The sequence below is a fragment of the Leuresthes tenuis genome, unplaced genomic scaffold (assembly GCF_036924035.1).
Source record: "Leuresthes tenuis unplaced genomic scaffold, fLeuTen1.0.hap1 SCAF_23, whole genome shotgun sequence".
Taxonomy (NCBI): Eukaryota; Metazoa; Chordata; class Actinopteri; order Atheriniformes; family Atherinopsidae; genus Leuresthes; species Leuresthes tenuis.
In genome coordinates this window covers 3,291,870-3,348,642 of record NW_027325377.1, presented here as the reverse complement: position 1 = coordinate 3,348,642, position 56,773 = coordinate 3,291,870, and the positions used below count along the sequence as shown (strand labels likewise).

The 56,773-nt window shown below is 44.8% G+C and overlaps 1 protein-coding gene across 1 annotated transcript; it reads left to right on the top strand.

Moving 5' to 3' along the window:
- The first annotated feature begins 6,587 nt into the window (after positions 1-6,587).
- On the top strand, positions 6,588-48,052 carry ptprb (protein tyrosine phosphatase receptor type b). The gene is made up of 40 exons (XM_072377027.1): positions 6,588-6,975; positions 13,056-13,425; positions 18,194-18,331; positions 18,470-18,610; positions 19,313-19,570; positions 19,647-19,913; positions 20,589-20,705; positions 20,789-20,935; positions 21,810-21,927; positions 23,272-23,417; positions 24,878-25,144; positions 25,309-25,367; positions 26,266-26,470; positions 26,544-26,641; positions 28,497-28,662; positions 28,754-28,884; positions 28,971-29,118; positions 30,247-30,519; positions 30,597-30,763; positions 31,744-31,870; positions 31,969-32,069; positions 32,404-32,569; positions 32,644-32,925; positions 33,877-34,155; positions 35,028-35,177; positions 35,311-35,450; positions 35,576-35,712; positions 35,838-35,944; positions 36,051-36,156; positions 38,055-38,135; positions 40,418-40,435; positions 40,527-40,608; positions 40,848-40,938; positions 42,254-42,330; positions 42,412-42,546; positions 43,163-43,285; positions 43,792-43,955; positions 44,053-44,188; positions 44,268-44,388; positions 47,962-48,052. The coding sequence occupies exons 1-40, from the start codon at positions 6,904-6,906 to the stop codon at positions 47,982-47,984; spliced, it is 5,934 nt and encodes a 1,977-aa protein (XP_072233128.1). The 5' UTR covers positions 6,588-6,903; the 3' UTR covers positions 47,985-48,052.
- Positions 48,053-56,773: the final 8,721 nt, after the last annotated feature.

Genomic DNA, 56,773 nt, shown 5'->3' with positions numbered 1-56,773 from the left:
GCTCCAACAGGTACGTCTGGATCTGATTCTGGGTCCAACAGGTACGTCTGGATCTGATTCTGGTCTGGATCTGATTCTGGCTCCGACAGGTACGTCTGGATCTGATTCTGGCTCCGACAGGTACGTCTGGATCTGATTCTGGTCTGGATCTGATTCTGGCTCCGACAGGTACGTCTGGATCTGATTCTGGTCTGGATCTGATTCTGGCTCCGACAGGTACGTCTGGTTCTGATTCTGGCTCCAACAGGTACGTCTGGATCTGATTCTGGCTCCAACAGGTACGTCTGGATCTGATTCTGGCTCCAACAGGTACATTTGGATCTGATTCTGGCTCCGACAGGTACGTCTGGATCTGATTCTGGCTCCGACAGGTACGTCTGGATCTGATTCTGGTTCCAACCGGTACGTCTGGATCTGATTCTGGCTCCAACAGGTACATCTGGATCTGATTCTGACTCCAACAGGTACATCTGGATCTGATTCTGGCTCCGACAGGTACGTCTGGATCTGATTCTGGTTCCAACCGGTACGTCTGGATCTGATTCTGGCTCCAACAGGTACGTCTGGATCTGATTCTGGGTCCGACAGGTACGTCTGGATCTGATTCTGGTTCCAACCGGTACGTCTGGATCTGATTCTGGCTCCAACAGGTACGTCTGGATCTGATTCTGGTTCCAACCGGTACGTCTGGATCTGATTCTGGCTCCAACAGGTACGTCTGGATCTGATTCTGGTTCCAACCGGTACGTCTGGATCTGATTCTGGCTCCGACAGGTACATCTGGATCTGATTCTGGCTCCGACAGGTACATCTGGATCTGATTCTGGGTCCAACAGGTACGTCTGGATCTGATTCTGGCTCCGACAGGTACGTCTGGATCTGATTCTGGCTCCTACACATAAATCTGGATCTGATTCTGGCTCCGACAGGTACGTCTGGATCTGATTCTGGTTCCAACAGGTACGTCTGGATCTGATTCTGGGTCCGACAGGTACATCTGGATCTGATTCTGGGTCCAACAGGTACATCTGGATCTGATTCTGGGTCCGACAGGTACATCTGGATCGGATTCTGGTTCTGACAGGTACGTCTGGATCTGATTCTGGCTCCAACAGGTACATCTGGATCTGATTCTGGTTCTGACAGGTACGTCTGGATCTGATTCTGGCTCCAACAGGTACGTCTGGATCTGATTCTGGCTCCAACAGGTACGTCTGGATCTGATTCTGGCTCCAACAGGTACATCTGGATCTGATTCTGGCTCCGACAGGTACATCTGGATCTGATTCTGGTTCCGAAAGGTACGTCTGGATCTGATTCTGGTTCCGACAGGTACGTCTGGATCTGATTCTGGCTCCAACAGGTACATCTGGATCTGATTCTGGTTCCGACAGGTACGTCTGGATCTGATTCTGGCTCCGACAGGTACGTCTGGATCTGATTCTGGCTCCGACACGTACATCTGGATCTGATTCTGGCTCCGACAGGTACGTCTGGATCTGATTCTGGGTCCAACAGGTACGTCTGGATCTGATTCTGGCTCCAACAGGTACGTCTGGATCTGATTCTGGCTCCAACAGGTACGTCTGGATCTGATTCTGGCTCCAACAGGTACGTCTGGATCTGATTCTGGTTCCGACAGGTCCGTCTGGATCTGATTCTGGTTCCGACACGTACGTCTGGATCCGATTCTGGTTCCGACAGGTACATCTGGATCTGATTCTGGCTCCGACAGGTACGTCTGGATCTGATTCTGGCTCCGACAGGTACATCTGGATCTGATTCTGGTTCCAACAGGTACATCTGGATCTGATTCTGGTTCCGACAGGTACATCTGGATCTGATTCTGGTTCTGACAGGTACGTCTGGATCTGATTCTGGCTCCGACAGGTACATCTGGATCTGATTCTGGTTCCAACAGGTACATCTGGATCTGATTCTGGTTCCAACAGGTACATCTGGATCTGATTCTGGTTCCGACAGGTACGTCTGGATCTGATTCTGGCTCCGACAGGTACATCTGGATCTGATTCTGGTTCTGACAGGTACGTCTGGATCTGATTCTGGCTCCGACAGGTACGTCTGGATCTGATTCTGGTTCCGACAGGTCCGTCTGGATCTGATTCTGGTTCCGACACGTACGTCTGGATCCGATTCTGGTTCCGACAGGTACATCTGGATCTGATTCTGGCTCCGACAGGTACGTCTGGATCTGATTCTGGCTCCGACAGGTACATCTGGATCTGATTCTGGTTCCAACAGGTACATCTGGATCTGATTCTGGCTCCGACAGGTACGTCTGGATCTGATTCTGGCTCCAACACGTACATCTGGATCTGATTCTGGTTCCGACACGTACGTCTGGATCTGATTCTGGCTCCAACAGGTACATCTGGATCTGATTCTGGCTCCAACAGGTACATCTGGATCTGATTCTGGTTCCGACACGTACGTCTGGATCTGATTCTGGCTCCAACAGGTACATCTGGATCTGATTCTGGCTCCGACAGGTACATCTGGATCTGATTCTGGCTCCGACAGGTACATCTGGATCTGATTCTGGCTCCAACAGGTACATCTGGATCTGATTCTGGTTCCGACAGGTACATCTGGATCTGATTCTGGTTCCAACAGGTACATCTGGATCTGATTCTGGCTCCAACAGGTACATCTGGATCTGATTCTGGTTCCGACACGTACGTCTGGATCTGATTCTGGCTCCAACAGGTACATCTGGATCTGATTCTGGCTCCAACAGGTACATCTGGATCTGATTCTGGCTCCGACAGGTACATCTGGATCTGATTCTGGCTCCAACGGGTACGTCTGGATCTGATTCTGGCTCCGACAGGTACGTCTGGATCTGATTCTGGTCTGGATCTGATTCTGGCTCCAACAGGTACGTCTGGATCTGATTCTGGCTCCGACAGGTACGTCTGGATCTGATTCTGGTTCCGACAGGTACGTCTGGATCTGATTCTGGCTCCAACACGTACATCTGGATCTGATTCTGGCTCCAACAGGTACATCTGGATCTGATTCTGGTTCCGACACGTACATCTGGATCTGATTCTGACTCCGACAGGTACGTCTGGATCTGATTCTGGCTCCAACACGTACATCTGGATCTGATTCTGACTCCGACAGGTACATCTGGATCTGATTCTGGCTCCGACAGGTACGTCTGGATCTGATTCTGGCTCCAACACGTACATCTGGATCTGATTCTGGTTCCGACACGTACGTCTGGATCTGATTCTGGCTCCAACAGGTACATCTGGATCTGATTCTGGCTCCAACAGGTACATCTGGATCTGATTCTGGTTCCGACACGTACGTCTGGATCTGATTCTGGCTCCAACAGGTACATCTGGATCTGATTCTGGCTCCGACAGGTATGTCTGGATCTGATTCTGGTTCCGACAGGTACATCTGGATCTGATTCTGGTTCCAACAGGTACATCTGGATCTGATTCTGGCTCCAACAGGTACATCTGGATCTGATTCTGGTTCCGACAGGTACATCTGGATCTGATTCTGGTTCCAACAGGTACATCTGGATCTGATTCTGGCTCCGACAGGTACATCTGGATCTGATTCTGGCTCCAACAGGTACATCTGGATCTGATTCTGGCTCCGACAGGTACATCTGGATCTGATTCTGGCTCCAACAGGTACGTCTGGATCTGATTCTGGCTCCGACAGGTACGTCTGGATCTGATTCTGGTTCCGACAGGTACGTCTGGATCTGATTCTTGCTCCAACAGGTACGTCTGGATCTGATTCTGGTTCCGACAGGTACGTCTGGATCTGATTCTGGCTCCAACAGGTACGTCTGGATCTGATTCTGGCTCCAACAGGTATATCTGGATCTGATTCTGGCTCCAACAGGTACATCTGGATCTGATTCTGGCTCCAACAGGTCCGTCTGGATCTGATTCTGGCTCCTACACTTACTTTTGGATCTGATTCTGGTTCCGACAGGTACGTCTGGATCTGATTCTGGTTCCGACAGGTACATATGGATCTGATTCTGGTTCCGACAGGTACGTCTGGATCTGATTCTGGTTCCGACAGGTACGTCTGGATCTGATTCTGGCTCCAACAGGTCCGTCTGGATCTGATTCTGGCTCCTACAGGTACGTCTGGATCTGATTCTGGCTCCTACACTTACTTTTGGATCTGATTCTGGCTCCGACAGGTACTTTTGGATCTGATTCTGGCTCCGACAGGTACATTTGGATCTGATTCTGGCTCCAACAGGTCCGTCTGGATCTGATTCTGGCTCCTACACTTACTTTTGGATCTGATTCTGGTTCCGACAGGTACGTCTGGATCTGATTCTGGTTCCGACAGGTACATATGGATCTGATTCTGGCTCCGACACGTACGTCTGGATCTGATTCTGGTTCCGACAGGTACATCTGGATCTGATTCTGGCTCCAACAGGTCCGTCTGGATCTGATTCTGGTTCCGACAGGTACGTCTGGATCTGATTCTGGTTCCGACAGGTACATATGGATCTGATTCTGGCTCCGACACGTACATCTGGATCTGATTCTGGCTCCAACAGGTCCGTCTGGATCTGATTCTGGCTCCTACACTTACTTTTGGATCTGATTCTGGTTCCGACAGGTACGTCTGGATCTGATTCTGGTTCCGACAGGTACATATGGATCTGATTCTGGCTCCGACACGTACGTCTGGATCTGATTCTGGTTCCGACAGGTACATCTGGATCTGATTCTGGCTCCAACAGGTCCGTCTGGATCTGATTCTGGCTCCAACAGGTACATCTGGATCTGATTCTGGCTCCAACAGGTCCGTCTGGATCTGATTCTGGTTCCGACAGGTACGTCTGGATCTGATTCTGGCTCCGACAGGTACGTCTGGATCTGATTCTGGTCTGGATCTGATTCTGGCTCCAACAGGTACGTCTGGATCTGATTCTGGTTCCGACAGGTACGTCTGGATCTGATTCTGGCTCCAACAGGTACGTCTGGATCTGATTCTGGCTCCGACAGGTACGTCTGGATCTGATTCTGGCTCCGACAGGTACGTCTGGATCTGATTCTGGTCTGGATCTGATTCTGGCTCCAACAGGTACGTCTGGATCTGATTCTGGCTCCGACAGGTACGTCTGGATCTGATTCTGGCTCCGACAGGTACATCTGGATCTGATTCTGGCTCCGACAGGTACGTCTGGATCTGATTCTGGCTCCAACAGGTACATCTGGATCTGATTCTGGCTCCGACAGGTACGTCTGGATCTGATTCTGGCTCCGACAGGTACGTCTGGATCTGATTCTGGCTCCAACAGGTACATCTGGATCTGATTCTGGTTCTGACAGGTACGTCTGGATCTGATTCTGGCTCCAACAGGTCCGTCTGGATCTGATTCTGGCTCTGACAGGTACGTCTGGATCTGATTCTGGTTCCGACAGGTACATCTGGATCTGATTCTGGTTCCGACAGGTACATCTGGATCTGATTCTGGCTCCAACAGGTACATCTGGATCTGATTCTGGCTCCAACAGGTACATCTGGATCTGATTCTGGCTCCGACAGGTACATCTGGATCTGATTCTGGTTCCGACAGGTACATCTGGATCTGATTCTGGCTCCAACAGGTACATCTGGATCTGATTCTGGTTCCAACAGGTACATCTGGATCTGATTCTGGGTCCAACAGGTACGTCTGGATCTGATTCTGGCTCCAACAGGTCCGTCTGGATCTGATTCTGGCTCCAACAGGTACGTCTGGATCTGATTCTGGCTCCGACAGGTACATCTGGATCTGATTCTGGGTCCAACGGGTCTGTCTGGTTCTGGATCTGATTCTGGTTCTGATTCTGATCTGATTCCTGACAGGTGTGGGTTCACAGCACCAGCATCTTCTCCCCCTCCCACCTCCTGCAGAATCCGACCAATCAGAAGACACTTCTCCCACATCCTCTGCTGCTCAGTGAGACTCTTCCCTGAAATTCTCCCTCTTAATGAAATAATTACAGACTAGTTTGAGTTATTAAGTGTGCAAAACTAATCTCAAAGAAGCCAAAATTAAGAATTAAATGACTGGAAATGATTTCATGTCCACTTTATTTAAAAAGCAGCTAAAGACCCATTTATTTAAAATGCTTTTCTTTAACCGTGTCTCATTAATGTTATTTAATTGTCTTTTATTTCTTTTTTTCTCACCATTTTGAGTACATTTGACTTAATTCTATCATCAGTTTTGCTGCTCTTGCTTAAGTCCTCCTAACTTTGACCATCAGCCGCTCCAGAAACCAACAGAGTGATGAATATCGACTCATAAAAAGTGAAATTCTCCGTGGAAACATCACGAGAAAAAACGAGCGAGACGATGCAAGCTCTGAAACGATCTCATGTCAGATGAATTCATCAAAACAGTCTCTATTTTTACCATCCTGCTGCTGCTACAGCTAGTTGTTCTGCTTTTGCGGCCTATTTATAGCCTCCATGGGTTTGTAGTCGTGCTTTTGCAGTGACTCACAGAGCTGTTGGGCTGATTGAGGAAGTCCGTTAGTGAGTCCCAACTTCGACACCATCGAGCGTCAGCGACAGACGGGCAGGAAGAGAGACGGGCAGCTGGTGAGACAGGGTAAAAACAGGGGAAAGGCTCAGTCTGAGGTCGCAGAGGTGGAGGATGGACATGAGTCGGAGGAGACGCAACGGACAAAAGAAACAGAGTTCTGTGGAACAAAATCCAGCTATTTAAAAAACTAAATAAGGAATATTTAGTTTGGAGCAAGATAGATCGTTTTCCTACGCAGACTTCAGCAAAAGAAGGGATACTTTCTTTAAAGAGGGAACCTAAACCCGCGTCCTCCACCTCAGGCTCAGGATTATGGTGGAGCCTAAAGGATCTAAAGGACGATCAAAATGCTGAGATGTAAAGTTTGCAGTTTTTTCTGCTGCCTGCGGTTCGCGTCGCTGCTGCTGCTGCTGCTCCAGGTCGGTCTGAAGAGCCGTAGAAACCATAATAATCAACATTAAGCTTATTATTTTTGTGCAATATGTCGTTTATAGCGTTTAGATGATAAATTACCACTAGTTGTGCTACTGTGGCTGATTCTAAAAGTTTAAATTTAAAAGTAAATAACCTTTATATTTCTGTTATCTGACAGTAAATTATAACCTTCACTGATTATTTTTAAACTTTGCAGTAAATCACTTTCATCACTTTCCTGATTTCCAATTCTCATTTGACTCGTCCAGTTTCCTCAAATGTTTTAAGGACACACTGCACACCATGCTGAGATATGCCAAGTTTTCAGCTAATAGCTCTTTGGGAATCACCGTGTTGCTGCAGAAATCCTATTTTCTGTCTGTCAAACTGTGTTTTCTTTGCTGTTTTTCATAGATGCAGCTAAAGAAATGGGAACAAATGATGTGTCTTTGTGACAAAGTGCCTAAAGATCCAGTTTAAAATGGCTTCTTTGCTAAGTTGTCTGTTCTGTGTCGACACAACACTGGTTCATCCCTTGAGTTAGGAGCCTTTTTTCTGCCTGAATGGGTCAAAGGTCAGAGTTAAGTGGCTGAACAAAGAAAAAACACTGAAAATGCTCAGGAACAAGGACTGAAGATGAGGGAAAAAGTAGAAAATGTCCAAAGAAAAACCCTGAAAGAGCTTCAGAAAGCTGCAGAACTATTGATCAGGACACTTTAAAGGTTACAGAAAGCTGCAGAACTATTGATCAGGACACTTTAAAGGTTTCAGAAAGCTGCAGAACTGTTGATCAGGACACTTTAAAGGTTTCAGAAAGCTGCAGAACTGTTGATCAGGACACTTTAAAGGTTTCAGAAAGCTGCAGAACTGTTGATCAGGACACTTTAAAGGTTTCAGAAAGCTGCAGAACTGTTGATCAGGACACTTTAAAGGTTTCAGAAAGCTGCAGAACTGTTGATCAGGACACTTTAAAGGTTTCAGAAAGCTGCAGAACTATTGATCAGGACACTTTAAAGGTTACAGAAAGCTGCAGAACTGTTGATCAGGACACTTTAAAGGTTTCAGAAAGCTGCAGAACTATTGATCAGGACACTTTAAAGGTTACAGAAAGCTGCAGAACTGTTGATCAGGACACTTTAAAGGTTTCAGAAAGCTGCAGAACTATTGATCAGGACACTTTAAAGGTTACAGAAAGCTGCAGAACTGTTGATCAGGACACTTTAAAGGTTTCAGAAAGCTGCAGAACTATTGATCAGGACACTTTAAAGGTTACAGAAAGCTGCAGAACTATTGATCAGGACACTTTAAAGGTTACAGAAAGCTGCAGAACTGTTGATCAGGACACTTTAAAGGTTACAGAAAGCTGCAGAACTGTTGATCAGGACACTTTAAAGGTTTCAGAAAGCTGCAGAACTGTTGATCAGGACACTTTAAAGGTTTCAGAAAGCTGCAGAACTGTTGATCAGGACACTTTAAAGGTTACAGAAAGCTGCAGAACTGTTGATCAGGACACTTTAAAGGTTTCAGAAAGCTGCAGAACTATTGATCAGGACACTTTAAAGGTTACAGAAAGCTGCAGAACTGTTGATCAGGACACTTTAAAGGTTTCAGAAAGCTGCAGAACTGTTGATCAGGACACTTTAAAGGTTTCAGAAAGCTGCAGAACTATTGATCAGGACACTTTAAAGGTTACAGAAAGCTGCAGAACTGTTGATCAGGACACTTTAAAGGTTTCAGAAAGCTGCAGAACTATTGATCAGGACACTTTAAAGGTTACAGAAAGCTGCAGAACTGTTGATCAGGACACTTTAAAGGTTTCAGAAAGCTGCAGAACTGTTGATCAGGACACTTTAAAGGTTTCAGAAAGCTGCAGAACTATTGATCAGGACACTTTAAAGGTTACAGAAAGCTGCAGAACTGTTGATCAGGACACTTTAAAGGTTTCAGAAAGCTGCAGAACTATTGATCAGGACACTTTAAAGGTTTCAGAAAGCTGCAGAACTGTTGATCAGGACACTTTAAAGGTTTCAGAAAGCTGCAGAACTGTTGATCAGGACACTTTAAAGGTTACAGAAAGCTGCAGAACTGTTGATCAGGACACTTTAAAGGTTTCAGAAAGCTGCAGAACTATTGATCAGGACACTTTAAAGGTTACAGAAAGCTGCAGAACTGTTGATCAGGACACTTTAAAGGTTTCAGAAAGCTGCAGAACTGTTGATCAGGACACTTTAAAGGTTTCAGAAAGCTGCAGAACTATTGATCAGGACACTTTAAAGGTTTCAGAAAGCTGCAGAACTATTGATCAGGACACTTTAAAGGTTTCAGAAAGCTGCAGAACTGTTGATCAGGACACTTTAAAGGTTACAGAAAGCTGCAGAACTGTTGATCAGGACACTTTAAAGGTTTCAGAAAGCTGCAGAACTGTTGATCAGGACACTTTAAAGGTTTCAGAAAGCTGCAGAACTATTGATCAGGACACTTTAAAGGTTTCAGAAAGCTGCAGAACTGTTGATCAGGACACTTTAAAGGTTACAGAAAGCTGCAGAACTGTTGATCAGGACACTTTAAAGGTTTCAGAAAGCTGCAGAACTGTTGATCAGGACACTTTAAAGGTTTCAGAAAGCTGCAGAACTGTTGATCAGGACACTTTAAAGGTTTCAGAAAGCTGCAGAACTGTTGATCAGGACACTTTAAAGGTTTCAGAAAGCTGCAGAACTATTGATCAGGACACTTTAAAGGTTTCAGAAAGCTGCAGAACTATTGATCAGGACACTTTAAAGGTTTCAGAAAGCTGCAGAACTGTTGATCAGGACACTTTAAAGGTTTCAGAAAGCTGCAGAACTATTGATCAGGACACTTTAAAGGTTACAGAAAGCTGCAGAACTATTGATCAGGACACTTTAAAGGTTACAGAAAGCTGCAGAACTGTTGATCAGGACACTTTAAAGGTTTCAGAAAGCTGCAGAACTGTTGATCAGGACACTTTAAAGGTTTCAGAAAGCTGCAGAACTATTGATCAGGACACTTTAAAGGTTTCAGAAAGCTGCAGAACTGTTGATCAGGACACTTTAAAGGTTACAGAAAGCTGCAGAACTGTTGATCAGGACACTTTAAAGGTTTCAGAAAGCTGCAGAACTGTTGATCAGGACACTTTAAAGGTTTCAGAAAGCTGCAGAACTGTTGATCAGGACACTTTAAAGGTTTCAGAAAGCTGCAGAACTGTTGATCAGAGGTAATACTTCACTGCTCAGTTTGCTGTAGCTGTAGATGAGCACGATCGCTGAGTCTTTTCCCAGTTTTACGATTAAACCAAAACACGTTTTATGTGTTTAAGGAACATTTGAGTCGTGTTGATCCTCAGCTGAATAAAACTAGATATCATGAAGTCACAGCAACTATTTTCTGGTTCTCAGATCGGCATAAGATTAGCCTCTGAGCTAAAAACTATCAAATGAGAAATACTTTTGGTAATAATGAACGTTTGGAGTTGGTTTAGGGAAAAAACAAGCTAAACTTCGTGATTGAACAGCCAGTGTCGTCATGTGTGGTTTTAACTTGTTTCTTTAGACATCAACATCCATCATAAAGGAATTTATACGTGTGTTAGACTGCAACATCTGAACCGAACAATGCAAAAATACAGAGAAGAAATGTGTAAAAGAGCTTTATCAGCGGTGCCTAATTCAAATGTTTTCTGCAGGTTGGACAGCAGCAGCTGTGGAAATGAGCTTTGCACAAATTGCTTTATATTATCAACTGAAATAGAGTTGATGAGACAGAAAAGTCTTTGCTTTCTGCTGTCTGCAGTCAAATAAAGGTCAAAGTAAATCTAACAATCCCTGGTTGTGGAGAAAAACACATTTCAGGACCGTTCACACAGTTTCATCCAGAACCGTTTGAGCTCATTTCTTTAAAAGCTTCCGTCCTTTTTACAGAATGAAACCAGGTACCTTGAGTTTACTGATGCAGTAACGACTGAAAACTAGAGAAAATAAGAGAATAAAGAAGCTGTTTCTTGTGTTTTTTTTGCTGTTGACACGCACCAGGGATCGTTTCCTTGGGACAGGTTTAGTTTTAACAGTTAAATGTAGGTTGTCACGGCAGCAGAATACACATGAAGCTCGTTTACAGACAGCTTCCACATTAATAACTCTGCCCTCGGCTGATTGTAGCTGGACTCGGATCTGTGTGTCGCGCTCCCCGCTTTAACAAAGCTGAATTTTCCTCCGTGTCACTTCCTGCTGCACTCCCTGAACTTCATTATCAGAAACACATTGTTTTATTTTCTCCTCTGCTTCCCAGCTTTCAGTACATAGAGCGCCACACGACACGTGCGCTTCGAGGTCGGAGGTCAGCTGACCCAAAAAGTGATAAAATGCTCCAACAATCCAGCTGTGGGTTCAGGTCTGTAAATAGCTGCCTCTGATTAAGAGTCCCAGCAGCCTGTTTGATGCCCCTGCTGCACCTTAAATGAGCAAATGAGCCTCTTTGTGCTCATTTGGGCTCTTTAACCTGAGTTCTGTTGTGTTTATAGAGGAAATATTAACAGCTGACACCTTAAACCTGAGCCCACAGATCCGTTTGATGATCTGCGTTTAAGAGAAATCAGATCCACAGACACAGTGATGTATATCGAAAGGTTTGCAGCCGTGATTGTGGATTCGTTGTGGCTGTGCACAGTGAGTTGGACATTTAATGGGCCAGTGACCTGCAGGATGAATGGACCAAATGTTCTTGGCTGAGATCAGAGCCGTCCTGACTCGTTCAGACTTGGACTTGGACATTTGGTGCCTTTTAATTCCTGGAAGTTAAATGTTGGGACCTTCGTGGATCTGATTGGTTTGTCCACAGGTGCTCGATTAGATTGAGATCTGGAGAATTTGGAGGCCAAGTCGAGACTCGGACCCCATTCTGTACCTCCAACCATGTCTTTTTCTCTGTTATTAGCTTGACTTGATACATGTCCTGAAAACATTTTAGCAAAATAAGCCAAAGTTATTTGCTAAATTTATATGAAAAGTGGACTAAACCAGCCAGCAAAACCATCTAAAGAGGACAACAAGTAGCCTGTTGATCTCTTAAAAGCCTGAACAGAAGGAAACTGGACTTCTGTTCTGGTTCTTAAAGACATTTAGTCTCATCTTGAAGGCCTCCTCAGTGAGTCTCAGGCCTCTAAGCTGTTGACTGACCCGTTTTGAAACTCAACGCTGTTAATAAAAACCCTTCAGATGAGAGGAGGAACATCTTCAAGAACCAGAACAGAGGTCCAGTCTCCTTTCATTATAACACATCGGGTGACCATGAGATAAACCCTTCAGAACTGTTCAAACTGGATTTTTGCATCCTGGTGCCGGCTCCTCCTCAGATGAGTGATTTACATCGGGTTCAGGCGTCTGTTGTAGGCGCTTTCTGTGTGCAGCCTTCAGCTGAGCAGCCACATCATGTTCTGACACCTTTCTGTCAGAACCAGCACCTACAGTGACTCGGTTTGGTCCTGATGCCAGTGTTGATCCAGCTTAGATCGTGTTAAAAAATACACATGATGCTGATTTTAATGGAGTGAATTAGCATGTTCTGTGATAAAAGTGTCAGGGAAAGCAAATTATTTAAAGTTAGAGGGTTTCTTGGGGGTTATTTGTCTCCGCTGAAGACTTTCTTGTTGTTTCTAAATGTATTCGGAGCAATAAGATGAAAGCCATCTGTTTCCCCCTTCATAGAAAACATTAAGGGTTCACAAACATCTGGAGACACGCATAAATTGGTCCCATCAATTTCCAGCAACCGTCTGGGCTGGAGAGATATCGTCTTCTGCATCATGAGCTGTAAAATACAAGATTTTAACACGTTTTTGCTGTTCCGACCCATTTCTGTTCAGACAAATGAAATTAAATGAACATGTTGTGATGTTTTACTGAAGCAGGACAGTTATTTTATTAAGAAAAAAAGAAAAGGTGAACAAACTGAGTGGTTAAAAGATCTTTTTATGACAACAAAACCGCAGCAAACTAATAATAATGCTGAGGTCTGCTTTATTTAAGCAAACATCTCTCTGACGTGTTCCTGCTGGTCTTTATCTTCCCGTTAGGATGTGAGCAGAGCAGCTCCCACTGAGGACCCCGGGGTCCCTTGTAGCATCTCTGTATCTGAACCAGTATCCAGTCTGGACTCGGTGTCCCTGACAGTGAGCACAGCTGGACAGAACTGCTCCTTCTCTGTGACGTCTCTGGACTCCGGAGAGGACGCCACCGAGTGCAGAAGGGGAAAGACGGAGGAGATAAGAGGTGCAAACTACCTGGAAACCAACCAGCCAGATGTAGGAGGCGAGGCTGGAGGAGACAATGTCACAGCAGAGGTTTTCACCTGTGTGCTGGATCAGCTGGAGCCTGGAACCGCCTACCAGCTGCAGGTTCTGTCGCAGGGAGACCAGGAGTCTGCAAACGTCACCGTGCACACCAGTAAGTCCTCGTTGAGCAGCTCAACATGAGCCAGACGGGCGGCGCTCCTTTCACTATTAGATATTTAAATCGATTAGATTGAGATCTGGAGAATTTGGAGGCCAAGTCGAGACTCGGACCCCATTCTGTACCTCCAACCATGTCTTTTTCTCTGTTATTAGCTTGACTTGATACATGTCCTGAAAACATTTTAGCAAAATAAGCCAAAGTTGTTTGCTAAATTTATATGAAAAGTGGACAAAACCAGCCAGCAAAACCATCTAAAGAGGACAACAAGTAGCTTGTTGATCTCTTAAAAGCCTGAACAGAAGGAAACTGGACTTCTGTTCTGGTTCTTAAAGACATTTAGTCTCATCTTGAAGGCCTCCTCAGTGAGTCTCAGGCCTCTAAGCTGTTGACTGACACGTTTTGAAACTCAACGCTGTTAATAAAAACCCTTCAGATGAGAGGAGGAACATCTTCAAGAACCAGAACAGAGGTCCAGTCTCCTTTCATTATAACACATCGGGTGACCATGAGATAAACCCTTCAGAACTGTTCAAACTAGGTTTTTGCAAACTAGATATTTAAATCTCTGCAGTCGATATTGTTTTTTTTATCTTTTACATTAATCTGGGCCTCACTATGACCTTTTGGGTCTCAAGCAGTAGCTGTTCGAAGAATTTCCAGTTTGAAATCTGCAGTCGTGAAGCTGCTTTTCGGCTGTTTGCTTTGGATTGTTCACCTACAGATAAGGAGGTGGGGTTGGACAAGTATTGTGCGACACTGTTGATATGTTGTGGCCAAAAAGATGAAGTAAGACGTAAAAAATCCACTTAGCTCAAGTCAAAGCACTCCGGTTTACTCTTAAAGACTAATTCCAGCATTGTATTTTTTAACCAAGCCTTTGTTTTTCTTCTATTTGAGTGGTTTTGCCACATTGTGAGGTAATGCGGCAGTCATGAAAGTAAAAGTTACATAATGTCTACAAAACAGAAGTTACGGCAATTTTATTGCGACCTGAACAGACACAGAGGAGCTGCAGCTTCCCAATATTAAATATGCAGGATATTTAGCTGGTTTTGGTTAATTTCTCATTAATTTGAGAAGAAGAAGGTGCTAAAGCCAAAGAAATTATTGTGAATTTACTTCCACTCAGTCCACAGCAGGTCCGTCTACCCACAGAACGTCATTTTTCTTCAGGAAAATCAACTCTGATGTTGAATCTCTTCTGTTTGACAGGGAGAAATGTTGCTCTGTGAACCCCTTATTTGTGAAAATGGGAAAAAAACGAGTTGTCCTAAAGGGGAGCCTTGTGGAACACCATTTTTAATTAAATCAGTACTGTCTGCTGTGATGATAAACATTCAGCAGCCATAGTGAGGTTATTAGATTTAGGCCAAACTTCTCAAGAAGAAGATGATCAGTTGCATCAAAAGCTTCAGAAAGAGAGTTCAGGTGATTATCAGTTAGTGTTTTTTCTCCTCAAAATGGATCCATCATTTTGACTAAAATACAATGAAGATGATTCCAGGTTGAAAAACAAAATCCTGGATGTGCTGCTCATCGCACTGACCATAATTTTTTATAGAGTTTTTATAGCAGAAACATTAAACCAATAACTATATTCATGGTTTTCTTCCATTTCCGCGCCCATATCTGCAGAACTCTGGCAGATTTGAATAAAACTCGGCCAGAAATAATGCTGAAAGTAGTCTACTGTTACAAAAAGGATGCACTTTTCTGGGTAATTGGTGTCCAGAAACCTTTTAATTGCCTTTTCCACAGGCTGAAGTCTAATTTTTAGCCACAGGGATGGTTTTATAATGCAGCTTAAGTAGTTTAATAAGTTTAAGTAGCCTTTCTTCTGCCTGTAGGCTGCCTTTAGAACAGCTCCACAGACGGTGAAACACACCTTTACCTGTTTAGCTCCTGCAGACTTGCACTGAGCTTGTATTGTGTTCAGTTCTATTGTTTCCATCTCCTCTGACCTCTCGTCGTTTGAAGTGGACGCTCTCGGCACCCCCTCCTTGTCTTTGTGTGTGCGTTTGAGTTGATGTCACGAAGCTTCCCCTCTCTGCGGCTCTGTGATTAGCTACAGGAACCACTGCCCTGCTGAGGGAGAGTGATAGAGCCCTAAAAGTTATGAGTGTGTGTCCACGCTGGCCGCCATCCAGAACAGAAGTTGGACCCTCAGTGTGTATTTCCATCGTGGGCAGAGCTCAGGGTTCAGCCATTTCCTGCCTCCATTGTTTCTTTGTTCGGTGGGAAAGGGCGTGAGGGTGTGTGCATGTGTGTGTTTGTGTACATATGTGTTGCGTTGGGAGGAAACGGCGTGTTGCTGCGCCCAGTCGAGTCCCGTCGGTAACCTTCTCAGCGATTGAAAACACTTGTACTGTAGTGTTGCTGGTTTCTTATCTCTGGAGGCTCGCTGGCTGCTCCCTCCACTGACCTTTAATGTTCAGAATTTCTTTTATAACCCTTTTTTAGCTCCTCAAACAGCCGTTAAATGGGTTAAATGGTGCTTAACCCCACATTCACTGATGTAATTACATCATAGAACAACACAAGTTCAATTTTCACTCTGTTTTAGCTCTAGTTTGGGTCTCCACCACCTCCTGAGGGAAATGTCTGCTCCTTTAGCAGCTAAATGCTCACATCTAATGATGTCTAAACCTTAATTTTATAAACACAGCCCCTGAAATTAAAGGCAGAGTAAAGAATTAATAGATCCAGTCCTTGACCCTTTAGCATCTAGTTTTGTTAATGGAAAAAAAAAACGCCAAAGAAAAGGAATTATAAACTGCAAAAAGTCTGAAAAGGGTCTAAAAGATGGTTTATTTTCTGTGAAAGCACATATCCTTGTGTACATGGTAATAACTAATGTCCCACTAACTCACCCAAGACAAAATGTATGATAGTTATGTTGGTCTATAGCACAAAACGTTGCAGTTTTTCCATAGAAAGGCTCTAAAATGATCCAGTGAATGTTTCCTGACCTGATTCAGGTTTAATACTGAGTCCCATCTTAACCAGCTGCTACTGGACGTTGATGATGTTCAACACAAAAGCTTTCCAAGGAGGAATGAGGTGTGGTCAGCGCCACTTATGACTCGTTTTCCACCCGTTTCACTCTGACTGACGGATGGTTTGGGTTTGACTTAGAAAACGCTATTTCTCATGGTTTCCTGTCACAATAATAAATAAAACATGATAAAGACACGGATATTAAAGGGTTTTTCCAGCCACAACTTAGACCAAACTCGGTGAGGTCAAAGGTCATCGGTTTTCTGCCCCAAACATATTTTCTTTTTTCCCTTTTTGTCTCAAACTCATAGCGAATGTGAACCATATTCGAATTAAAAAACATCCATTAATGCGTTTTAAAGCAGCTTTAAAGACACAGCAGCAGGTGTTCATCTGCATTATGTGTTGAACTGACTCAGTGACGTACGAATCAACACATTTATCATTTTCTTACTCAGTTTTCTTCTGTGCAGCTGCTGTTTGGGTCCGTAGCCTGAGATCAGCTGGCAGAATCGTCTTTCTGAGCACCAGAACTGAGGCTTTTTCTTGTTTCTGAAGTCAGGATGTGATGTGAAACACAATGAAACCCATAATCACACCGGTTTATACCACTTTATACCCGTTTCACCAGTATTTACCTGATTTACATTAATAACAAAGTTTCATGCTTTCAAAATGGAAGCTTTGTACATTTATCTACATTTAATTGGTTTCCTACTGAATGTTTGCATTAAACTATGTTGGTTAGAATCGAGGATAATGACCCCTTTTTCACCTGCTGCCATTGTTTTAAGTGTTTTGTTGTTGTAACTCTCCATGAAGGACACAGATATTGGACTTATTGAAGGATCTTTAAAACAAAAAACTAGTTAAAAATGGTTCAAAGCATCAGAACAGAGAAAAAAATTATCAGAATTTAAAAATTCTCTTAGATTTAGTTCTTAGAAATTGAATTTTTATCCCTTTTTTTTGTCTTCTTTGGGCTCAGATGAGAAAAAACTGGTTTTTATTTGTCACTTAACTTCATACTAATTCTACATTGAGCTGTCCCACAGCCTCGTATTTTAGTTTCTTTCTTAGTTTCGAACTCTTTGGGCCTTTGGAGCATCATTAAATCGTTTTTAGGCTGACTTGATGTTTGTAGATGCTCAGATCAGTCAGATCAGGTGATTACAGTATCATAAAGTTGTGGTTTTCCATCTTTTTTTGCACAACTTGACTGATTTCATCAAGAATTAAAGACTGGACTTGATCAGGTTGATAAAGTGTTGAACCCAGCAAACATCACTGCAGTTCGAGACTGTTTTAGCCCAACAATAAGAGGATTATCATGCTGGGAACAGACAGTGGGACTGTCTCTTTAAAGTAATTTATCTGTTGTGAACCTGAAGTTCAGGAAGATTTCAGCAGGAAAAGGATCTGTCACCTCCTTCTGTGGCCTTGCCATCAAAGTCCTGTTGACATGAACGCAATGACATGCCTTTTTTCCACAGTGCCTCCCTCTGCGGTCTGACAGTTGTGTCTCTGCTTCAGACTGAGGTCAAACGGTGTCATCAGGATGCGGCGTCTCCGCCTCAGGAGCCGCACAGATTCACGCCAACAGGAAAGATTCTGCTTGTATCAGTCCCCCACTGAGCGGCAGGCAGAGTTACGGCTTTTTAGGGAATATTTGAGACCGTCTCGGTAAAAGGAAGCTCAAAGTGTTCATGACGCTCGCTGGTCTCTGACAGCTGCCGTGTGTTTTTGGGTTGTGTTACATCAGGGCCGTCAGCGGTGGTCGGCCTGGCCGTGACCTCCAGGACCTGCAGCAGCCTCGGCCTTTCCTGGCAGGCCGGGCCCGGCCGGACGCAGCGCTTCAGGCTGCAGCTGTGGGAGCGAGCGCAGAGCCGGGATCGGTCCGGTACGTCCCCAACAGGTTTATGCACATCTGTCCGTGTGTTGGCTCCCAAATCAGAAACATGGAGTGATGCTTCAGCTTTCTGTCCAATAAACAAGCTGCTGCAGGGTCATGTGACCTCTTCCTCTTCTTTGTCTGCAGGTCTGCTGAAGAACGAGACGTTAGAAAGTACAACGACGCAGCACGCGCTCGTCGGCCTGACGCCGGGGCGACTGTACAGCGTTACCGTGGTGACGGAGGCCGGCGAGCTGCAGAGCAACGTGACGATCGAGGCCCAGACAGGTAGAGAGGGAGGAAAAGAAGGAATGAACGAAGGACACGTTGAGAGAGGGAAAGACAGGAGAAGGGAGAAAAAAAGGAAGAATTGGAGGTAAAAAAGAAGGCAGAAGGCAAGGAGAGACGTAAATACACAAGGAAAGATGTAGAGAGGGAGGAGATAAGAAAAGGATAGAAGGAAAGGAGAGACGAGGGAAGGAAAAAGGAACCAATTAAAGAGAAATATAAAGAAGTGATGATGTAAAAGAAGGAGGAAACAAAGGGATGAAATTAGGACAACTAGAGAAGGGAAGAAAAAGAGACGGTAGAAAGAGAGGAAAGAAGGAAATGAGAACACAGAAGATGAAGGTACTAATAGAGAAAGGAACAAGAAAAGAAGATAAATGTAGAAGTAAAGATGTTAAGAATGGAGTAAGAAAAGGATGACAGATGAGAGGAGAACAAGAAAGAAATAAGAAAGTGATTGTGGTCAAAAGAAAAGGAGGAAACAAAAGCAGAGATGGAAAGGAGGACGACTAGAGAAGGGAACAAAGATGTTTGGAAATAGGCAAAGAGAAGAAAAGAACGACAGGTAGAGAGAGAGAAAAGAAGAAAAGAAGGAAGTGATGGAAAGACAGACAAAAGGGAGAAAAGAAGGAAGTGATGACAGTAAAAAAGAAGGAAACATAAAAGAACGACAGGAATGATGACCCTCTCTGTTCTCTCCAGCGCCCTCTTCTGTTTCCAACATCACCGCCAACAACAACCGCACAAACCTCTGGTTGTCATGGCAACCGCCCGTCGGAGATGTCGACGCCCTCGTGGTAACCTTCTCCTCGAATGGCACGAGGGTCTGGGGGACGACTCTGCCTCAGGACGCCACAGACGTCGCCGTCCACCAGCTGACCCCCGGCTCAGCCTATCAGGTCGCAGTGACATCCAGGAGTGGTGGGCTGACGAACCAATCAGAAGTCACCGTCAGGACAGGTTAGAGATGATGACACAAAGCTCTCTTTCTGTCTTCGTTTTCAATCCTCTCACGCCATCTGTGTTCTGTGTCCAGCTCCGGCGCCAGCGTCTCTCCTCTCCTTGTCTCCTTCCTCTGCCGGCGGCCTCCTCCTGAAGTGGTCGCCCCCTGCTGGTCACTGGGAGGGCTACAGGCTGTTCCTGTTTGATGGCTCCCAAGAGTTAGTCAGCACCGCTCTGGACCGGGAGGCAGTGAGCTTCAGTTTTCCTGGGACAAGACTAACACCTGGAAAGCTCCACAGAGCTGTGCTGAGAGTGGAGAGTGGAGGACTGTGGGCCGAGAGCAGCTGTGAAGGCTCGACAGGTGAGATGGACGGAAAACACAGGGGAGGCCACAGATGTGCCTCTGTTTGACTTCAGCAACAAGCTCTCATCCTCCAGCTGATCCCATGAGGAGAAACGAAGTCAGAGCTTTGTATCAACCAGCTCTTTATGTCCACTTCTGAGACACTGGACACAGAGAACAACATTTACATAACAAATGATCTAAATCCAGAGCACACAGAAGGTCTGTTCAGTGGATTAAAGCTTATTAGAACCACAGAAACCAGCTTTGAGTGCTTTCACAGTCACATGATGAGTTGCATCCTCATCTTGATGCATTTGTATGCTGTGTTTGATTCAGCTTTGGATATTTTTCCCTGCAGCTGTGTGTCTCCCCTCAGGGTTTGTTACTATATGTATGAAACTGAGGGTTTAAATCTGTTAAATCTGCAGACCGATGCAAGGAAATGCTGGTTTCACTCATGAAACATCTGCTGGCATATAGGAAATATACATTAAACATTGTTCTTTGTTGAATTTTATCTGAAAAACTATTTAATGCAACAAAGGTCTTCATTAATGTGTTGATTCTGCAGTTTAGTTGAGGAAAAATATCATTTTTAACTTATATTACACAAAACACTGAAACTAATCTACAGAAATGCCTCGTTCTCCTGATGCACATGAAGAATCTGAGTTTTATCCTGCTCTGCAGCTCCTGCTTCAGTGTTGGACCTTCACATTCGCCACTCGGACGAGACCTCGCTCAGCGCCATGTGGAGCCACGCCCCCTCCGGTTTACGTGACAGTTACTTCCTCACCATTCGCCACGGTAACGCCGCAGCTTTGCTTTGAATACATGGAAACGTCAAATCAGGAATTTGGATGATTTTTTTTTTTTTTGCCATCTCGTAGGTAACGTCACCGTGGATACAAGAGAGGTGGAGCCAAACATGAGGGAGTGCACCTTTAACATACTCACACCTGGGAGACTGTACACCATCACCGTGACGACTAGGAGAGGGAAACTGAACACGTCTGTGTCTGTAGAAGGGAGGACAGGTATGTGTCTGTGTCCCACTGTAAGGTCGTAAAGGGTGGCGCGATGCGACCGTAAAGGGTGGCGCGATGCGACCGTAAAGGGTGGCGCGATGCGACCGTAAAGGGTGGCGCGATGCGACCGTAAAGGGTGGCGCGATGCGACCGTAAAGGGTGGCGCGATGCGACCGTAAAGGGTGGCGCGATGCGACCGTAAAGGGTGGCGCGATGCGACCGTAAAGGGTGGCGCGATGCGACCGTAAAGGGTCGCGCGATGCGGTCGTAAAGGGTGGCGCGATGCGACCGTAAAGGGTGGCGCGATGCGACCGTAAAGGGTGGCGCGATGCGACCGTAAAGGGTGGCGCGATGCGACCGTAAAGGGTGGCGCGATGCGACCGTAAAGGGTGGCGCGATGCGACCGTAAAGGGTGGCGCGATGCGACCGTAAAGGGTGGCGCGATGCGACCGTAAAGGGTGGCGCGATGCGACCGTAAAGGGCGGCGCGATGCGGCCGTAAAGGGCGGCGCGATGCGGCCGTAAAGGGCGGCGCGATGCGGCCGTAAAGGGCGGCGCGATGCGGCCGTAAAGGGCGGCGCGATGCGGCCGTAAAGGGCGGCGCGATGCGGCCGTAAAGGGCGGCGCGATGCGGTCGTAAAGGGCGGCGCGATGCGGTCGTAAAGGGCGGCGCGATGCGACCGTAAAGGGCGGCGCGATGCGGCCGTAAAGGGCGGCGCGGTGCGGTCGTAAAGGGTCGCGCGATGCGGTCTTAAAGGGTCACATGATGAGGACTAAACTCCCAAAGAGCAGCAGGAGCAGATTTTCTTGTGTTGAGGTTTTGTCCTCGTTGTTTTCCCATCTTCACATCCTTGTTCAGTAAAGGGGTCGTATGTGTCTTCCAGTTCCAGAGGCATTACGCACCATCAAAATGAGAAGCTCAGGAGTGGACAGCCTGCAGGCATCATGGGAAAAACCACCAGGTGACGTGGACTCGTACACGCTGACCCTGCTGAGAGACAGGTGAGTCTTCAGGGGAATCCCCTTTTCCTATATTTTATGAGTTTTATGACAAGATGGACATGAGTCCATCTGTTCTTCAGGATGTTTTTGTTTAACAGAATAACAAGTTTCAGCTGTGTTAGCAGGAAAATTGAGTTTACGCTTATAAATCTGTCTTTAGATTAAAAAGCTACAGTTCTGTTCCAGAGTCCTGATCCACTCCTCATTTCTTCCAGACTTTCTTATAATCTCATCCTGATCAATACTTCTCCAGCTTTCTGAAGGTCTTTTTTCTTTTAACATTTTCTGCTTTTTCACTCATTTTCAGTCCTTGTACCTGAGGTTTTTTCTTTGTTCAGCCACTTAACTCTGACCTTTGAACCCTTCAGGCAGCAAAAAGGCTCCTAACTCAAGGGATGAACCAGTGTTGTGTCGACACAGAACAGACAACTTAGCAAAGAAGCCATTTTAAACTGGATCTTTAGGCACTTTGTTACCAGCAGCCTGTCACAAAGACACATCATTTGTTCCCATTTCTTTAGCTGCATCTATGAAAAACAGCAAAGAAAACACAGTTTGACAGACAGAAAATAGGATTTCTGCAGCAACAAGGTGATTCCCAAAGAGCTATTAGCTGAAAACTTGGCATATCTCAGCATGGTGTGCAGTGTGTCCTTAAAACATTTGAGGAAACTGGACAAGTGGAGGACAAAAGAAGAAGTGTCAGGCCTAAAAAACTATCTACAGCAGATGAACAGGATCTGAAAGTGATGTCCTTAAGAAAGAGGAAAAAATCCAGCTGTGACCTGACAGGACCTGAGAGATGCATCTGGACCTTCAGCTGATCCATCTACTGTTGGCCCAAGCCTCATCAGAAATGGTCTCCATGGAAGGGTGGCTGTCAAGAAGCCGTTCTTAAGGAAGGGAAACAGGGAGAAAAGGCTGAGCTGTGCCAAATGACACAAGAAGTGGACTGAAAATCAGTGGCAACAGGTCTTATGGAGGGATGAATCCTCCCCAGAGCCCGGACCTCAACATTATTGAAGCAGTGTGGGATCATCTGACAGAGAACGGAACAAAAGGCAGCCCACATCCAAAGAAGAGCTTTGGGATGTCCTTCAAGAAGCCTGGAGAACTATTCCTGAAGACTCCTTAAAGAAATGACAGAAAGCTTGTCTCAGAGGGTTCAGGCTGTGTTGGAGAATAAAGGAGCTGTAAAAAGGTTGCGGAGCCAGAATGGCTAAAAAAATGGCAAAAGGCAGTAGTTTATTTTACAGAAGTGCATGTTGCAGCAAACTTTATATGTTAAAGTTGAAAAGAAAAGAGACCCAACAGCTGCTTAAAATTGTCCTTTTTCCTCCACAGCGTTGTGGTTCAGAACCACAGCGTTCCAGCTGGCTCTTCTTCTCTGCTGCTGGTTGGTTTGACACCTGGCGCCCTCTACAGGCTGCAGGCTGCCACCATCAGCGGAGAGCTGCAGTCCAAATTCATCGGTCTGGAAGCTCGCACAGGTGAGATCATCCAACCTAAACACCTTAAAACCTCCATGTCTTCACTCCTGGGCCACTGCTCCGTTTGCCTCACTTCTGCATTGTGAGAATATCGAGTTGTTTTTAAACAGTGGAGCTTTATTGTTCAGGCAGCCAGAAAAAGATTCTGATGAAATAATTACAAACAAAGACGGAAACTCGTTTATATAACTCTGATTGTCGGCCATTTGGAATCTTATTGTGTCGATACAATATTCCCATGCAAGATACAATCAGCCGCTGTAACAGGAAGCAGAGCCTTTCAAACAAACAACCGGCTGACCGGGAACATTCAACACTAAACAGCGTCTGAAAGTGTAAAATGAAGCTTGGTGCCTCTCAGAAATGACTTCATCTGTGAGAATAATAAACTTAAAAGCCTTTTTGATTCTGAATCATTTCTATTGTTCGGTATTTTTCGAGATCCGTACGGTCAAGACGGCTCGTCATCATGATTTTCTGCTGTGTTTACAACCATTTAAATGCATGACAACACAGCAGAAAGTGTGAAATTCTGCATCTTCAGATAAGAAATTTGATGTTAAGAATGTCAACGGATGTTCTGCAGAGCTTTAAGAGCTGCAGATTGGTTTATATATGACTTACTATACATTGTGAGGACTTTTTTACATGGTGACAGGCATTAAAAAGCTGCTCAGAGCTGTTTTTATGAAGGGAATCACAGGTCCGACAATCAGCTGTGATGATTGGCTGGCTGGGGCCTGTGGTCCTCACAAAGATATCCAGTAAAAGAGTGTGAGGCGATAACATCGGGCGGTTTTTAGAACAATGCCTGAAATGCCAAAAAAGAACGTCAGGAATGCAGACAAAGACACTCCCAGGACTCAAAGGCTTCCTGCACACACACATTTCTGCCATCATACCTTTGTGGGGACTCTTCCTGACAACCTCCTTTCTCAGGCCTTTCACCCAGAACTAAACCTGACTCCAACCTGAACCCCTTAGCCACGTCTGAACCCTGAAACAGCTCATTGGAGTTTGTTTTCCACAAAGTGAGGACTGGGCATCATGTCCTCACTTTCCACACAAGACTTCGGTTGATTTGTGGTCCTCACAATGGTGGTTAAACAAACATACACACTCACACTCTCAGAGCACCTATTGTTTTCCCAAAAATGTCCCGGGTTATTTTCAGGACACCGTTTGTGTGTCAGTGTGTGTGTGTTCGAACCAATTAGCTGTGCGACTGGTGGAAAAACAAACTGAAAACAAACTCCGCCCACAGCGCCCTCAGACGACCTTCGATTGGTCGATAGATTTTCAGCGAAACATGATGGAAAACAAGTTTCTTCCTGTTTTTCATCAAGACTTTTGTTTGTTTAAAGGAACAATTCACTAAAGTGATCCAACTTTTTTACACGTGTCTCAAATGTAAACACTGATTATTATTTTAAATAACGACAACCATCTTTTGTCTCCAGCCCCGGCGTCTGTTTCCGAGGTGACGGTTGCTAACGGCGGCAGGTCAGATGCCCTGCAGGTGTCATGGCGTCCTGTGGCGGGCGTGGTGGACAGCTACCTGGTCCGTCTTCAGGACAAGAAACAGATTGTCCACACGCTGGCCGTGCCCAGATCCTCGCCGCCCGAGTGCTCCTTCAGTTCTCTGTTTGCTGGGCGCCTGTACTCCGTCACCATAGTGACGAGGAGTGGCGGCCTGGAGAACGCCACTGTGGTTCAGGCTCGAACACGTAAGGATCTGCTGGATTTGTTCTCATTCTCTATGTCATTTAATTGTTTTCTTTATATGTTTGTTCAGTTTGTTTAGTGTTAAATTAGTTTATTTTTTAGGTTTTTGTGTTCTTTTTGTCTTAAAATTGAACACGTCTGTATGTTTTCCTGATCTGTCCCGCAGAACCTGCGACTGTCCAGAATCCAACAGCTGTCCACTCTGCCAGAGACTACTTCCTCAGGGTGAGTCAGTGGGACATTCGTGTGCTTTTAGGTTGCACCGTTGTACTATGAATTTCCCATGTTAGATATCTAAAAGTGAAATAGAATTAAATAAACTTCATATTTAAAATGCATTTAAAACAAATTGCTGTACAGAACACAACACAAATAAGAAATCATACAAGCAGAAACAGATTTAAAGCATGTAGAAGGAAAAAAGACAGAACCAAGTGTAACCTGGTTAAAATTGGCTGAGGAAATGTTTTCAGTTGGGTTTTAAGCCTTAAAGGGGAACTCCGGTGTTTTTAGACCTTATTTCTGGCATGAAATACGTTCATCTACTCACCGAGAAACAGTTTGGTGAAAGTCGGCGTCCTTCGGAAGATATTTAGATAACTGGAGATCCATATAACGGAGTGAACGGGGCTTAGAGGATGCAGCCTCTAAATAAGGCATTATCTGTCTTTATTTCACCAATACTTTAAGAAGAATGAATGAATGAAAGTGTGCTATAGCTCTGTTAGCTCATAGCTGCTGTGTTGTTGTTAATGGCGGCTATCGGCTATCATATGGATCTCTGTGCTGCAGCGGAAGGTGGTGATGACATCATCGAGTGTGTAGAAAGCCCTCTATAAGCCCCCCGATAGCCACCAATAACAACAACACAGCAGCTATGAGCTAACAGAGCTATAGCACACGTTCATTCATTCATTCTTCTTAAAGTATTGGTGAAATAAAGACAGATAATGCCTTATTTAGAGGCTCTAAGCCCCGTTCTCTCCGTTATATGGATCTCCAGTTATCTAAATATCTTCCGAAGGACGCCGGCTTTCACCAAACTGTCAGAAAGTCATCAAATCAGCTGATTGGTGCTGCCATGTTGGAAAAAGTCTCATTACTGTGTCTGCTGTCGTTTCAGGTGTACTGGCGTCATGCAGCTGGCGATCTGGACCACTACGTGGTTCTGATCCGTTACAACCACAGCGTGGTGCAGAACAAAAGCGTCTCCACCGGACACAACGAGTGCGCCTTCTCGTCTCTGACACCGGGGAGACTCTACACCGTCACCGTGGAAACCTGGAGCGGAGACTTTGTCAGCAGCATCTCCACCGATGGTCGAACCCGTGAGTTCGAGACGAAACAAACCCAAAAATGTGTGTGTTTTGGTGCTTGTTTCCTTACTGTCTTTTCCTCCAGTTCCAGCAGCTGTGAGCGGGCTGTCGCTGGGCAACACAGGAACAGCTGATCTGAACGTCACCTGGGGCCCCGCCCCCGGAGACGTGGACCACTATGAGGTCAGTAAACACCTTTAAAGTGTTAAAGGGGAACTCCGGTCTTTTTAAACCTTATTTCTGGCATGAAATACGTTCATCTACTCACCGAGGACCCTATTTTTATGTTGGTCTTTGACATGTTCTCATCTGAATCCAAAGCCAGCGTAACTTCAGTCCACATCCGTGATGATTATTGCTGCTGCTGACCTCAAAAACTCTTGGAAGCAGACTGAGAATTAGAAAGCTTTGCATCAAGCACTTAAAGTTCAGGGATGCAGCATTTTTTCAGCTGAAAGGAGCTCTGTGGCATCTTCCAGACCACGAGAAAAACTGTTGGAGGATGTTGTTCTTCAGACCGATGGTTTTTCTTCAGAGCATCTTCTAAAGATGCGTGGGCTGGAGAAGATGCTTTAAACACTCTCTGGATGTTTTTGCTCTGCTTCTTTTCAATATACAGTCTATGCAATGATATTGTTTATCAAAATGCTGCAAAAAACAGGGGTGAAAGGCCTCAAGCAGCTCAGAAACCTGCACAACTCCCAGCATCACGGCTCAGTGGAGGATTATTTTCTTTCACCTTCCGCTTCAGAGGGAAATTATGAAAATGAACAATGTTTTTTTCAGCCTTTAAAGCTCTTTTCAGCATCATGAGGCGATAGAGTTGTGACTACCCTTTCTTACCTTTTCCTAAACATCCATCACAGTCATCACTGGTGTGAGTAGTTTGGTCATTAAAGGGGAACTTCAGAAGATATTTAGATAACTGGAGATCCATATAACGGAGTGAACGGGGCTTAGAGCCTCTAAATAAGGCATTATCTGTCTTTATTTCACCAATACTTTAAGAAGAATGAATGAATGAACGTGTGCTATAGCTCTGTTAGCTCATAGCTGCTGTTATGTGGCTACTTGCAGCTATAGGAGAGCTAACGGAGGGATTTCTACACAGGCACTCTACTGGGACCACTTCATCCACACGCCCCCCTGCAGCACAGTTTATTCACTCCGTGCTCTGTGACAGTCGGCTAACTTCACACAGAGTTTGCTGCTGATAGTTTTGTGCAACATGGCAGGATATTTATCAGATTTTGACAACGTGGACGACGACTTTGAGTAAGATGGACGTTCTTACCGGAAGGAATGAGCTGTGCTGCAGGGGGGCGTGTGGATGAAGGTTCTTGTATTTATGTCCTTTCTACTGTTCTTTTACGCCTGTTTTTATCATCCTGATGATCTTTACTGTCTTCTATAGTGACGCAATGAGAATGCAGCTACTTAAGTAAACCTTATTAAAACTCAGAAGGAAGAGGGGGATAAAAAATGGAGAAAATGGGATTGTTACAAACATCAAATCAGAGCAAACATCCATTTTTCCTGTGTTTATGATCGATAGATTGACTCTTGACTCAGCTGTAATGCACCAAACGTCAGTTTATTGTTTTCTTTGTTTATACAGAATCTGGAATAAAAATACAGCAGCCGGTTATATATACAGCAGCCGGTTATATATACAGCAGCTGGTTATATATACAGCAGCTGGTTATATATACAGCAGCCGGTTTAGGCCCAGTTCGACTGCCTTAATCATGATAAACTTTTTAATTAATTCCTGTCAAGTAAAAGAAACTAAATATTATTTTTATTTATGACAGAAAACTGACAAAACTGAAAGTTGGAGAAGCTGCTGCCTAAAAGTTTTTATCTGTCACTAGAATAAGAAAAAAACTGATTGATTTTGTAATTGAATCCTCATTCTCATGAACTCAGTGATTCAGGGGGATGTTAAATGATCCTCTCTTCGGGTCATGACCCCTCAAACAGTTTTCTCATGTGCTATCCTCCCTGATTTGAGCTCTTTACTCGCCTGTGCCTGCAGGTCACCGTGCTCTTCAACGACACTCGGGTTTTCCCTCCGGTCATCTTGGGCAGCGAGGTGAAACATCACCTCCTCACCTCTCTGACTCCTGGCCGGCTCTATAAGATCTTGGTGTCAACATTCAGCGGGCCGTACCAGACGGCTCAGGTCCTGGAGGGACGGACAGGTAGGACAGCTGGGTATCAGCCACAAACTGAGTTAAAACACCTCAGAGTGCAGGTTTTGGTGGATCCAGATGTGGTTTGTGTCCCCTTCAGTTCCCAGTGCTGTAAGGAACCTGCGGATGCTTCCTCAGCGCGGTCAGACGGACTCTGTTAGCGGGCTGTTGGTCACCTGGATGCCTGGAGACGGAGACCTGGACATGTATGTCGTTTCCCTGACGACCACGGTGAGCCATGTTTACTGATCTGCCTCGAGTTAGATGATGGATGGATTGACTGGTGAAAGGATGATGTCATCACTTCCTCTCTCCAGGACGGAGTCGCCATCGATACTCGCGCCGTTCCCAAACACGTCTCCTCCCTGGACTTCTTGGATCTGATCCCGGGCCACGCCTACACCGTCACCATCCAATCAATGAGCGGGACGTTGTCCAACAGCAACACGGCCGCCGGCAGAGCAGGTTGGACACCCTGATTGATACCATTATTATAAATGTAACGATTTGAGTCTGTTTAGATTAAAGTAATAGATGTTGTCATTGTTTTTTGTGCGTTTGCCTATGGCGTAACCACGCATTCTTTGGGGGGGTCGTGCCCCCCCCCAATATTGAGAAAATACCAACCTGTCCCCCCCAATATTGAGAAAATACCAACCTGTCCCCCCCAATATACAGAAGAAAATATGTAAAATGCATGTTCTCCTTTTATGAACCCTGGCAAGGGATCGGTCTCTTGTTATGTCTTATTTATTTTCAACTTATTTCCGTGTGTTACCGTGGTAACGGCTGCGCCGCGGTCGCCGTTGTTGATGCTAAGACTCTAGCCAATGAGAGTGACCCACCGGGCGCGCTTGCGTGTGTTACCATGGGAACGTAACGGCTGCGCCGCGGTCGCCGTTGTTGATGCTAACACTCTAGCCAATGAGAGTGACCCACCGCGCGCGCCGCCGTCTCAGCAGCGGCTCTCCTTATCTTTACGTTGGACTTCTACTTTTGACGGAGCCGCTGCTCAACAGAGCAGATTGTACCAGAACAGGAAATCCAACACAGAATCAACAAAATAAACTTCCGCCCCCTTTCAAAATAAAACAACTTAAAACAAAAATAACATTAGACTATTAGACTTTTCATTGTTAATGCACATTTTGAGACATTGACACAATAGAAATGAACCTGGACTTAAAAGTCCTCGGCACATTTTTTGTTAAAGGAAAAGTCTGTAATTTGTTACATCATTAGTTGTCCTTATTAAAATATTTCCATAAACATGCTTTGGGTATTTGGTCGTTTTCCATTGGAAGCTGTCCTATTTGCTACAGAACTACTGGAAGAGCATAATTGTAATTGGTAGGTGTGTTTAAGGTCAGTAAACAGGAAGCAACTAACCAAAACAAAGTGGGGGGGCAGTCACTGTCTCTGAGAAATTACACTATTCCTTTAGATGTGAACTTACATGGTCAATGTAGTCCTCTAAACTATGTTCTAAATGTCCAATTTTTCATATATAAATAAAGAATTGTAGATAATGCACTCAACAATTTTGTTTTTCTTGGACCCCCCCAATGTCTAAACCATGGTTACGCCCTTCAGCTCCAGCCACTGTCACGGCTCTGCAGGCCGACAACGACCACACCACCCACAGCCTGACTGTCAGCTGGGAGCGGCCGGTGGGCGTGTTCGACGGCTACAGCCTGCAGCTGCTGGAGAAGGGCGACGTGGCTCTGCTCAACCGATCCGTCGCGGCGGACAAACGAAGCGAGCGGCTGGAGGGTTTGACGTCAGGGAAGTGGTATCGTGTGGAGGTGGTGACTCTGAGCGGCGGCGTCAAATCGCTGAACGCCGCGACAGCAGAGGGACAAACACGTGAGTGGCGTTGTTTCCAGTAATCTGCAGTGAGGGTCGTGATGTAAACGCTCATTTGGAACATCTTCCTGGTTCAGGTCCGGCTGCGGTCAGTAATCTGACGGTCACCTCACTCAACACCTCCTCTCTCAGCTTCTCCTGGCTTCCCTCCGACGGCCACGTGGACATTTACAACCTGTCGCTGCACCGCGTCATGGAGGCGGCGGCCAATCACAGGCCTCCAGGGAGCAGGAGGGAGCATAAGGTGAGGAGCACCAGTCCAGCTTTTACTGAGCTGTTTCAGGGTTACGTTCACATTAACAGGCTGAACATCTGTGTGGACACAGAAATCTACCAGCTCTGATGTTCAAACACACCTTCTGTCACTTCAGGATGTGTTCTGCAGTCCTGAAGCACTTTGATTCGTGCTTTTTTAAGTCTGATAAGCAGATCAGGGAAGTTTTTTTCCACCTAAAGCCATCCAAGCCCTAATAAGTTCAAGGTTAGACGACTGCAATGGACTTTATGTCGGCGTCATTGTGCAAAATGCTGCTGCTGCCCGTCTTTAACCAACACTAACAGACCTGTGCACATCACTCCTGTTCTTGACTCCCTTCATTGGCTTCCTGTCCTTTTTATAGAACTGATTTTAACCTTTTAATGTCTGTTTTTAAAGCTCTTATCGGCCTCCCCCCATCGTATTTATCTGAGCTTTTAACTGTAACCCTGGCAGAGCTCTGAGGTCAACAAATCAACTTTTGTTGGAAGTGTTCAGGTCAGAATACAAGCCCTGGGGTGACCAAGCCTTTTCTGTTGCTGCCCCCAGGCTCTGGACCCCCCCCAGATGCATCTTATTTCTGACCTGGGCCTCTTTAAATCTAGGCTAAAAACATATTTATTTCAGATGGCTTTTAATACCCAGTAGTATGGTGACACTTTTATATTATCTTATTCAATTTTGCTGTATTTTATTTTATTGCTTTTACTTTTATTTTATTGTTTTTTACTCATATTTTCTTTATTTATTATCTGCTGTAAAGCACTTTGGATACACCGAAATGGATTGTTGTAAAGGGCTGTATAAATAAAGTACATTTACATTTAAGTGAGGCCTTATCTCTCCTCCAGGATCTGGCATTTTAATTCTCATTTTTAAAACTTAAACTGGATTAGAAGCGTCTTATTTAGCAGATCTTCTATAGATTCCCACCTTTACTCACAACTTTATTTGCTGTTTGTGGTCAGGCTGCAGTCAGTCCAGATGTACACAGCTGTGTTTTCTCCGGCCTGCGACCCGGGAGTCTGTACAAACTGCAGGTGGTGAGCTGGAGTCGAGACATGAGCAGCGACTCCTCTGTCCTCGCTCGAACCGGTCAGTCTGCCAGTCTCCTTATTCCCTTTATGTTCCTCTTACTCTCCATCTAACCTGATGTCTTTAATGTCCCCCCTCCCTCTCTGTCGGCTCTGCAGTTCCGTCTCCGGTCTCATCTCTTCAGGTTCAGAGTTCAGGACGGACGGACAAACTGACGGTCAGCTGGCAGTACGGAGAAGGAAGCTGGAGCAGCTACCAGGTACATTTATCTGCTTTAGTTGGTCTTAATTAGCAGTGGAAAAGGGAGTTGTGTACATCTTAAACATGACTTTTTAACAAAAGACTGAATATTCTGGCAGGAAATTGTATTTTATGATGAATGTTTAACAACCCAAACAGAAAAATCAGCTGAAAATTCAGCCGGTTGCGATTCTTTTAATCTTAAACCGGCCTCCTGCTCCTCTTTCTTCTTCTGTGCTTTTGGTTTTAATGTCTCAACCGGATGGATGACTTGTTTCTATATCTAAAAAAAGAAGCTGAATCTTTCTCCCTGAGCGCAGCCGTCGGTGTTAAGTCTTTTCGGATGATTTAAGGTGGTGTTGTACGACGCCTTTGGCGCCGCGGTGGGAGCTCAGACGCTGGGGGCCGAGCACCGCAGTCACACCTTCCTTGGGCTGGTCCCTGGCCGGCTGTATCGTGCTGAGGTCATCACGCACAGTGGAGAACTGCTCAATAACGTCTCAGCATTCGGTCGCACCTGTAAGTCACTTTAAAAGAAAATGCATTCATAAAACTTCAGTTGGAGCTTTAATACCCATCTGTTTATCCTCCAGCACCAGAACCACCCACCTCCCTGTCCGTCACACGAGGCCCGCTCAATGACACCATAGAGCTGTCGTGGTCTGGGCCCGACAGCGGAGACTACGATGACTTCAGCCTGCAGTGGACGCCTGCGGATCGCCTGACCGTCACACGCACTTACCTGACCAGCAGCGTCGTGGCCGGGATGTTTCCGGGGCGACAGTACAACTTCACCTTGATGGCTGTTAGTGGGGGCGGAGCCAAGGGCGGGCCTAAAGTACAGAGCCAGCCAATCCAGAGGAGCGTCAGGACAAGTAGGTGGAGCTGCAATGGTGGTGGGAGGAAAAAGGCACAAAATAAGGCAGAATACAGGCAGAAAATGTTCATTTTTCAGAGTTTAAACAACGTAAACGATGCCTTTACTGTATAAGTCACACCATTTTAAAAAAAATAACAACCCACTGGTGAAAGACGTTACTGTGCAAAAACAGGCTTTAGGCTGCTGGATTCATCCAAAGCCTCCAAAACATTTAGTTCACAGAGCAGCTACTCTGACATGAGAAGCTGTGCAGCGTTCAGAGGTCAGATAAAAATGTTAAAAAAGTGAAACTTGTGTGGTTTTAATGAGCCGATGTCCGTAGAGGCCAGCAGTGTGCTGCCTGCTCGCAGTGTGAGGCGTATCCATCACGTCGACCACTCGATGGCAGCAGACCATCAGCTCGGCTGCTTCTCTGCGGTTGAATCCATCTTTGATCACATTTTGTTTGTCAGCGAGGTTTTAGCTGCAGGGATCAGAGCTGATCGCCACAAGGAATGAAGTGAATCCAGGCCACATGGACAGCATTTATAAATACGACCCAGTTTCTTCATCTGAGGCCAGCCAAGCAGTCTTTTCCACGTATGGATACTGCTGCTGTGCTGCCAGGTCGCAGCAGAGCCTCAGCTCCCAGCTGCTGAGAGGATGCAGTGAAAAGTTTAAGGTTTCACAGATTCTGGAAGTGAAAATTTATCCTGTAATCAGGTTCTTTTTCAGTCTGCTGTGAGCCGCGAGAAGACAAATGTGTCCTCGTCTCTCTGTCCTCACGCTGCTTCATTTATCATCTCTAAGAGGCGTTTTTATCGTCTCATCAGGGCGAATAAACGGAGACGTTTATCTGCAGCAGACTCTTTTCACAGCTCTGAATAAATCAACGTGTGAGGAGTTTATTTCTCCCACCAAGGTCAAAGAAAGCACAAACTGGAAGTAAAAGTCTTCTCTCCTTTAGGGCCATCTCCTCTAAAGTCCATCCACTGCTTCCCCGTCTCATCCTCCTCCCTGTCCTGCTCCTGGTCGCCGCCGCCGGCCGACTTCGACTCCTACGAGGTCGAGTGCCGCCACCACGACAACGAGGAGCTGACCTCAGCACTGAAGCTGGCGGGGGGCGTCACCGCGGTAACGCTGGACCACCTGGACGCGTTCAGGAAATACTCGGTGACGGTTAGGGTGTTGTCGGCCGGACAGACGAGTCCGCCGGTGACACAAACCACCGTCACCATGATCGACCGTGAGTTTCAACACACCTGTATTTACATAAAGCTGTCAGTTAATAACCTTCTGAACGTGTCCCAGAAAGGCCGCTGTTTGAATAAAACCTGCGTGTAAATGGGTCTGATCTCCTGGGAAACAAAGACACCAGCAGAGCTCATAAATTCATCTGCACAAGGAGAAGAAATGATCTTTAAATGCTTCAGGAATAAAAACGAGGTCACAAACTGTGTAGCAGAGAAGTTAGCACAGATCTGCAGCTACCGGTGATGTCACAGCTAAAAGCTTTCTGAGCAGTAACTCTGTGTTAAATAATCCTTTGACAACGAGCAGCTGCGTCTTTTTTCCCTTGACTGAAATAATCACAGTTCAGACCCAAGTGACAGAAAAATCACAGAGATTTACTCTCTAACTGGGCCGAGCTTGAAGAGCAGCTGCAGGACTCCTGCAATGAAAACACAAGGAGGGAACTTTCTTTAATGTCATTGTGGCAAATAACACACTCGGTCTTTGATGCGTCACTTTATTTCTTCTACTTGCCCTTTCAGGAAAAAGTCACCGTGACCCAAAACCCACCCTCTTTGTCTTTCTTTCTTTCTTTCTTCCACTCGGTTCACACGTGTCTCTTCCAGCCGCCCTCTGCGGGACTTAAATCATAAATCATCCTGACACAACCAGACTGGAAAATGAAAAACACTTAAAAAAGGAAGAAGAGATGAGTCTGCAAGTGTCTCTATGGGGCAGTGGTGGATCCAGATTGTACCACATCAGGGGCCTCGTGTCCGGCAGCCGTTATTCATAGCTTGCTGCAGTTAGAAACCTACCTTTTAAATGCAAATCCAGGCAGATTGTGCCACTGAGAGTCTCTTAAACCAGTGGCTTTGCTCTCAGGTCCTCCGGTCCCGCATCCCAGCATGCGTATCAGCGAGAAGTCGTCCAAAGTGACGTCGTCCTCCATCTTGTTCCGCTTCAACTGCTCCTGGTTCAGCGACGCCAACGGGGCCATCCGATACTTCGCCATGATCGTGAGCGAGTCTGATGGTGGGAACACCTTTGACCTTAACACAAACCCTGAATACAACACAAATACTGTTATCATTGGTGAATAAATCAGCAGTTTTAAACATGACCTTAATCATTTGTTTGCTGGATATTTGTCTATCCTCTGGAACAGCCAATGAGATGCAGCAGCCGGAGCAGCGCCACCCTCTGCCCTCCTACCGCGACTACATCAGCAACTCCTCCATCAGGGCCTATCAGACCGCTTACTTCCAAAACCGCTGTCCTCAGGACGCGGAGCCCTCCGCTGGACAGGTAACAGCATCCTTAACGTGTGGCGGTCAACGAGTAAGAGCCAATGATTATTCTGATTAAAATGATCAGAAGAATCACCTTTTCTCAGAGCGTTTCTATTGATTAATGAACGAAACACTGATCAGGTGGTGGAGGTGAATCTGGGTGCTGGAGGCGACCGGCTGGGCGGGGCCTGCGATCATTACCATGACGACGACCTCTACCTGAGAGACAGCTACGGCAGCTTCTGTGACGGGCCGCTGAAAGCCAAAACCTCCTACAGGTACAGGAAAAGCCCTGCAGCATGGTCCCGAGCAGCTTATTGATCGCTGCAGGAGTCTAACGGGTGTGTGTGTGTGTGTGTGTGTGTGTGTGTGTGTGTGTGTGTGTGTGTGTGTGTGTGCGCAGGCTGAGTGTGCGAGCCTTCACCAAACTGTTAGATGAACACCACAGAGAGTTCGCTCAGCCGCTCTTCAGTGACACGTACCTGTCCTCGCCGCTCAGGACTCACGCAGGTGAGGGACCACAAACTGCCTGAACCGATTCATCAGCTGACACCTGGAAGCTTTATTCAGAGAAACACAAAGCGAGCTGAGCTGTGGTGTTGTTGTTCTGCATCAGAGCCTCTAGGTGGCGTGGTGGAGGGCCTGAGTGCTGGGATGTTCCTCATCGGGATGATGGTGGCAGTTGTGTCTCTGCTGGTTTACAGGCAGAGGCTGCGCAAAGTGTGAGTACAACAGAGCCCAAAGGACCCTCTTTACCACCGTTCTCATGGGTCAGATTTACTTTGCCTTTGAATTCAGTTCAGTTTTATATAAAAGTGCCAAATTACAACAAATGTCATCTCAAGGCACTTCAATAATCCAGTCCAATTCAAGCCAATAAGAGTTCAATTCATTGTAATCAAATCCAATTAATTAGATTAAGAATTAATCCAATTGATTCATATAGAGCCAATTCAAAAACAACTTCCCAGCTAAGGAAACCAACAGGTTGCACTGAAACTTCTCTCTGATCCAATCCCCGTCCTGAGCTGCACGAGGCGACTGTGGAGAGAAAAAACTCCCTTTTAACAGGAAGAAACCTCCATCAGAACCAGAACCAGGAAGGGTCCATCTGCCTGGACCAGCTGGGGCTGAGAGGACAGGAAAGAGGGGACAACAAGCAGCGTAACACCAGGCCAGAGACACCTGCTGAGAGAGAGAAACACAAGTTAATGACAGCAATGATGTCAGAGGGAGGAGAGGTGCATCATGGGAGCTCCCCCAGCAGGCTGGGCCTATAGCAGCAGAACTATGGGATGTTTCAGGCTCACCTGAGCCATCCCTAACTATAAGCTTTATCAGAAAGGAAAGTTTCAGCCTGATCTTAAAGGTAGAGAGGGTGTCTGCTTCCTGAAGCCAAACTGGCAGCTGGTTCCACAGAGAGGGGCCTGATAACTGAAGGCTCTGCCTCCCATTCTGCTTTTAGGGGCCTGATAACTGAAGGCTCTGCCTCCCATTCTGCTTTTAGGGGCCTGATAACTGAAGGCTCTGCCTCCCATTCTGCTTTTAGGGGCCTGATAACTGAAGGCTCTGCCTCCCATTCTGCTTTTAGGGGCCTGATAACTGAAGGCTCTGCCTCCCATTCTGCTTTTAGGGGCCTGATAACTGAAGGCTCTGCCTCCCATTCTGCTTTTAGGGGCCTGATAACTGAAGGCTCTGCCTCCCATTCTGCTTTTAGGGGCCTGATAACTGAAGGCTCTGCCTCCCATTCTGCTTTTAGGGGCCTGATAACTGAAGGCTCTGCCTCCCATTCTGCTTTTAGGGGCCTGATAACTGAAGGCTCTGCCTCCCATTCTGCTTTTAGGGGCCTGATAACTGAAGGCTCTGCCTCCCATTCTGCTTTTAGGGGCCTGATAACTGAAGGCTCTGCCTCCCATTCTGCTTTTAGGGGCCTGATAACTGAAGGCTCTGCCTCCCATTCTGCTTTTAGAAACTCTGGGAACCACAAGGAAACCTGCAGCCTGAGAGCAAAGTGCTCTGTTGGGGAAATATCCAACTGTGAGCTCTTTAAGATGTGATGGAGCTCGGTCATTAAGAGCTTTATATGGGAGGAGAAGAATCTTAAATTAATTCATTTATCAGCTCTGGCTTTAGTCAGTTTAAGTTAAACCAACTTTAAACACATCCTCGGTATGTTTGACCCTCTTTCTGATGTTTCACAGCGTGCAATAAAACATAAAAGTAGGATTTAGATCAACATGCAATCTGTTGGTTTCCTTAGCAAGGATATTATTTTTTGAATTGGCTCCATATGAATTAATTGGATTATAATTACAATGAATTGAATTCCAATTGGCTTGAATTGGACTTTATTACTTAAGTGCCTTGAGATGACAATTGTTGTAATCTGGCGCTATATAAATAAATTGAATTAAATTGAATTGAACATTAAAAGTGAGTCGTGTCTGTGGCTGACCTCTGGTAACCCTTCTTATAAATCAGTTTAATCCCCCAGAAACAGCCTACATGCTCCAGAAAATGTCCCATCAGCGTTCTCTGTCGTTTGTAACAAAGTTAATTGGCTCCAAACGTTTTAATTTGGACAACATTTGGATTAGCAGAGCTGTTAAACTGTGTGCAGGGCCGTGCAGGAGAACCCGGTGGCGAGGATGAGTATGTGGAAAGAAGTTCCAGCCTCAGGGATGTATATGGGTGTGAGGAGGTAAGTGTGTGAGAGATCTATAATTATTCTACTTGAGGACACGAGAGAAGCAGTTATTAGTTTCCAGTATCTCCCACGTCCAATATGTGAGCGTGTGAAGTATTAGTTTCCAATAAAGTGCCGCTTCGCTCTGCCAGATGACATCATCGGTCAGTCCACAGCATCTGTTAATTTCTGTGTGTTTGTTACTGATAAAACACTAAAAACAGCAGCAGCCTTTTTATTATTTAAAAATATTAGCGAAGGAAAGATAATAAGTTTGTCCAGAGAGAACAATTCATCACAATTTAAAGGGGAACTGCGGTGTTTTTAAACCTTATTTCTGGCATGAAATACGTTCATCTGCTCACCGAGAACAGTTTGATGAAAGTCGGCATCCTTCGGAAGATATTTAGATAACTGGAGATCCATATAACGGAGTGAACGGGGCTTAGAGGATGCAGCCTCTAAATAAGGCATTATCTGTCTTTATTTCACCAATACTTTAAGAAGAATGAATGAATGAACGTGTGCTATAGCTCTGTTAGCTCATAGCTGCTGTGTTGTTGTTATTGGCGGCTATCGGGGGGCTTATAGAGGGCTTTCTGCACACTCATCTACTGGGATGATGTCATCAACATGCGCCGCTGCAGCACAGTTTATTCACTCCGTTAAGAACGTCCATCTTACTCAAAGTCGTCGTTCACGTTGTCAAAATCTGATAAATATCCTGCCATGTTGCACAAAACTATCAGCAGCAAACTCTGTGTGAAGTTAGCCGACTGTCACAGAGCACGGAGTGAATAAACTGTGCTGCAGGGGGGCGTGTGGATGAAGTGGTCCCAGTAGAGTGCCTGTGTAGAAATCCCTCCGTTAGCTCTCCTATAGCTGCAAGTAGCCACATAACAGCAGCTATGAGCTAACAGAGCTATAGCACACGTTCATTCATTCATTCTTCTTAAAGTATTGGTGAAATAAAGACAGATAATGCCTTATTTAGAGGCTGCATCCTCTAAGCCCCGTTCACTCCGTTATATGGATCTCCAGTTATCTAAATATCTTCTGAAGGACGCCGACTTTCACCAAACTGTTCTCAGTGAGCAGATAAGAATAAGGTTTAAAAATACCGGAGTTCCCCTTTAAAACCAGATGTTATATCTTCCTCATTCCTCTGTTAAACACTCAAGAACTGCTCATGTTTGTTCCTGCACTCAGAGCTCAGAACAGGATTTTTATGATTGTCTATCAGTTAGCCAATCAGAAGAAAGGATTTTAAAATATGTAAATGAGCAGATGCAGGATTAAGCAAAGTTGAACACTAACCACAGAAGGTTAACACTGAAACACACAGCAGCTAATAGTCATGCTAGTTGGACCTTCTTCTTCCCTTGCATGTCTCTGTGTTTTCTTCTAATTTGAGCCTATTTTATGCTGCTTTTCTATGTTATGTAGATCCTTTTTTTGGCAATAAAACTTAAAAGCTTAACCTGAGAGGTTCCGTGTCATAATGCAGCATTTATTAACACTGTCCCTTTCAAATAAACTCTAAATATAACTTGATAACGGGCAGTTATATCTATTCATTCAGGGTTTATTTGACAGGGACAATACATTAAAACAATGTACATATGACTTCTGGCCATAGATAGTTTGCAGCCTCTGTTGCTGATTTGGCTTTTGAAGAGAAGATTGTGAAAGAAGCACAGAAAACTAACAATAAAACAATGATGACATCATTCAAAGAGCACAGCCGACGTGCAGAAAAGGTATTTAACAGTGAATTAAGATGAAATCAAATCATTTGACCCGCTATGAACAGCTTTTATTGGATATTTAGAGCTCGCTGCTGCAGTCAGGCTGAGGAAATACTGGCTTTTAATGGTGGCTTCACATGTCCTGCACTTGTTTGGCATGCTGGTTGTGCTCAAACTCAGAAATGCATGATGTAACTTGGAATATTAAACACCATTTACAGCCGCAGCTGTCGCTATTCAACTCGTCAACACAAACTGACTCTTGTCAGAAACGCTCCATTCACACAATCTCTGTTTTTGTTATCTGGTCCGTCGATTTTCACAGTCAAAAGTACAAATTCAGCACTTTTATTCAGTTCTGACCGAGTTCTTTGAAAGAAAATCAGCCCAGAAACCTGCAGTCTGAGTTCTCTAGTGCGCCCCCTGGTGGAATCTCCAGGGAACACGTGCAGTATGACGTTAAAACAGTTGTTTCCCTGCCTCAAAGCAGACTGTTTCACCCTCAGAACGTCAATAATAACTCAACTGTGTGTTTTTCTCCTCCTGCAGTAACCGCCGTGTCACCAGGTGAGTTTTAGTCCTCTGAAACTATTCAAAACGTCAGTTAAAACAGCTGATGATGAACAACTTTAACATGTTTGCTCGTTTTTCTGTTCAGTCCGATCAAAGCCTGCCACTTCGAGTCCCATCTGACCAAACTGCAGGCCGACTCCAACTACCTGCTGTCTGAGGAGTTTGAGGTCATTTTACACCTTTTTTTGATTGCAGAGTTGTGCGTTTAAAGAAATAAATCACTGTGCTTCTGGGGTAGGGAAGTGAGGAAAGTCATGTTAGCTGAGCAAACCTTCACTTCCCAAAGGAGATGCATCATCATTCTTTATGTACAATATGTGCTGGCGACGCACCAGCAACTAAATAAAAGCCCCTGTTTCTGTTAAATGTTCCCCTAAAGTTTCCCCTAAATGTTGTGTTTGTGCAGGACCTGAAGGACGTGGGCCGCAACCAGATGATGGACGTCGCCAGACTGCCGGAAAACAGAGGAAAGAACCGCTACAACAACATCCTGCCATGTTAGTATGAGCCGGTGCGGCTTCAACTCTGCTGCCGCAGCAAGTCAAACACAGGGAAGCCGTCAGTAATTAGTCTGAGCCCCTGAGAGCAAAATAAAGCAATCAGTAAGAAAATCAATAAAACCGTGACATCGTCGGGATGTTTAACAGGACAGTACCTGTTCCCATGGCAACACGGAGGGTTGAAGCGATGGAAACAAAAATAATCCTGAGCACACAGAGTCTGTTCAGAGCCCGTCTTTTTACCAACGTTTTACCAAATGGTGACAAATCCCCAGATTAGGTTTGATATCACAGAACAGAGACAAACAGCACAGTTAATAAACTAATAACCAATAATAATAATCAACTAATACTTTTGAATGAGCTGTGCTGCAGCAGTGGGCGTCGATGACATCATCCCAGTAGACGAGTGTGTAGAAAGCCCTCTATAAGCCCCCCGATAGCCTCCAATAACAACAACACAGCAGCTATGAGCTAACAGAGCTATGAGCTAACAGAGCTATGAGCTAACAGAGCTATGAGCTAACAGAGCTATGAGCTAACAGAGCTATAGCACACGTTCATTCATTCATTCTTCTTAAAGTATTGGTGAAATAAAGACAGATAATGCCTTATTTAGAGGCTGCATCCTCTAAGCCCCGTTCACTCCGTTATATGGATCTCCAGTTATCTAAATATCTTCCGAAGGACGCCGACTTTCACCAAACTGTGAGTAGATGAACGTATTTAATGCCAGAAATAAGGTTTAAAAATACCAGAGTTCCCCTTTAAAGTGAGCCAGCGTAAAGTTATCTAGATATTTTTTCTTGTTTCTGTCCTCCATGTTCATCATGTAACTGAAGCCGTTTGTGCTGAAGATTAATCATCTGAAACATTTCATACTAAAGTCAAACTACCTCGGGTTATTGGAAGAAACATGTTGATTATAAATCCTTAAATATGTGCATTTACAGGAAACATATCCACCTATTTCCTCTACGTGTGCATCTACAAACTTCTAACTTTGTCGTCTTCATTAATCACCAACAGAAAATGTTATTTATAGAAACTAATGGGGTGTTTTAAAGTCAAATGAAGCAGTTTGCAGTTGATTTGTTGTGCCGTTTTTGGTTAAACGAGGTCATTAAGTGTCAGTGTGTAACTGCAGTAAAATCTAAGGTCATACGTTTAAAACACCGGCAGCAGGAAGATGAACTGTCAGAGGAATCAACGCCCACAGTGGAACACATTTGAATGAATATTCCCACAATAATCAAGTACTTTTACTTTCACAAAATCCTTCCATCTGAACGGTTCATGTTTCTGTGTCCAGATGATTCCACCAGAGTCAAGCTGTCGTACCTGGAGGACGACCCCTGCTCCGACTACATCAACGCCAGCTACATACCTGTAGGAACGCGCACGTGCTCACATGCACACGCACACGCACACTCTGACACGGACGCGCTGATCCCTGCTGTGTGTTCGCAGGGTAATAACTACCGCAGGGAGTACATCGCCACTCAGGGGCCGCTGCCAGGCACCAAAGACGATTTCTGGCGGATGGTGTGGGAGCACGGCGTCTACAACATCGTCATGGTGACGCAGTGCGTGGAGAAAGGACGGGTGAGTCGTTTGGTTTCACCCGACCAGCAGATATCCATTCAAACGCAGAGATGGTGCGAAAAGGGTTGAATTTAAAGGACAAACTCAGTGGAGAATGCAGAGGTGACGTTGTTTGGACGCCATTTTGTGTTCTTGCTTGATCTCAGGTTCTCTTTCATATGTGCAGACCCTGATTTCTGACTAACTGTAGGGTCGGCCTCTCCAATCAAATCAGCCCCCTTCACAATCACCAGATGTTCAACCTATCTGTCCACAGATATTTAACCATTTATATCAAGGAAGCTGCTCTCATGCACATATTTTCTGTTTCTTTTGTCAGGAACTGGGACTGAAAATCAGCCCATTAAGACTCACTTAAAGCATCTCCAGACTGTCGCTCTGCTCTAATAAAATCCTGACTTACATGCACCCTGATCTAAGTTAATACATCTGTTATTAAGCTACTGATAAGCACTCCAACCCCATTTAAAAACTAAAAATCCCTTTAACTTACACACTGAAGAACAAAGGTGTTTGTGTTTCGATGCAGATTGATCTTAAATTCGTTTGATTGGTTTAGATTCGACCAGGTTGGACTCCCGAAATGTTCTGAAGTCTTCAGATGTTCTGTTTCCAGGTGAAGTGTGATCAGTACTGGCCTGCAGACAGAGAGCCGCTGTACTACGGTGACCTGGTCATCCAGATGATGTCAGAGTCCGTCCTGCCCGAGTGGACCATCCGAGAGTTCAAGATCACCTCGGTACCTGCTCTTTGACTTCGTATAGAAAGTTGCTTTTGCTGCACCAAAGCAAACTTTAAAAGATTATATACGTGTTCTTGAAAGTTTAGACTGACTATATATAGATAAAGTTCACAAGAACTTACACAGGAAGTTGTAGTTAAAGCCCTAAGATTGAACTGTTTGAAATAGTTGAGGAGTATATGAGAAACTGAGCTGACAGCTGATGTTACCACAGTCGCTGTGGCTCCACATTCAGCTGCCAGGCTTCCCCCAATCAGATGGAACTACTGCAGGTTTCCAGGAATTAGACCCTGACAGACAGCAAATATTCCCACTTACTGCTCCTTTAAATTCAGAGCAGAACATCAGAAAAACAGTGCTGTCCGGGTGTGAAAGAGGCACTGAAGAGCATTTTATGTGGTGATGAAAAGGCGTTAAATGCAATCTGCTGCAGCAGCACATTTGATTTATTTCCTCACTCATCGGCAGCTGATAATGAATTCTTCCCTGATGAATCGTGGCAGGAGAGCAGCTGCAGTTACCCTCGGATGCTGCGGCACTTCCACTACACGGTGTGGCCCGATCACGGGGTCCCTGAGAGCACCCAGTCCCTGATCCAGTTTGTCAGGACGGTCCGGGACTACGTGGACCGGTCTCCAAGTACCGGAGCCACCGTCGTGCACTGCAGGTGAGACACGGCTCACCTTCCTGATTCATTCTGGATTCCTCTGTTTTCCACCTCTACCGGACTGGGTTTTGGGCCTAATGGGCTGTTTGTGTGGCAGTGCCGGGGTTGGGCGCACCGGCACGTTCATGGCGTTGGACCGGGTTCTCCAGCAGCTGGACTCCAAAGGAACCATCGACCTGTACGGCTGCGTGTTCGACCTCCGCCTGCACCGCCAGCACATGGTCCAGACCGAGGTACAGCGCACGCCGCAGAACATGCCGGTGGCCCGATGGCGACGGCGGTGACCTCACCGTGTGTGTGTGTGTGTTTCAGTGTCAGTATTCCTTCCTGCATCAGTGCGTGCGCGACGTCCTGAGAGCCAGGAAGCACCGCAGCGAGCAGGAGAACCCGCTGTACCCCATCTACGAGAACTTCAACCCCGAGTACTGCCACGGTGGGTCCATCCTCCCCGGCACCCAACCCCCCGCAGAGCTGGGAACTTTCCCCAGCGTTTGCAATAACCGATCAGGATTTAAATGTCACTGGGCTTTCTGTGAACCGTGCAGCAGGCGGGAAACCTCCCCATGGTCATGATTTAAGGCTTCGTCCTTTCAGATTGGAAGGAGTGAATTAAAGAAAAGAATTCTGCGAAAACATCTTGAGAAAAGGGAAAAATCTGCAGATTAGGGCTGCAACTAACAGTCGACTAGTCGTAGACTATTGAAAAGATTCGTCGACTAATCGGATAATTATTCATTTTTTCTTAAATTTAGCATGAAGTTGCTTTAATTATGTGGCAAATGATAAGAAACACAAGACAGATGAGTGAAAAATGCGTCTTTTATTCAACTTTGCTGCTGATTCATACAAAAAGTAAGTAAAAATGTCCCATCTAAAACCAGTTCTTTTGCAGAAAGGGCTCCATGGTGTCTCTCTTCTTCGGACTGCATGCATTTAATCAAAAAATATTTGTCAGGCGTAACGTTAAAGCGGAAAAACGCTTATAAAATGTACTGTAAAGGTCTGCTTTACAAACCTTGCAAGTAATATTTTTATTCGCCGTATTCAGGCTAAAATGCTCCTGAATTTTAGAAGTTTTGGTACCGTAGCTAATGTGTTGGACGCTGCTATTTCTGTGTAAATTACCGCGAGACGCTGTTGTGCATCTGAGACTCTCGGCAGGGATTGTAATTAAATGCGATGCCTCAATCTGATGGACGTCGCCAACGTAACCGATCAGGATTTAAATGTCACTGGGCTTTCTGTGAACCGTGCAGCAGGCGGGAAACCTCCCCATGGTCATGATTTAAGGCTTCGTCCTTTCAGATTGGAAAGAGTGAATTAAAGAAAAGAATTCTGCGAAAACATCTTGAGACGAGAGGAAAAATCTGCAGATTAGGGCTGCAACTAACGGCTATTTTAACAGACGATTCGTCACGACTATTTAAACGATTAGTCGACTAATAGCATGAAGTTGCTTTAATTATGTGGCAAATGATAAGAAACACAAGACAGATGAGTGAAAAATGCATCTTTTATTCAACTTTGCTGCTGATTCATACAAAAAGTAAGTAAAAATGTCCGATCTAAAACCAGTTCTTTTGCAGAAAGGGCTCCATGGTGTCTCCCTTCTTCGGACTGCATGCATTTAATTAAAAAATATTTGTCAGGCGTAACGTTAAAGCGGAAAAACGCTTATAAAATGTACTCTAAAGGTCTGCTTTACAAACCTTGCCAGTAATATTTTTATTCGCCGTATTCAGGCTAAAATGCTCCTGAATTTTAGAAGTTTTGGTACCGTAGCTAATGTGTTGGACGCTGCCATTTCTGTGCACTTTGCTGTTGTGCACGTGCGACTCTCGGCAGATGCCTCACTCTGTTGGAAAAACACGTCTGGTGGCAATAGGGCTGCACGATTATGACCAAAATCATAATCACGATTATATTGTAATCACCATTAAAACATGTATTTTTGTTGCACCATTTATAAACAAACACTGTAGCAACCATTTTTAGTGAAAAATTCAACTTTAAATTAGAATAAATGATAAATAATGTAAAATAAAAACAAAATCCCAATAATTTAACATTTTAAAGTACTTACTGTATTGATCGGACACGTCTTTGGTCAGATAAAAAGATATTATGGCTGTTATTTCTGCGTGTCTTTGGGAGGTGGATGGATCGGGTTCTGCTGTAATGGTTGTCTGGGTCGGTGCTGGACACGGATTTTATGAATTAACATTAGCTTTGGCCTTCTTTCATTCCTCACATTTAGGTTTGTGATGTTTTTTCAGGTGATTTAATAAATTAGTGGTGTTACTCTGGGGCAGACACTACTTTGTTGCACTCTTTGCAGATAACTTGCTCTTGTTTAACGTCACTTGACCTGAATCCAGACAATGGATGTCGCCCCGTTTCGAGGCTCAAGCTCCTCGCCGTCTCCAGATGCTTCTGGATTCTTCTCAGCTTTCAACATGACTTCTTCTCATCAGTCTAACTCATAGACGGTTTATAACCAGCTGCCTGCAGGCTGTCTAACTGCGCGCTTGTTATTCAGGCAGCTTAATGAAGCCTTAACCGTGCTGGCGCCCCCTGGTGGTTGGTGGACTACTGGTTGACAACATCTGGTCAGATGCAGGCAGCAGAGCATTTTGAATGTAAATAAAAAACGATCAGGTTCATTTAAGTGTGGCCACCAAAATCATGATCACGATCAAAATAGGATTAATTGTGCCGCCCTATTTCTATTATCGATTTTTGACAGATGAATCGTTGCAGATTAATCTGTTAAAAGAACAAATATCACTACAGCCAAACTGTGTTTTCTCCATCATTCACTGATGAGATGCATTTCCACTGGGGTTTAGTTCAACCTTTCACTCATTTTGGTAAATAAGCTCGTCAGATGTCAGGATTTACTGTAAACCGAATCTGTTTTGGACCAAAAAATGGAAACGAAGCTGTGGACCTCGGTCTAAATAAGACGACGTTCATATTCCTGTTTACATGTCGCAGTGCGGTCCGGTTCAGCAGCTGATACCATCGCTGCATTTGTCATTTTGACACTGCAGGAGCAGCTCTTAGAAGAAGTATATTCGGCACACACAAACGTGGCCACTAGCCCACGGGCGCATCTGTGGGCAGCACTGTGTCGTTGCCATGGAAACAGACAGTAAAAGAAGTGCGAAACATGTGACTCTGCCATGTTGACCAGTGATCCTCGCTCTGCTTTACATCAGAGGCACTTTTACCACAACTATGAAGCATCCCTGCTTACTCAGTCTTCCACAACTTATTTAATCAAAAGCAGGCGTTTTTATATCATTTACATTTGGACTTTTGTCTGAGCACGTCAACAAAAGCAAATCTGCTTCAGTGTTGCCAGGTTGGTGGAGGTTTCCAGCCTTATTAGTATTAACCTTAATACTAATGCTTCAACTGCAGTGCCCTATAAATATGAATAAAATCCAAGTGTTGGACACAAAGTTGAACATAGCTTCCATCACAGCTTTATTTAGCTGCTGATATTAGCTGATATAAGCTGATATTAGCTGATATAAGATGATATAAGATGATATTAGCTGATATAAGCTGATATTAGCTGATATTAGCTGATATAAGATGATATTAGCTGATATTAGCTGATATAAGCTGATATAAGCGGATATTAGCGGATATTAGCGGATATTAGCGGATATTAGCTGATATTAGCTGATATTAGCTGATATAAGCTGATATTAGCTGATATTAGCTGATATTAGCTGATATTAGCTGATATTAGCTGATATAAGCTGATATTAGCTGATATTAGCTGATATTAGCTGATATAAGCTGATATAAGCTGATATTAGCTGATATAAGCTGACTTTACTCACGTTATGTCAGGATATTACTGAAGTGGGGCTGTTTAATTAAACTATGGCATTTTGATTGATTATTTTAGAATATAAAGCATAAAGTTTGATGTCCAGTGGTGCTTTTTAGCTTTGGGGAACTCATCTGTTTCTTACTTCTGTCGCCTCAGATTTCATCTACACCGGACGCTAGAGAGAGACGATCGCATTCATCCAATCAGGAGGGAGGACACTTTCTTCCACCTGCCAGCAAAGTTTCAACAAACAAAACAAAACTGGAGATAAAACCTCTCAGCTTTTCATTTGATTCATTTTACACCAACAGAAGCTGGAAGTTGTGTGTTTGCTGGCTCCACAGAGGTGACCTCCTGACTGAAGCCTTTTTAATAATCAATAATTAACTAAAAGCACTTCTCAAAGTTACCAGGTTGTCAGGACTTTTTTGTTTCTTTTACCAAAGCTGATCTGACCTAAAGATGAGGAACAATGAAGCAACATCAGGCTGAAAAAGACCTGCTAAACCATCTTTTAACCTGCTCCGGGGAAACTTTTGATCAGAGTTTCTAATCTAATATAAAAGGTGTCTCTGACTCCTGATGTCAGACAGAAACCAAACTGAAAGCCCATTAATGCTGAATAAACATCAGCTGTTCTGACGGCATGATGATCATTAAATTTAACCAGAACGTAGAGTTGATTCAGAACAAAAATTAGACCCTTTAAATGCCTCCAATCAAAGCTGAGCCGTGAAAACGTAAATTAGATAAGAAACCAATCAGATTCAGAGCTGAATGCACTCCTTGGTGCCGTTTAATGGCTTCTTCTTTCATTGTTTTACCTAAACTTTCCTGTCTTCCCACATCAGTTATAACAATGAAATCCTCATAGTTTCCAGATAATAACCAGCCAACATTTACTATAATCAGTCAATCGGTTACTTTTTGAACCCAGAAATCCCAAAGAACAATAACTGCAAATGATCCGGGTGATTCTTAAAGACATCTGGTGTTTGTTAGGAGCGACAGCACACAGGGAAGCAAAGCCATCTATTTTTATACCCTCTATAACTCTGTATGTTCTCACTGCTCCATATAAGCTGTTTATTTAAAAAGTTACACGTATTGCTGTATGTAAATATTGATGTAATACTCCTTTTTTTTTTACATTCTAATGAATTTATATGTCTGTCAGGTATGTTCATGCTGTGGATTATTTAGATACTTCCATTTTTTATTATTTTTTGTCAATTCGCTGAAAGCAAATCAAACATCCTGCGTTCAGACTTCAATTTACTGCTTTCTGATAGTTTTTATAGGAATAAAAAGCTTGGAACGGCTACAGTGAGTCTTTCATTGCATCGTTAATAAACTGTGAAGAATAAATAACTGTTGTAGCTAAATAAATTAAGTCTGAATGGAAACTGGAGGCTTTTGTTTTCCTCCCACTTCTCAGATGAAATTAGAAAATAAAGCAAATAATCTCATTTTATGAGTCTTTTTGAATTGAAATGCTACATTTCTCCTGGTTTCAGACTGAATTCGATGCTTTGTCAACCATCTTTTGTTAAACGTGACTGCTGGTTAGGTTTTTAGTCGTTTTAAATGTCATTTTAAATGATTTCTGATCCCACGTGAAGAGTTTTATTGATTGAAAGACATAAAACTGGGCTACAAGTCATCTGAATTGGTTCCAATGCATAAATAAATCAGGACAATGAGAGTTCTGACTGCCTGTCATTTTTGTATTTTGAAAGTTTTTTGTCTAATTTGAGAACTTGTGATGTTTCTTTCAGGCTTGTCATCCAGGCCTGAGAGAAAGTAGAAATCTGCCTGTAAACTGAACCATAAAGAACTAATTAAAAGTAGCTGCCCCACCGCTTCTGCTTCAGTCTTTCTTTGTGTGGGAGAAAAAGCACAGACCAATAAATGCTGTCACCTGTTGAAATGATTAAACTGCACACACTGCTGGTGTTTAGGTGGATCTCTGCGTTTCTGCAGAAGCAAAGCGCCACAACAGTCAGATGCACAAAGAGAAAAGGAAACCAAGCATCCGTGGAGCTGACTCTCAAACCTCTGATCTCCACATTGATCTGGGGCGCTGAGGCCGGGGCAGAACTGGGTGCCCCAGTTACAGCAGCTGCTCACAGGAGAGCCCGAATCCCTCCAGACCAAACACCAGACATCCCTCTGTGAGCTGGCAGAGTCACACACAGCTTCAAGCATCACGAGTTCAGCCGGCAGCTTCGGTCTCAGCCTCAAACAGACTCAAAGGTTTCTGCTTAACTGCCTGCTTTAACGTCTTGAACACATTCAGGCAACAACAAAGTCAGCCGACTATCACCTTAAGAATATATCAAGGCTAAAAGATCCGATGTCTCAGCAGGACCTGGAAGAACTAGTCCATGCATTCATCTTTAGTAGGTTTGATTATTCTAACAGCATCTTTAAAAAGTCAGTCAGACACCTGCAGCTCATCCAGAACTCAGCTGCTGGAGTCCTACTGAGACCAAAGAAGTGGAGCAGCTCAGTCCAGCTGTGAGGTCTTTCCACCGGCTGCCGGTCCATCAGAGGATAGACTTTAAAGTTCTGATGCCGGTCCATCAGAGGATAGACTTTAAAGTTCTGATGCCGGTCCATCAGAGGATAGACTTTAAAGTTCTGATGCTGGTCCATCAGAGGATAGACTTTAAGGTTCTGCTGCCAGTCCATCAGAGGATAGACCTTAAAGTTCTGATGCTGGTCCATCAGAGGATAGACTTTAAAGTTCTGATGCCGGTCCATCCGAGGATAGACTTTAAAGTTCTGATGTTGGTCCATCAGAGGATAGACTTTAAAGTTCTGATGTTGGTCCATCAGAGGATAGACTTTAAAGTTCTGATGCCGGTCCATCAGAGGATAGACTTTAAAGTTCTGATGTTGGTCCATCAGAGGATAGACTTTAAAGTTCTGATGTTGGTCCATCAGAGGATAGACTTTAAAGTTCTGATGCCGGTCCATCCGAGGATAGACTTTAAAGTTCTGATGTTGGTCCATCCGAGGATAGACTTTAAAGTTCTGATGTTGGTCCATCCGAGGATAGACTTTAAAGTTCTGATGCTGGTCTATAAAGCTCTGAATGGTCCAAAATACATCAGTGACCTCCTGACCCACTATGAACCTCCCAGACCCCTCAGGTCATCTGGATCCGGTTCTTTATCAGTTCCCAGAGTCAGAACCAGACCTGGAGAAGCTGCATTCAGCTTCTATGCTCCACATGTCTGGAACAAACTCCCAGAAAGCCTCAGATCAGCTGAAACTCTCAGTATTTAAGTCCAGGTTGAAGAAACATCTATTTTCAGCTGCTTTTGAATAAGCTTGAGTTTCAAAACTGAATCATATTTTATCTCCTGATTTTTATCTTTCATATATATAATTTTTTTCTGATTTTATCTATTGTTCTTATTTCTTTCTTTTGCTTAAAGTTTAAATCCTGCTTTTTATTTCTTCTGTTTTAATGTCTCTGTAAAGCACTTTGAATCACCTTGTTGTTGAATTGTTCTACACAGATAAACTCGCCTTGAGTGGAAGCATTTAAAGTAAAACTCAGACTGATCAGCCCGTATCAGAGCTACTGATCCTGATTTCTGTAATAACAGGGACACCCATGAAGGGAACAGCTTTTTAATCAAAAAGCTTGTTCTCGTGGCTCTTCCTGACCTTACTCCACCCGTTTATATCCCAAAGTAACTTAAGGAGGAAATGGGATGATTCAGAGTAAAAGGCCAGTCTTCATTGCTCTGTTTGTCCTTTATATGTGACACATGGTTGGATCTATTGGATCTATCTGTTTCCCATATTTGGAGATGAAGTTGTTCACACAGCAGAGCAGCAACTTGTTCTGTGTGGGAATAAACTGCAGACCACAGCAGAGAGGTGGAAGCATCCTACGATGCTGAATTAACAGAAAAGCTCTGCATATAAACCATCCGAAGTGAATGTTCTCCAGGTTGTGTTTGGGGCTGATGCAACGCTCTCAGTTAGCTTCTCCTTCTGCTGATAGTGCTCCTGTGTGGATTTATGGCATCAGGAAGTGTTGTGTTCATGCCTGAAATGCAGAGGTGTTAAATGGCCACAGAGGGCCAAGAGCCTGCAGGTTTTAATCCACCCAAGCAGATGAATCTGCCAGTTCAAGTGAGGAGATCTCACCAGGGGACGCCAGTACAGGCAAACAATATGAGTCCTGAAACCGAGGGCTCAGATCAACGGGGGCATGGTGGTCGAATTGTTTCCTGTTCCTGCTTTAATCAGAATATATTTGGTCAGAACTACTTATTGCCTAAGTTGACCTCCAAAGATGTTCAGTTCAGTCATGTCTGACGAAAGCTTTCTGGTTTTCATTAAAATGTCTGAATTTGTAGCTAAATCAGCAGAAGAAAAAGCTAATCAGTGCCCATTTTCATCCATTTGGGTAATATAAACCTGGGTTAGATTAAAGCATGCAAATGCAAACAAAACAAAACACAGTGGAACAAAATTACTGAGCTGCATCAGAGGCAAAAACTCACCTGAAGCTCAGGCCAACAAACAAAGCTGTGCCACACCCACCGCTGCAGTCATTCAGCTCAAATCACACCTCAGTTACAGGCTCCGACAGGCCTTTAAAAGCCCAGCAGTCACCCTCAGACTTAGATAACTGCTGGATGTCACACCAGAACCCAAGAACAAACTAAACCAAACCAAAAAATGAAGTCTAACACGGGGTCCTTCAGACAGACGACAGATCTGTAGGAAAACTAGAGCAACATGGTCTTATCCTGCTCTTTTTCTCACAGCAGGACTGTTTAGGACTGTTATAATATGGCTTTGTTCTTAGACATTATGTATTCATATCCTGTATTTTATAGCCTATGTTCCTACTTTGTACTTGTCCACTCTGCTCATACCACACAATGATCTTCAGGGATCTTATTTTGGTCTAAATCTTCCTACACTTCATTAATCAGATCCTCACAGATGATTGGTTTTCTTATTTTAATCAAAGAGCTTATAATTTCTTCAGGTTTCCAACACCAGCAGTGCAATCTGTTAGTTTCCTTAGCTAGGATATTATTTTTGAATTGGCTCTATATGAATTAATTGGATTATGATTACAATGAATTGAATTCCAATTGGCTTGAATTGGACTTTATTACTTAAGTGCCTTGAGATGACAATTGTTGTAATCTGGCGCTATATAAATAAAGTTGAATTGAATTGCATTGAATTCCCTGACGTTCATGTGCTTTCCTTTTGACCACAACGAAGACAAGTTCTTCAAAAGCTGCTTAAATTGTAAAGAAAAGTCTCTAATTTCTTGTTATTCAACATTTAGTGGAGTTTTACAGTGAAAGCATTCTTGAGTGAGCAAACCGTTCATGATGGGAGCAAAAGGAAGGATATAAATTGACAAAAGTATGGAAATCTACACAGATATGTTTGTTTATTACTGTAGACAGGACAGCAAAGAGGCTCTGGTCTGAAAAATGAACCTATTTAAACCCCAACTCCTGTCTTAGTCTCAGTCTAACAAAGTGTTTTTTGTATTTAAACATAACCACATGTGTACCTTTGAGGTCTCCAGGCAACAAAGCAGCCATATGGTTGTTCAGGTTGAGGACTTGTGTAGCGATTAGCACAAATCAAACAGACTGTGTGTGTGTTTGATCCCTGGGGAGTTTTGAGTAAGTGGTTTGGCATTAAACACCGCAGTCCAAGGTGAATGTGGGTCAATATGTGTGTGCATGGGAGTCATTGAATATTCATTGATTTCAAAGAGCGAGAGCTCTGAGTCAGGCATCACGAGTGTCTGTATGTGTGTCCTTCTCTTGTCTGGCAGGAGGCCATTCATCTCCCTCCATTTGAGTTTTGAATGAGAGAACAGAGATGAAGGTAGCGGATCAAAGGAAGGATGCAGACACAAATCTGAGCTCCACTGTGCAGCCCGCATAGTTCTGTAAAGCACAGATACACGAAGCTGCGAGTAGATGCAAAGGAAACGGGCTAATCGGAGCGCAGAGATCTCACGGCAGAGCTATTTAAGGCGCATGAATGTAGGATTTTTGTGAATGAAAGCAACATCTGCTCCCATCCGGACGACGTCTTCCTCAGGGAAGGCCTGGCATATTTCAGCAGGACCAAGGTAAACCGCATCCTGCATCTGTTCCAGCAGCACGGCTTCGTGGCAGAAGAGTCCGGCTGCTGCACTGACCTGCCTGCAGTCCAGATGTTTCAAGGGTACAGGTGCTGGACTCACCTGCCTGCAGTCCAGATGTTTCACCACCTGAAAACAGTTCAAATACAACAAAGAAGACCCAGGAATCCTCTATCAGACAGGAACGAGACAACATTCCTCTCATTCCTCAAGGTCCAGCAGCTGGTCTCGTCAGGTCCAGATGTTTCAAGAGTCCAGGTGCTGGACTCACCTGCCTGCAGTCCAGATGTTTCAAGAGTCCAGGTGCTGGACTCACCTGCCTGCAGTCCAGATGTTTCACCACCTGAAAACAGTTCAAATACAACAAAGAAGACCCAGGAATCCTCTATCAGACAGGAACGAGACAACATTCCTCTCATTCCTCAAGGTCCAGCAGCTGGTCTCCTCAGGTCCAGATGTTTCAAGAGTCCAGGTGCTGGACTCACCTGCCTGCAGTCCAGATGTTTCACCACCTGAAAACAGTCCAAATACAACAAAGAAGACCCAGGAATCCTCTATCAGACAGGAACGAGACTCCTTCCTCAAGGTCCAGCAGCTGGTCTCCTCAGGTCCAGATGTTTCAAGAGTCCAGGTGCTGGACTCACCTGCCTGCAGTCCAGATGTTTCACCACCTGAAAACAGTTCAAATACAACAAAGAAGACCCAGGAATCCTCTATCAGACAGGAACGAGACAACATTCCTCAAGGTCCAGCAGCTGGTCTCCTCAGGTCCAGATGTTTCAAGAGTCCAGGTGCTGGACTCACCTGCCTGCAGTCCAGATGTTTCACCACCTGAAAACAGTCCAAATACAACAAAGAAGACCCAGGAATCCTCTATCAGACAGGAACGAGACAACATTCCTCAAGGTCCAGCAGCTGGTCTCCTCAGGTCCAGATGTTTCAAGAGTCCAGGTGCTGGACTCACCTGCCTGCAGTCCAGATGTTTCAAGAGTCCAGGTGCTGGACTCACCTGCCTGCAGTCCAGATGTTTCACCACCTGAAAACAGTTCAAATACAACAAAGAAGACCCAGGAATCCTCTATCAGACAGGAACGAGACAACATTCCTCAAGGTCCAGCAGCTGGTCTCCTCAGGTCCAGATGTTTCAAGAGTCCAGGTGCTGGACTCACCTGCCTGCAGTCCAGATGTTTCACCACCTGAAAACAGTCCAAATACAACAAAGAAGACCCAGGAATCCTCTATCAGACAGGAACGAGACTCCTTCCTCAAGGTCCAGCAGCTGGTCTCCTCAGGTCCAGATGTTTCAAGAGTCCAGGTGCTGGACTCACCTGCCTGCAGTCCAGATGTTTCACCACCTGAAAACAGTTCAAATACAACAAAGAAGACCCAGGAATCCTCTATCAGACAGGAACGAGACAACATTCCTCTCATTCCTCAAGGTCCAGCAGCTGGTCTCCTCAGGTCCAGATGTTTCAAGAGTCCAGGTGCTGAACTCACCTGCCTGCAGTCCAGATGTTTCACCACCTGAAAACAGTCCAAATACAACGAAGAAGACCCAGGAATCCTCTATCAGACAGGAACGAGACAACATTCCTCTCATTCCTCAAGGTCCAGCAGCTGGTCTCCTCGGGTCCAGATGTTTCAAGAGTCCAGGTGCTGGACTCACCTGCCTGCAGTCCAGATGTTTCACCACCTGAAAACAGTTCAAATACAACAAAGAAGACCCAGGAATCCTCTATCAGACAGGAACGAGACTCCTTCCTCAAGGTCCAGCAGCTGGTCTCCTCAGGTCCAGATGTTTCAAGAGTCCAGGTGCTGGACTCACCTGCCTACAGTCCAGATGTTTCACCACCTGAAAACAGTTCAAATACAACAAAGAAGACCCAGGAATCCTCTATCAGACAGGAACGAGACAACATTCCTCTCATTCCTCAAGGTCCAGCAGCTGGTCTCCTCAGGTCCAGATGTTTCAAGAGTCCAGGTGCTGGACTCACCTGCCTGCAGTCCAGATGTTTCACCACCTGAAAACAGTCCAAATACAACAAAGAAGAGCCAGGAATCCTCTATCAGACAGGAACGAGACAACATTCCTCTCATTCCTCAAGGTCCAGCAGCTGGTCTCCTCAGGTCCAGATGTTTCAAGAGTCCAGGTGCTGGACTCACCTGCCTGCAGTCCAGATGTTTCACCACCTGAAAACAGTTCAAATACAACAAAGAAGACCCAGGAATCCTCTATCAGACAGGAACGAGACTCCTTCCTCAAGGTCCAGCAGCTGGTCTCCTCAGGTCCAGATGTTTCAAGAGTCCAGGTGCTGGACTCACCTGCCTGCAGTCCAGATGTTTCACCACCTGAAAACAGTCCAAATACAACAAAGAAGACCCAGGAATCCTCTATCAGACAGGAACGAGACAACATTCCTCAAGGTCCAGCAGCTGGTCTCCTCAGGTCCAGATGTTTCAAGAGTCCAGGTGCTGGACTCACCTGCCTGCAGTCCAGATGTTTCACCACTTGAAAACAGTTCAAATACAACAAAGAAGACCCAGGAATCCTCTATCAGACAGGAACAAGACAATATTCCTCTCATTCCTCAAGGTCCAGCAGCTGGTCTCCTCAGGTCCAGATGTTTCAAGAGTCCAGGTGCTGGACTCATCTGCCTGCAGTCCAGATGTTTCACCACCTGAAAACAGTCCAAATACAACAAAGAAGACCCAGGAATCCTCTATCAGACAGGAACGAGACTCCTTCCTCAAGGTCCAGCAGCTGGTCTCCTCAGGTCCAGATGTTTCAAGAGTCCAGGTGCTGGACTCACCTGC

What these genes read in the sequence shown, in the direction of transcription:
- ptprb (XM_072377027.1), top strand. Translation starts at nt 6,904, where the DNA reads ATGCTGAGATGTAAAGTTTGCAGTTTTTTCTGCTGCCTGCGGTTCGCG. An exon ending in GCAGAGCCGGGATCGGTCCG is followed by an intron (nt 18,332 to 18,469) that starts GTACGTCCCCAA and finishes CTTTGTCTGCAG; the next exon opens with GTCTGCTGAAGAACGAGACG. An exon ending in CTCCACCGATGGTCGAACCC is followed by an intron (nt 26,471 to 26,543) that starts GTGAGTTCGAGA and finishes CTTTTCCTCCAG; the next exon opens with TTCCAGCAGCTGTGAGCGGG.